General features: G+C 33.0%; 1 protein-coding gene across 1 annotated transcript; it reads left to right on the top strand.

Moving 5' to 3' along the window:
* Positions 1 to 45,661: 45,661 nt before the first annotated feature.
* LOC141713515 (CENP-B homolog protein 2-like) lies at positions 45,662 to 47,221 on the top strand. Its single transcript, XM_074516976.1, has one exon. It carries the CDS (start codon positions 45,662 to 45,664, stop codon positions 47,219 to 47,221), a length of 1,560 nt encoding a protein of 519 aa, XP_074373077.1.
* Positions 47,222 to 72,089: the final 24,868 nt, after the last annotated feature.

Here is a 72,089-nt window from a genome sequence, read left to right as displayed (position 1 = left end):
AAAATGAGTAGCTTATTATTTAAAATGAATAATTGACTTATAAGTGATAAGTAGGTAAAGAGTTATAAGTTATATAAATGTTTGGATAATTTTACTTACAACTTAGAAATTTTATTACATAAATGAATTAAAAATAAATAATTTTTAAATACAATTATCTTAATTCGTGACTTCTAAATTAGAAAAAAAATTATAAACATATATGTTAAAAAAAAGTTAATAAAAAAATGAATAAATATAAATTGAGAAAAAATACGTATTTATTAACATTTAACTTAACAACTTATAATTTATTTATTTAATTTATAAATTTTATTGACAAATCCTCGTTAGTTAATAAGCTTAAGGGCTTACTACCTCCGTCCCGTTATTGAATAATATACGTTAACTATTTACACGCATTTCGAGACTTCTATAAAATATAGTTTTATAATATTTTTTTTTAAAAAAGTATTTGAATAAAAATTTAAATATAAATTTTTTGTTCAGGAAAAAAAAATTTAAGGAAAATATTATGAAATTATACTTTAAATAATTATTAAAAAATATGTCAAAAAGTAATTTATAGGATTTAATGGGACAGAGGGAGTATATGTCAAGTAACAGCTTAAAAGAGTTGTTGCCAAACAAATAAACCACAATAGAAGGAAAAAAAATCCATCGCAGAATAATAAGAGCATGATGCAAGAAAACATAAATGAGCATGAAAGCTACTAAAAGGCCAACTAGCTAGGCAGCTACTAGCCTACTAGGTCGCTTCTTTGGTGTTTCAACATTAAACTGAACAGATGTTACTGATCGTGGGGACAATGACATTCTACATATACCCTTTGTATAGCTAGCTGTTTCTCTTCCTATTTAACCAAACAAACATACCTTGTTTTTTGCTTTCTTTTGGTTCCTGCGGGGACAATTTTGTTTCTAATTTTTCTTGTTTACTTCGTACCATATTTCAAACTTAGCTCTATTCTTAAGATTATTTCAAGATTGTAATTTTCCAATTGTTACGGTTTCGATCACCATTTTTCAAAAATTTATTTTCTTAATATATTATTACTCTTCATTAATTTACAGGTAATCGAGTGACGAAAATTATAACATCAACAGATGATATTAGTATAACAATATACAACTACTAACATATTTGTTCAATTATATATGAAATTCTCAAGTACGATTATGTTAAAAGAATTCTCAGAAAATAAACAAAATAAGATTGCACCTTATAATCCGATATAACAACATCAATTAAGTGGGCTGATGTGCGAATTTTTTGCCCACCTTTGTCGTTCACTTTCCCATTCTACCCACGTTTTAGTTCAACCTCCCGGATTGCCTATATTTTCGATTTTCTCTCTCTATTCTCTTTTATGTATTGTACAATCTTCTTTTTATCAATTTTATTGTTTTATTTAATAAGCTAATTTTAACTCATCTTTTATTTATAAATTAACTAATTTAAAATTTTACTAAAATAAAATTAAATTTAAATTTAAAATGATATATTAGAATAAATGCGTGCATACATATTTAAAAACTACATTACATAAATATTAAAAAAAATACATCACACAAACATTAAAATAAAATACATTACAAGAAAAATAAAATACATAACAAAACAAATTAAAATATAAATAATTAATAGATATCAAATACTAATGACGATATTCAGGGCATCGTGAACTGCGTCTTGTATGCCCTTCTTGTACGTATTTTTCACACATTGTCATCTTTCGAGGGTTGTCCATTTCAGTACGAATACGTGAGTTTTGACCCCTCTGTCCACGCCTATTTTTTTTCTTCTTTGTGGCTTCATCAGCAATAAGAAACCCATACATCTCCCAATTATTTGTTAGTGGAAATGTCCAATATGCCTGATTAGAGATTGGGTTAAATTCTTACTTCCACATTTCACAAAGCGTAGATTATGATATGGTTCAATGTAGTGCTTCCAATTTAGGTTGCAAGTCAAACAACCTGCCACAATATGTGAACATGGAAAATGATATCGGCTCCATTTTCCACAGGGGCAAAAACCTCTATAGAGATCCACATTATGTTTGTTACCACCTCAAGATCCATTCTTAGTTCTGTATTGTGCAGTAATGATTTCGAAGACACCCCTTTATTCATTGTAGGGAATAACCCTATGTGCAGATACTTTTTTCTCGACAGTTTCATATAACTCCCTTGATTTTTTGCAATAAATTTGACCATTTTGAAGATCATCTAAAGTTTGGGTTCTTCTCTGGGCAACTAACTTCACAGATCGATAATATATGTACTCCACCATTGCTGTGACTGGTAGAAATCGAGCAGAACGTAAAAGACCATTAAAACTCTCAATCATGTTTGTTGTTGCTTGGCCATTACGATAACCTCCATCATGAGACATAGTCCACATTTCCTACATTTCGCAACCTCCATCGGGAAAGTTGAACAGAAATTACTACGTACATGCAACAAACAAAATCGATGTATGCCCCACTCACCAGCAAATTCACTTTCCATCCTTTTCATGGCCTCGATGATTCCAGGATGTCTGTCAGAAATTATGTACACACTTTTTCTATTTTGACATACATATATTCGAAGGTGGTACAGAAACCAAGATCAATTGACAGTTGATGCTTCATGAACTAAGCCATATGCAATAGGATACTGTTGATTATTTGAATCAGATCCCATTGCAACTAATAGCTTCCCATTATATTTTCCTTTTAAAAAGGTACAATCAATGCTGATAACAGGTCGGGCATGCTACCATCCGTCAATCATTGGCTTAAATGCTCACCAAACACGTTTGCACACAGAAGTGTTGGGCTTTGTAACATCAGCTTCAGCATTAATTAAAGCAATTGTGCATTGATTAAAATGCATTACAGCATTAAGAAATGTAGAAAGTTTATTATAGGAAGTCATCCAATCGACATAAGCATCTGATATTGCCTTTTATTTTCCAATCCACGCCTTCTTATAAGTAACATTGTAGTTGTACATGGATGTTATTTGACTCATGATGTTATTTACTTTCAAATATGGACTCTTTGTAACCTGATTGATACAAACATAGAGAAAGAATTAATAATGCAATATAAAGTTAGCACAACTATATAATGAAAAAATTACTATACTTACTTGTTGTTTAATTACGTTCACAATCATCCTAGATGTGAATTGCTTGTGATCTCGTTGAAGTGTCCTCAAAATACAGTTATGTTCAGTGGATAGTTTAGTGATTATAAAAAAAACAGATCGCTTTGATTTCATAACTCGAATTCTCCATTGACAATCTTCCACAACACATTTTGCCTCATACCGTGTTGTATCACTCTTTATAACATGATAATCTATAGAATTTTTTATATGATTTGCTTTAACAACACTTATTACAGTTTGCTTATCTGCAAAATTTTGACCTTCAAATAAATCGTTATCAAGTGGATTAACGTTTGAACAATTACTTGATGAAACGCTAATTTCTTCAGTTGTAAACTATGGGGCAGATGGAATATGTTCATTATCATTATCGGTACTGTGATTTGAATCATCTTGCTCGTCATTGACTATTTCATCGCCTTCAGATACATTCGTTTCCGACTCATGTTGATAACATTTGATCTTGCTATTTCATTGAGAAGAAAAGAATTCATCTGTAAAAATAAAAATATTAGTGAAAAGCACATGAAATTCATAACAATAGAATTGTGAAAAAACTAACCTTATGAGTTTGTTTAATTTTGCAAACACGGTGGAAGTTATTTATAGAATGAATTCATACAAGTAATAATAATTTGAAGTGACAACACACTGAAAAGCTGAAAATAATTTATTTAAAAAGTTGACATTGATGTCACACTGAAAAGTTTGAAAAACAACATACTAAGAACTTTGACTTAACAACTCACTGGAAAAGTTGGATTTGACAATACACTGTAAATTGAATTTTGAGTTAAGAAAGTCCACTTCAAAAGTTGGATTTGACAATTCACTGCAAATGGTTGTAATAATGATAATTTAAAATTAAAAAAATTCATATATAATATTTTGAATTATATATTGAAAGGAAAAAATTATTAAAATTATTTTATAATTATTTATATGATCATTGTTCTTTGATTATTTAATTTAAAATCTAATTTTTATTAGTAAAATATTGAGTTAACAATTATTCAAATATTAAGTGAGTTTTAAATATAAAACTATTACTTAAAATAATATTGTAATTTAATAGACATAATTTAAAAGATAAAAATAATACAAAATAAAAAGAATTAAAATTATAAATGCACGCATGTCCATCTAAGTTACTGTTTTTTTTGTTTATTTGAGTAAAAGTGGTGAAGGAATGAAGTGAGGTGGAGGACAGGAGAGAGAATGACAAAAGGTGGGTAGTTTGAGAAAGTGAATCAAAACATGGGTAGTCTGGGAAAACGAACGGTAAACATGGGCAAAACAGGACTGGATTCGCTGATGTGCTTTAAAATTCTCGATAAATGAAGATATGATCGACAAAATAGTACAGAGCGGTGATATTCTAAAGTGCACTGAAGAGATGGGCGCGCCCTTTGCTCGTGTTGCCAATGTACTTGGCCATTTTGTTGTATGGCATGTATTCTTACTTCGCATGTAAGGGTCAATCGAGTCGAACCTTTACATCCTACAGTGTCGCTGTGTATTGTTGATAAATTGTTCACATGAGTAGTTGGGTCTAGGGCTGTCAAAAAAATTCAAAAAATCCAATATTCGTCCGAAAAATCTGTATTTGTATCCGAAATAAAGCGCATATTAATGGGTTAGATTCCGTGGATAACTGGTATATTAATGTAACTAAGTAACTATTTATCACTCCGACCAAATAAAAACTATTTATTACTGGTTCACATATAACGTTGATTACCCTTTACCGTGATCACCCTTTAACGACATTTAATGACGTTCACACATCAACTTTGTAGTGTTTTACAATTTGATAACAATCTGGACCATTAACATTACTATGTTTTAATTTGATGAACAATCTGGACCATTAACATATGATTAATTTGATGGCTTTAAAATGAGTTATCATTTGATCCTTAAATTTTTATTAATTTTAAAATTTATCAAACGGATATAGAGGAGGTTAAAGTGTACCCTTATAATATTTTTACGCTTACTATAGTTTTGTCATTAAACAGGCGGTTTGGACTGTTGACACTTACAAAATAGAGATGCATGAGTGGAGTCTTGCTAATTGGCAAGTTTTTGTCTGTCATGTTTGACAGATTTTTCTCTTTTTAAAATCTCTCTTTTTCTTGGCAATTGCTAATAATCTGTTATTATTATGGCGCGGCCTGAACCGTCGCTAGAGAGGATGTATGCGAATCTTTTCATAGAGGATGAGGAGAAAGAAGGAATAATAATCAATGGTGCAAGGTTGTCGAAGCAAGGCAAACATTTGTGTTAGTGAGGAAATTCTTGACGGAGAAAAATATTAATTTTAATGGCGTGAAGAATGTTATTGCTTCATTGTGGAGTCCAAAGGAGGGAATGGAGATCCATGATTTGGGAGGTTTTCGATTCTCGTTTATTTTTTTATCATATAATGGATCTACATAAGGTTGTGGAAGGTGGCACGTGGTCCTTCGAACAAGCTACATTAGTTTTTCATCGAATGCAAGCGGCTAAAGATCTTCATTTGGTTGCACTTAACGAAGTCGAGATTTGGGTTCAAATGTATGATATTTCAAGGGGGGTCATATCGGAGAATATTATAAAAATTGTGGGAGCATCTATTGGTAGGTATATTAAGTCATTTCCAACTAATTTTAATGGGGCATGGAAAATGTATGTCAGAATAAGAGTTGTCATAAATATTGATAAATCATTGTAGAGACGGATGAAGATTAAGAGGGAACGGGGTGATTGGAGTTGAATAAACTTCAAATATGTGCGACTTGATACCTTCTACTTTGTCTGTGGTAAATTAGGACATTCTGAATATGACTACAATATTGTGTATGCAAATCCAGATAAGGTGGTGGACAGAGCCTATGGATCCTGGTTGCGTGCTCCTTCGAAGAATGCTAGTATGAATATTGGATCACGATGGTTATGTAACGAAGGAAGTACTACATGGTGAAGTGAAAGTTTTCAGTCGGAAGCTCAGAATAAAGAGACGGAAAGTGGTGCATCGCAAGAAACAAAATTCATGAAGGTGGATGGAGTTGTTCGCAAAATTAAAGGAGATAACGATGCACTTAGTATTAAAATGTGAGAAAACAGGGTGGTGGATATGGGAAATCACTCACCAGTAATGTTGGAGGGAAATAAGGGAGAAAATGATGGCATAAATATAGTTGTTGCAACTGAAACAAAGAGAAAACGTATGGATGAGAAAATAATGGGAGAGAATAGTGGATAATGATGTACAACAGATGGTAGAAGTCCAACAAGATATTCGGCCAAAAAATTTGCAAATGGCGGGTCCTGGACTCCAAGCTCGCCAGACATTATGAGTCTTATAGTATAGAACTGTCGAGGGATGGCCAGACCACGAGCAGTTCGATTTCTAAAAGAAATCAATAATAAATTACAGTCCAATATTATTTTCTTAAGTGAGACGTTAATAAAAAAGGAAAATTGAAAAAAAATATAAAAAATTAGATTTTGTGGGGTGCTTTTCTGTCCATGCTCAGGGACATGGAGGGGGTCTAGCTTTATTCTGAAAAAATAAGGGGGTTGTGGTGGTTAGCGAGAGTTCATCTAACTATTTTGATTTTGAAATTTATAATGAGCAAGTTGGAAGTTGGAAGATGGCGTTACACGGGTTTCTATGGCTACCCTGAGAGAAGGAGAAGGACGGAATTGTGGGCTTTTTTAAATTATTTGGCTCGGAAATATTCACTCACATGGTGTATAATTGGTGACTTCAATGCTATGGCGCATATTAATGAGAACAGGGGGGGCGTAATCATCCAAGATTCTTAAGGGAATGATTTAAGCAAACACTAGAAGACGGTGGGTTGTTGGACATAGGATTTTTTAGTGAAGAGTACACTTGGAAGAAGTCTAGAGGTAGCAATTATATCAGTGCAAGAAAGATTGGACAGGGGCCTGACGAATAAGTTATTTCCTCACGCAGAAGTGAAAGTGCTAGAGGTGTCAACCTCTGATCATTTACCGGTGTATCTCTCCTTGAATAGACGATTTTATATGCTGAAGCAAAGAAAGTTTCATTTCGAGAATGTATGGATTTGTGAGCAGGAATGCCGAAATATTGTGCAGGATTGTTGGAATGCAGAGGGTATGTTTGATATCATGGAGAAGATGGCTCGATGTTGTGCAAAGCTTGAGGAGTGGGGATGTGGGTTGATTAAAGAAATGCGAGACGAGTTAAAAAGTGCAGAAAGGACCTTAGAAATTTTTGATCAAGAAGGGAATCGAATGGTATTCAGAAATAAAATAAAGCGCATTGGGAATTCATGTGTTCACTAGAAAAGTAGGAGATTTTTTGGAAACAGAGTGCGAAGCAATTTTGTTGCAGGAGGGGGATAAAAATTCACGGTTCTTCCATAAATTTGCATCAGCAAGAAAATATAATAATAGCATCAAGAAAATTCTGGATGTGAGCGGGGAGTGGAAGGATCTGCAGATGATAAAAAATTATGATTATCAATTACTTCTCAGATCTGTTTATGTCAGGAGGAAACGATGAAGGTCTTCTAGACCTGGAAAGAGTTAGTGTAGTCACTGGTGATCACAATAGTGAGCTTATAGCTCCTATTACTACCGACGAGGTGAAGATGACAGTATTTTCTATGTATCCAGAGAAGTCTCCGATAGCTGATGGATTAAACCCGACATTTTTCCAGACTTACTGGAACATAGTTGCAGATGATTTGACTAAGTTTTGCCAAAACTTTCTTACAACTGAAGAAATTCCTGGTGAGTTAAACTGTACTCTTGTATGTTTAATCGTGAAGGTTAAACAAGTGAAAAAAATGACTGACCTTAGGTCAATAGCTCTATGTAACGTGTTAATGAGGATTCTATCAAAGGCTCTGATAAATAGAGTGAAGTCGTGTGTTAAAACTATTGTGTCAAAGTATTAAAGTGCTTTTATTGAAGGCCGATTGCTCACTTATAATGCCCTTTTAAATTTTGAAATTAATCACTATATTCGCAGACAAACACAGGGCTCCAATGGTGTTGCTAGGATAAAAATACATGCCTCAAAGGCTTATGACCGCTTAAAGTGGAGTTTATCAAGAAGATGCTGCATAAATTTGGTTTTCATCCGTTATGGGTCAGTAGAGTAATGAAATGTGTAAGTACGGTATCTTATAGTTTTCTACGGAAAGGTGAAGTGTTCGGAAAAGTCAAACCTTGAAGGGGGATTCGTCAGGGGGTTCCTATTTCTCCATACCTGTACATTTTGTATGCGGGGGAACTGACTTCAATTATTCGGAGGTATGAGGAAAATAGTTTGCTTCATGTGTGTAAAATAGCGATGGGAGCGCCTAATGTCTCTCATCTTCTCTTTGCAGACAATTGTTATTTCTTTTTTCGGGCCTTATCCCTAAAAGCAAGTATCCTGAAGACTATCTTGAATAGATATGAGCGTATATCGGGTCAAGCTATAAATTTTAGCAAGTTAAATGTTACTTTCAGCCCAAACACGGGTTTAGTAGACATAAAAGAAGTGTGTTATATTTTGGGAGTTTGTAAGACGGGTAGGCCAGGAAAATACCTAGGAATGTCGATGTGTGTGGGAAAAAATAAGAATGAGGTATTTGGCTTCTTAACGAATCGAGTTGGACACAAGCTGGGTGGCAAAAAATGAACTCTCTAAACATGGCAAGCTTACATTGCTAAAGTCAGCAGCTCAAACAATTCCGAATTTTTGAATGAACCTGTTTTTGATCCCAGCTGGTATCTGTGATGAAATAGAGAGGTTGAAGAATGAATTTTGGTGGGGGAAGGGATCAACTGGGAGAGGAATAAAGTGGACGTCCTGGGAGGATCTGAGTCTTCCGAAATATGGCGGGATTGGGAGTAAGAAATCTAAAACAGGTTAATATTGCTATGTTAGCCAGGCAGGGCTGACGTATATTAAATTATACAAACCTCTTCGTGTCTCAAATCATGAAGGCACGTTATTTCCCTAACACAGATTTTATGGATGCAACTTTGTTGTATAAGACATGCATGTACTTTAACAAGACTAAGATATTTTGACAACCCTAAGTATTGTTATCTTAATTTATATGTTGTACTTGTAACACTTAAAGTCTATAAAAATACAAAGGAGCAGACTGAAGTCTTTTTCCCGAAATAGTATCAAGCCTAAGGATTCTATCCTGAAGAAGATCAAGAAGATCATGCCTCAGAAGAATTTTGAAGAAGCTTGGAGTTGAATAAATCTGTTTGGATAAAAATACTCTAAGTCAGGATCTCTACAAGTCACAGATGTAGTGTTATAGAGAAGTCATTCGAGAACTCCAAATGACTAATCGAGAAGTCATAAAAGCTACTAGAGAACTCAGAGAGAAATCGACAAGTCAAGAAGACATGAAGATTAGAGATATCGACAAGTCATTTCTTCACTAGAGAACTCAGAATTATCGACAAGTCTACATTCATTAGAGAATTCCGAGTTATCGATAAGTCAAAGTTCACTAGAGAACTCAGAGATATCAATAAGTCAAAATTCACTCGAGAACTCTAAGTTGTCGACAAGACAAAGTGAAGACATGATGTTGAGAGATCTCGACAAGCTAAAGTTTCATGCGAGAACTTAGAGACCTTTATAAGTCAGATTCACTAGAGCATTAGAGATCTCGATAAGTCATTATACTTATCGAGAATGTCAAGATCTCTACATGCCTAATTGGAGATCTCGAGTAAAATTCTCAAAGTAAAAAATCACAGACCAGTTCAATATTCAAGATAAACAATCAACAAATAATCCAATCTGCTGGATGGACAAGTCTACAAAAATCAGCTTGTAGAATGTGCAAGATCAATGGTGAAGATTAACTGACAGATGAAGATTAAAATTATCACAGGATGCTAAAGATATGCTAAGCCAGAAATGGAAGATCTACTTTTCTATAAATAGAAATGCCAAGTGACAGTTTAGAAAAGCTAATAGCATGTCTTATTATACACCGTGTAAACCAGCAGTTAACCGAATTATAAAGTTAACACTGGTCCTTTAGTCAGTTGTAATAATTTAGATCAAATTTCTTGTAACACTCTCAAGGAGAAGCTAAGCTCTTTATCAACAAAGAGCCTAGAAATTTTGTAGCAAAACAATCTTAATTTTAATATAAAATTAAGTGAGTTTTGAAGATCTGTGTTCTTTATTTTCTGCAAGCTTAATTTCTGCATGAACACATTTTACTATAAGATTTAATTTACTTTGTTCAACCATAAACATTCAAGAAAAGCCCAAAAATAGTAAAACACATTCACCCCCCCCTCTGTGTGTTGTTCATTTCCTAGAAAGTGGTATCAGAGCAAAATATGAAAGTAAACAGATTCAAGATCTTGGAAGAAAGTAGCATCAAAATTCCTATATTTGACAAAGCTAACTACACTCTTTGGAAAAAGAAAATGATGTTGTTTATCAGGATGGCCAATCCACTCTACATTCAGATCCTCAAGAATGGGCCCTTCACTCCTGTGGTTAGAGTCGAGAAATCTATAGATGGAGACATGGTTATCCCAGCTCATTATGCTCCAAAAGATCCTTCTGAGTATACTGAGCCTGAAAAGGAGAAAGTTTCTCTGGATAGTAGCTTGCAATTAATATTGATTGAGTCACTTGACAATGTGATGTACAACAAACTTGTCAAATGTGACACTGCCAAGCAAATATGGGAAAAGATTGAGATATTTAGTGAGGAAACTGAAGAAGTTAGGTCAAACCAAAGAAGAATTCTGATTTCACAGTATGAGGATTTTATGGCAAAGCCAAAGGAAAGGAAAGTAATACTGATGTGTTTGAAAGGTTTAACAAGCTGATAAATGATTTGCAGCTTCATGACAAATATTATGAAGCTGAAGAAGTGAACCTGAAGTTCTTGCTTACTCTCCCTGATCATTTGAAACAGAAAATTTCAGCAATCAGGGAAGGGAGAGAGTTGAGTAGAATAATACTGGAAGTTCTGTATGGAATTCTTAAAACATATAAACTTGAAATAATTCAGAGAAAATTATTGAGATCTGGCCAAGGACATGTTGTAGATGGCTCAAGTGCTTTAATTGTCAATGAAAGCCAAATATCTACTGATGAGCCAAGATCTCAAATTCCAGTTGCCTCAACAAGTGAGCAAAGAACAAATGATTCACAGGAACAAGTCATTCTGGAATTGGAAAAAGATGCGTTCTACACTCTTGAAGAACTAAATAAACTAGATCAGTCAATGGCTTATTTGGCTAGAAAATTTTCTAACATTAGAGTAAAGAAGCCAAGATACTTCAAGATTAAAGGAAAGTCTTTCAACAAAGACAACAGCTGAAAAGAAAAAGGGAAGTACAATTCTGATAGCAAGAATAGCTACAAAACTGGATCTGTTAACAGATCTAAGATAAGGTGCTTCAATTGTGATGAACTAGGCCACTTTGCTACAGAATGCAGGAAACCCAAGAAGGGAAAGAAAGATAAAGCTTATCTTGAACTTGAAGCAAAGTATGAAGCTCTTCTAAAGAAATAACTAAGCAAAGCTTATATTGCAGAAGATAAAAGTTGGGATGACTCTAAAAATGATGAAGATGAAGAATTTGGAAACTATGCACTCATGGCCTTTGAGCAAGGAGAATCATCCTCGTCTAAATCATAGGTACCAACTCTTACCATCATTGATTTAAATGTAATCAATATAAGGAAACTGTTGAAAAGATGAGCACAAAAATATTTCACATTCATACAAGCATGGTGGTTGCAAATGAAGAAGTGAGCAGACTGACAAAAATGAATGAGAAGTTTGAGAATGAAAAACAAGGAACTAAATTGTTTATAGTGGAGCTTGAAGCTTTGAAACAAGAAAATGGTTATCTGAAGAACAATCTCAAGTGTGCAAATGAGATTGAAGCTGTGCTAAGGGAAAAACTGGAGAAAAATGAAGTAAAGTTGAAGTCCTTCAGGAATGCATCTGAATTGGTTGGTTAGTACCATGAGAAAAACCAACCATGTGCAAACATTGTTATTGGTTTTGATTATGATGCCTTGAACAATAAGAAGAAAAATATAAGTGACAAAGGAAAATCAACAGAGAATGAAAATGTTCCAGCAATGCTGAAAAAGGTTGGGTCACCTGTGTTCAAGGCTTGTGAAGTAAACTTCAGTGAAGAAGAATTGATTATCAAGCAAGAAATTGCAGATGAGGATAATGAAAAGAAAAATGCAAACTCAACTCAATCTTCTAAGGCTGAAGAAAATCTCATGGACAATCAAAGCACCAAGACTCATGTCAAAGAAATAAAGATTGAAGATGCAAGAAAGAAGAGGAAAAATAGAAATGGGAAAATAGGGATAAATAAAAACAATAATTTTGCTTAGGTTGCAGATGCTCCTAGAAAGAAGTGTGAAAAATGTGGCTCTGCAAATTATCTAACTCACCTTTGTAAAAAGGTTGTTAGCAAGCCAACTGAAGGCGCATGCAAATACAAAGAAGCAGATTCAAATGATCCCTACTCATTCTATGACAAATTTGACTGCATCCCTTACAACTTGAAAGTGATAAAGAGTTGCCACAAACTGAGAGTATACCTTAAAGAAACAAAAATTGGGTCTATATCAGATAGAGAAAATGCACAACAATCATTGAACTCTATTTTATCTGAAACAACTCACTCTACTTCTGCTAAATTAGTTAACAAGAAGAAAGTACCCAACACTGCTTGGGTTACTAAACACACCTAAATCTCATTGTGTGCAGGGCAAAGTGAAGAAAGTCATATAGATCATTGATAGTGGATGTTTCAGAAATATGACAGGTGATAAGGCCCTGCTATCACAGTTTGAGGAGAAAGCTGGCCTCTTGGTGACCTTTGGAGACAACAATAAAGGATTCACAATGGGATATGGAAAGATTGTATCTGAAAATTTTGTCATTGATGATGTAACACTGGTAGCTGGTCTTGAAGTGAATCTTCTCAGTGTTAGCGAATTTCAGACAAAGGCTTTGAAGTTTTATTCAACAAAGAAGAATGCATTTTTATCAGCAAGAAAACTGGTGAAGTTGCTTTAAAAGGAGCAAAAAAAAGAAGCTTGTTTGTTGCAGATTTTGATTCAACAAATAAGGAGGGCGAATGTTTCTTCTACATCAAGGCATTAGAAGAACAAAGCAAGCTCTGGCATTAAAAGCTGTCTCACTTAAATATCAAGGCAATTAACACCTTGATCAAAAAGGAGTTGGTAAGAGACATGTCTAAACTGGAGTTTGCTCAAGTTGAAGTTTGTGAAGCTTGTCAGAGAGGAAAAATGAAAAAATCAAGTCACAAGCCAAAAACTGTGAATTCTATTAATACTCATTTGCAGCTAATTCATATGGACTTGTTTGGGCCAGTAAATGTCTTATCTATTTCAAGGAACAAATATGCACTTGTGATGGTGGATGATTTCTCAAGATACACTTGGGTAGAGTTCATGTAATCTAAAGATGAAACTCCACACATCATAATTGAGCACATCAAGAAGATAAAAAAACAGGCTGAAGACTACAACTATGTAAAAAGATTGAGAAGTGATAATGGAACAGAATTCAGAATGCTATCTTGAGTGAATTCTGCAAGAGTAAAGGCATTGTTCAAGAATTCTCAGCTGCCAAAACACCTCAACAAAATGGAGTAGTTGAGAGAAAGAACATAACATTAGTTGAAGTTGCTAGGACAATGCTGCAAGATGCCAAGTTGCCAACAAGTTTCCGGAAAGAAGCTGTTAACACTGCATGTTACACTCAGAACATATATCTCATTAACAAGGCACATGGCAAGTCACCTTACTCAATCATGACTAAAAGAAATCCTACGGTAAAGCATCTTCATGTGTTTGGAATCAAGTGTTACATTTTGAAAGACAATTCTGAATATGTGGGAAAGTTTGACTCAAAGGTTTTTGAAGCAATTATTATGGAATATTCACTGGAAAGAACAGCCTGCAAAGTTTATGTGATTGATCAAAAGAAGATTATGGAGATCACAAATGTGACTTTTGATGATGACAAGTGTCCAAGCTTGGAATGCCTTGATGATAATGAAGCTGAAGCCCTGGAATTTGAAAAACTCAACATTGATAGTGATTCTGATGGGGAAGATGAAGTTGATACACAACAGATATTAAATGAAGAGACTACTCAATAGGAAAATCATGAAAATGGAAACTTATCTCAAACACCTGAATTTGATAGCTCAAACTCAGGGGGAGAAAGAAAAGAAGGATCCAACAGTCATACCAACAATGAAGAAAATGATGAAGGCACAAGTCAACAAACTCATACAAGGAAGTGGGATAGAAGTCACATTAGAGAAGCAATTATTGGTGATCATACTGCTGGTGTGAGGACTAGAAGTGCAACTGCTAATAAGTGCCTACATGCATATTTTCTGTCTCAAGTAGAACCTAAGAAAATTGATGAAGCTCTACTGGATCCTGACTGGATATCTGCCATGCAGGAAGAGCTTGATCAGTTTGAAAGAAGCAAGTTTGGAAGTTAGTTCCTGCACCAAAGAATAGAAGCATTATTGGAACAAAATGAGTGTTTAGGAATAAAATGGATGAAAATGGTATAGTTACCAGAAACAAAGCAAAGTTGGTTGCAAAAGGCTACTCACAAGAAGGAGGAATTGATTATGATGAAACTTTTGCTCCAGTTGCAAGACTTGAAGCAATAAGAATCTTTCTAGCATTTGCTGCACATTCAAATTTTAAAGTGTATCAAATGGACGTCAAGAGTGCCTTTCTGAATGGTGAGCTAGAAGAAGAAGTTTATGTGCAATAATCACCTGGCTTTGAAGATCCAGAATTTCCAAACTTTGTGTACAAGTTACTCAAGGCTCTATATGGACTAAAACAAGCAACTAGAGCTTGGTATGACACACTGTTATATTTCCTATTGAAGTATGGTTTTACAAGAGGTACCATAGACAAGACTATCTTCTACAAGAAACATGGTGATGATATGATTCTAGTTCAAATCTATATGGACGATATTATCTTTGGATCTACAAATGAGAAGTTTTGCCAAAGATTCTCCAAGCTTATGCAAAGTGAATATGAAATGAGTATGATGGGGGAACTAAGTTATTTTCTTGGACTTCAAATCAATCAAAGAAGTTATGGTATCTTCATCAGCCAAACTAAGTATGTCAAGTATCTATTGAAAAAATTTGGTATGGTTGATTGTTCACCTGCATTACACCTATGTCTACTACAACAAAGTTGGATGAAGATAAAAAGGGCAAGAGTGTAGATATCTCAAGCTATAGAGGGATGATTGGATCATTGCTTTATTTAACAGCAAGTAGACCAAACATCATGTTTGCAACATATCTATGTGCTATATTTCAAACCAATCCAAAAGAATCACATTTGATGGCTGTAAAGAGGATCTTCAGATATTTAAAGGGAACTCCAAACTTGGGATTATGGTATCCTAAGGGAACTGGTTTTGAAGCTGTTGGTTACACAGATGCATATTTTGCTAGATGCAGGGTTGACAGGAAGAGCACTAGTGGAAGCTATAAATTTCTTGTACAAAGACTTGTATCTTGGTACAGCAAAAAACAACAGTCTGTATCAACTTCTACAACTGAGGCTGAATACATAGCTACAGGAAGTTGTGCTCAAGTGCTTTGGATTAGAAATCAACTAATGGACTATGGCCTAGTGTTACACAAAATTCTTATTATGTGTGACAATACTAGTGCTATATCCATAGTAGCTAATCTATTTAATCATTTTAGGACAATGCACATTGATGTAAGGTACCATTTTATTAGAGAACATTCTACAAATGGTACCATTGAGCTTATTTTTGTACCAACAGAAAAATAATTAGCTGACATTTTTACTAAACCTTTGGATGAATCAACTTTCACTAGACTTGTAGGTGAAATTGGAATATTTAATACTTCATCTTAAGGTAAGAACACAACTAATGTTTTCCAGCAAATTAATTTCCAGTGAATCAAAATTAATTTGGTTTAATTTGAAAATTAACTGAAATATGAATTATAAATATTTCAGAAATATTTCAGAAATATCTGCATATTGATTTTTCAAATTTAAATTAACTTGGAATTTTACAAATTCTAAGTAAACTGCTTAATTTTTTAATTTACATTTTTAATATGTAAAATTAACACAAGGCAGAATTGCAACAATCAAAAGTATTTAGAGAACTGAGTTCTCGATAAGTCTTAGTGACTTCTCGACAAGTCATTTTAGGACTTTTTGAGTGAGTCCTCGACAAGTCAATTCACTGACTTCTCGAGTGACTTCTCGATAGGCTTAAAAATGACTTATCGATAATTCCTCGTAGAGGTCTCTAGTAGTGTTATTTCACAGATTTCTCTACAAGTGCAATATTTTTGTTTGACTTATCAATAACTCAGAACTGAAATATTTTAATTTAATAAATTATTATGGTAAAATACTTTTGGGAAAAGTTATTCTAATTTTACTTTAAATTTATTTAAATAAAAGTTGAAATTAATTCAGTCCAATTTTGGACAAACTAGGTACTTATTTGACATCTCGATAAGTCAATATTTTAGCTCTCTATAAGAGTAATTTAAAATGACTTCTCGATATGTATTCTTAAAAATGACTTCTCGATAAGTAGACTCCAAACGTCTTTTTTTTTTGTTCTCGACAAGTCATCTGCTTTTACTATAAATACCCAGACTTCTCGTTACATATTTTAACTTGGAATTTCTCAAAATTTTAAGTAAACTGTATATTTATTATTTTATATCCTAAATATATTAATAAATAACAGATCAAAAGAAGCAAAAAGTATAAAAAACTGGAATAATTTAATTCATAAATTATGTTCAGCAAAATACTTTTGACATAAAATATGTTCTAATTTTATATTGATTAAAATTCAGAACTTATCAGTCCTTTTGGACAAACTGAGTTTTTATCAGATATGTCGATAAACATATTTTATTTCTCTAATCAAGAACCTAAAAAACTTCTCGTATATGCGTACAATGTTCAAAATGACTTCTCGAATAAATCCCTATCCGTATTTCAGATTTTTCATTAAGTCATTTGCTTTGTCTATAATTACTCAAACTTATTGACACATTTACGTGCTTATGTGCATATATTTTATCAAATATGGAATATGTTAGTCTAATATAAGTAGACTAGTATATTATATGTGATGTTTTGAGATTACTAATAATAGTTGAATTTATTTAACTATGTGCTAATTATGTGTTTTTGAATTTATTCAAATTAATCTTTCTCAATACGGAGTATTTGATTTGATTAGTGAGCTAGTGGAATATCTTTTGCTGCTAGGAAGGGTTACATTTTGTGTAAGTGTTCTTGAGTACTTGCATGGGGAATAGTTAAACTAGAAAGTTAAGTCACTTTTTAACTGCCTAGATACGCGTAGTGTGTGTGTGTGGTTAAAATACTTATTCACCGGACAACTCAAGTGACTCTTCGGTTTCTTTTCTCCCTCTATAAATTCAAATCCTTCTCTCTTCATTATTCATCAATATTTCTTTGTCTCAACAAACATCCTAACTCCAAATCCTCATCTTGTTCAAATCTCTCCAATGGCTACTTCTGTATTCTACAAGCTAAACAATGGCGTTTATCTATTATGACCCTTTTGGGCTTCATGTCCGCATCAGAGGGATAGTTTGCAGTCCTTTTGATGTTCCCCTTGAAGTTTTTGACGAACTCTCTTGGGACGATCAAATAAATTTTTTATTTTTCGAGGGTGAAGTCTCGCTCGAGCAGGAGAGACGTGCTTTGGAAGTTGAGCAGGAACGCCTTGCTGCTCTGGAGCTGCAAGAGAGATTCTCTCTTGCACACTTCATGTCTAGAGCGTACCAACGTAGGGCAAGGAGGATCGAAGCATAGAATAAGCAGAAACTGGAGTAGTTAGGATTAGGGTTTAATTGTTGGAATCTAAATCATCTTGTACTATGTTTATGTATTAATAAAAATCTTTCATCTTCTCTATTTCAAAGCTGTTTGTGTCTTGTTTGCTATGTGTTTATAATTAAACTGATTATCATCTTTCCTGTAATACTGCATGCAACTGCAAATCTTACACTGCATATGTCAAACTAAATATCATAAAGTTATATATGTTCAATGCAGTACAGGTTAAACACAATCTCTTCAAGACAACAATAGGAAACTCAGACAAATCACTCGAAGCAGAGATAACACATTTGATTTCAACTGATGCATAAGACATATCAACGAATAAGTAAAATAGAATATTACACAAAATCATTCTTGATTTCTGTTTAAATTTCTTAACTTTTATATCTAAACATCTTTAAAAATCAAATTTTTGCAAAATTCTCTGAATTTGCCTATAATTGTAAGAAACTTGTTAATTACAAGATTTCTAAGATCTATGGATCACTCAACAGGCATTTGTGCTAAGCTGCAGATAATACATCTTCCACAACCCAGCTGTAGTTCACCCAAGCACAACAACATAAACACAAACTCAAACAAAAACCCACTCAGGTGACTCTCGAAAGGAACCTATTTTATAAAAGGACAGAAACCTCACAAAATGTTCTTCCTTTATTTTGTTGTTTGAGAAGAGAATGATGTAATAAGCCAAGATCCTCATGCTTATCTAAAACCTTCAGAATTCATGAAGGGGATCCTTGTGCTCACTAAATCAGAACTGCTACATGAATAGAACAACCTTTCTTATCCAAGATGCTCATAAAGGCTACTCTGATTCTTCTCCAACGAAAGCACCAGAACTTCATCTAATACTGGTCTTCACAGAAGCTCATCAACCCTGTTATGTTAGACTTAAGAAAGATCTTCTAAGAAAAACCGTCAGAAGTTCCTACAAGCTAAAAGAGAGTAAAGGAGATTACTCTTGGACATGTAGATGAGACTATCAAAAGATTTTCACTTCCTGGATCATGCACACAAGAACCTATGTCTTAATGGGGTATAGCAGCAACATCATTCCCAGATCCATGTTCCACAAAAACCTATACTTCACATAGTATAGAAGAAAAGGAAGAATCTCTTGAAAAACATGATACAACTGCACAACAAATAGTGTTAACAAAAGCTCAGAATTCAGACAGTGGAGTAGAGTACACAAGAACCTGGATGTCAAAGTCATACAACAACTCTTGAATCTCCAGCCACACAAGAACCATTACCTCTGAAAGGATATCTTTGATATATTATTTATTTTGGTATTTGTACGATTAAACATAAAATTAAGTACACGTAGATCCTCTCCATTAAGACATGAATTTAATTGATCCAAATCAAAGTCAAAAAGTTAAACTAGCAAAATCATGACTTTTAAACAGATAAAAGAGATATTTTATTCTTGCAAAATATCAAAATATATCTTTATAGAATATATCTCTAAGGCAATATGATCAAAGAATAAACATCAAGATATGATATTTCTTAGATCTGTGTTGCAACATGAATATAACAACAAGCTCGAATAAGGAATATATCAGAAATATTCTTCAGAGGTCTCGTGTTATATCAAAAATATTTAACTTTTCGCTCCAAAATATATCTCTACATATATTAAAAGAGTTTTTATTCAAAGTTTATTAATATTCATGGTTGAAATATTAATATCCAGTTTTGCAAATCATTTATGTATACTTGAGTTACGCACCAAGACAAATACTTGTAAGGGTGTAAAGGCTTCTACGCCTACTAAAGGAGCCAGTTTATTATAAGGGAAAATCCAGAGTCCGGGAGAGGACCTCGGGGACTGGAGTAGGGGTGAGCGAATCTATTAGAGGGTGCGTCATCGCGAACCATGATAAAATCACCGTGTGGTATTTTCTTTCCTTACACTTTATTTTCAGCACATATAAACTGCATAGGCACTCTGTAAAGTTTTAAAAAGGAATAAATTATTTTAAAATGCCATAACAATTTTTAAATTGGTAATTAAGCTATTTAACCCCCTTCTAGCTTAAAATAGCCCTCCTACGGGACCTTACAACCTCAAAATGGTGATGAAGGCAGAATCACTGAGAACAGTTGAAACTGATGAAAGATGCAGCTGTATACTATCGTTAAATTAATCAGCTATTTCTTCAGAATCTCACAAGGTATGAAATGCATACCTACTCTTCTGATGAAATGAGTATAATTAGACCTATATGGATCACCCCTTAATCATATGATCACATACAACTCTTCTCAGCCACCTCTTATTTTTGTAGGTCAAACAACATTTGATCTTTCATGTGAGGATGAGAGAAAAGATTGAGAGAAAAACAGAAAATAAGAGAGGCAGGATCCTTCCTGGGAAAAGGAGTGGTAGATGAGTATCTGGATTTAGTAATCCTTGTGAGGAAACTCTGACTCTTAAAAGTTATGATACTGGTGCAGTAAGAAGTAGTGAGACTACTTTACAAGAATAAAAAGTTTAGGACTTTTATTACTGAAAGACTTTTTCTGCAGGTCTAAGTAAAGTCTCCTATCCCACATGTTGCATTCATCACTACAGAAATCACTGTAGCTTGAAGCTGCAGATATTATTCTACATGGAAAATGACAAAAGCTTGAACAACGTGCATCTAGCTGAATCTTTCCACCTAGAGATAATGTCAAAAAGGGGGAGAATATATCTAAATACAAAAACTGTTGTTGGATGTTGCCAGATACTAATACTCTCTTCTTGATAGGGGAGAGAAGAGAGAATCTAAATGCACTGGTGGTACAAACTTTACAATGGGAAATTGAGTAAATCTTCATACAATATTGATGCAGATAGTATTGAAGATATGCATAGAAGTAAAGTCTGTTAAACTCACAGAAGAAGACAAAATTGGGAGATTGACTTCTGCATTTAGTTAGAGTTTTGACATCATCAATCAGAGTTTGTGCATAATTTCATAATGAACAAGTTGGGGGAGATTATAATATATAAGTGATGATGTCAAAGATTACTGAAGATAATAATATCATTAATGTTCCTGATCAAAATATGAAGCAAAGCTAAATGGACATCTGATCTAAGGAGAATAATGAACTGTTACTCTTCATAATTTGTTAAACTTGGGGTTAGTCCTGTTAACAGGCATGAATTTGTGTTAAGCAATCTTCTCACAAATTGGGGAAGATTATTGTATAAGACATGTCTGTACTTTAACAAGACTAAGATATTTTGACAACCCTAAGTAAGTCGTATTGTTATCTTAATTTATATTTTGCACTTGTAACACTTAAATGTAAAAATTCAAAGGAGCAGACTGGAGTCATTTTCCCGAAACAGTATCAAGCCTAAGGATTCTATCTGGAAGAAGATCAAGAAGATAATGCCTCGGAAGAATTTTGAAGAAGTTTGGAGTTGAATAAATCTGTTTGGATAAAAATACTCTAAGTCAGGATCTCTACAAGTCACGAATTTAGTGTTATAGAGAAGTCATTCGAGAACTTCAAATGACTAATCGAGAAGTCAGAAAAGCTACTAGAGAACTCAGAGAGATATAGAAAAGTCAAGAAGACATGAAGATTGGAGATATCGACAAGTCATTAATTCACTAGAGAACTCAGAGTTATTGACAAGTATACATTCATTAGAGAACTCTGAGTTATCGATAAGTCAAAGTCCACTAGAGAACTCAAAGCTACCGATATATCAAATTTCACTAGAGAACTCTAAGTTGTCGACAAGACAAAGTGAAGACATGATGCTGAGAGATCTCGACAAGCTAAAGTTTCATTCGAGAACTCAGAGACCTCTATAAGTCAGATTCACTAGAGCATTAAAGATCTCGATAAGTCATTATACTTATCGAGAATGTCAAGATCTCTACATGCCTAATTGGAGATCTCGAGTAAAATTCTCAAAGTACAAAATCACATACCAGTTCAATATTCAAGATAAACAATCAACAAACAATCCAATCAACTGGATTGAAAAGTCTACAAAAATCAGTTTGAAGAATGTGCAAGATCAATGGTGAAGATTAACTCAGAGGAAGATTAAAATTATCACAGGATGCTAAAGATATGCTAAGCCGGAAATGGAAGATCTGCTTTTCTATAAATAGAAATGACAAGTGACAGTTTAGAAAAGCTAATAACATGTCTTATTATACACTGTGTAAACCAACATTTAACTGAATTATAAAGTTAATACTGGTTCTTTAGTCAGTTGTAAAAATTTAGATCAAATTTCTTGTAACACTCTCAAGGAGAAGCTAAACTCTTTATCAACAAAGAGCCTAGAAATTTTGTAGCAAAATAATCTTAATTTTAATATAAAATTAAATGAGTTTTGAAGATCTGTGTTCTTTATTTTCTGCAAGCTTAATTTCTGCATGAACACATTTTACTACAAGATTTAATTTACTTTGTTCAACCATAAACATTCAAGAAAAGCCCAAAACAGTAAAACACATTCACCCCCTCTCTATGTATTGTTCATTTCCTAACAAACTTTAAGAGCAAATCCTAGTGACACTTTGCGTAGCATTTTGGCTGCAAATGAGGCGATTAAAGGAGGTTGTAAACGAAAAAATGGAAACTGTGCAATTGCTAAAGTTTGGGGTGTTCAATGGCTCCCAGATCATGTAAATGGTCTGTTATCTACCACTGCGCCAAGGCAACTTAAAGACATTACAATCGTGAGTCTTATGTACACAGAAAATAGATCTTGGGACCTCGAGGTGTTGTACGATATATGTAATGAGCGAGACAGAGAGCTCATTAAGCGGATTCCAATCCCAAGAGAGCAGAAAGAGGACTCGTGGTTTTGGATTCGGGATGACAAAGGCTTATTTTCAGTTCGGCGTTGTTACAGGTGGCTTCAAGGGGAGTACACCTGGAGCCATGAAGTTTTCTGGAAGCGATTATGATCACCGAGAATACCTGGTAAAGTTATTAATTTCCTATGTAGGGTGTGTAAAGGTTATTTACCAACGACATATGCATTACCAATGAAACGTGTGAATATTATTGTCAATTTCCCCTGGTGTCACACTGGTGTAGAGAGCGATACCCGTGTTCTCTTTGAGTGCGACTTTGCAAGGACAGTGTGGTAGTCTATGAATTTTTCTTTGATTGTTCAAGTCTCCCAAAATGATACTGCTTTTGATGTCTTGCTGAGGAGTTTCTCCAGCTGTAATAGAGAAAATTATATGCTAATAGGAATGATCTGTCGGGGGCTTTGGAATTGAGGGAATAAGTGGGTGTGGGAGAAGGCCAATGGTTCAACCTTTGGTGTTAAGCTCAGGTGAACGCCATGACTGGTAAGAACCAGACGATGAATATAGAAATGAGGAAATGGAGAAAACCATCGGATGAATGGATTAAAATTAATATTGATGCCACGGGTGCTTATAATGGTGGTGTTGGTATTGTATGTGTTATCCGTAATTCACAAGGAATTTTTGGGGGCTCGGTGTCAAAGAATTGAAGGAAATTGGCAACCAAAAGAGGCGGAAGCTTTAATTTTAAAGGAGACGTTATTTTGGTGCCAGGAATTAAAATTGGACAGATGCATTTTTGAAATAGATTCTCAAGTACTGGTAAATGCTTGTGCTAGCAGACGAAGAGGAGAAGCTTATATCGATACTATTGTTTCAGATCGTAACCAAGTTTTAAATGTAATATCCGGGATATATCGTGCAATTATTTTTGCTAATAGATAATTATTATATGTATTCAGTATCTATTCTGTGAATTAATTGTTAAGTGTTAAATGTGTTTGAATGTTAAAAAAAATGTTATTAATTAAGTATTTCAATTTTTATATGTTCCAAATAAAATATAGATAATTGTCATATCTTCCTAATTATTTTTATGTTAATTTATGAATTTATAGGGATCATATGGATTTTATAAAATCTTTTTCCGGGTATTTAAAATCTATTTTATAAAAACGGGAACCAACCACCGTTATCCGTTTTTATGTTTTTAGAACCCGAAACTCTTCCGAGAATTCCTTCCCAACCTAATTGCAATATTTCGAGCATTTTCCGTGTTTCGACTTTTTCAATCCGGCGTACGGTTTGTCCTGCGCGGGTCCCGGCGCAACATTTTCGATACATTATTCGTTTCGGTAAATCAATAAAACTCGTATTTTCGATAAACGAAAGCTTTTTATTAAAATATCACAATTATCACTTCGTAATACGTGTAACCAGGCACTGAGACCAAGACCGCAGTACAAATTGTACTGATTTGGATAATTATCTCGAAAACCGATACTGTTTGGATCAGTTTTTATAAAAAAAAACGTACTGTTTTATATCCAGAATGATCCAACGGGATACTAATTTCCCGTAATTATAAATAGCTTCTACCGTATTTTATTTTGTACCGAAAATCATTTGCAAACAGTTAAATAAATAATTATTCAGAGAAATGAACCGTGTTCTTCGTAATCAAACAAAGATTTGAAGACGTTATTGGAATCCGATGGAGGCGTATGAATAGTCAAAATGAAGCTCTTGACAAGACGATTGTATCCATATCAAAATCATCGAATAAGGTTAACTATTTCTAAATTTCGTATTTTTAATTTTTCATTTTTTTTAACTTAAATTCGGGTTCTGATTTAGAGGGGTTGCTTGTATGTTTTGATGCTTGTTTAACATTCCTGGGATCACGAGGAGTGATTTGGTATATAAATTTTTTGGTTTTGATTAAGATTTGATGTAGTTCGAGTTTTTGGGTTTTGTCCAAACTTTAATTCGAATTTTTGAGTATTTCTTGGTTTTTCATTAATTCTTGGTTACATGAATAGATTGTATTCGTTCTCAACTTTATTTTGGTGTATAAAACAACCGATTTGGTTGAGAAATGAAGAAAATCGATTATCGCCGGATTTTGCTATGAATTTGGCCGGAAATCTTGCTCGTGACGATGGTTGTTGATTCTGGAGGGTGATATGAGTTCCTGAGGAGTTGAGGGTTGGATTGGGAGTGAAACCGAGCAAGAACCGTGAGTTTTGGGGTCGATTTTGGCATCACCGGAGCTCGTCGGAATCTCGACCGGAATCTGGAAATTTTCCAGAAACCGGCGAGTTACCGGCCGTGTTCTTGAGCCAGCCGCCGGTTGATCCTGTGGGGAAGATGACCCCTTTCCCCAAATCTGTTTCTGCCACCTTATTTTTAAAATAATTCAAAATTTTCTTATTTAATTCCTAAAAATTCATTTTTTTTATTCCGAAAATTATTTTTAATTCTAAAATCAATCTTAATTATTTAATTAATTAATTTTAATTGATAATTAATTATTTAATTAGTCAATTAATTTAAATATTAATTGATTAATTAATCTAATTAGTTATTAATTAACTTTAATTGATTATTTAATTAGATTTAATTATTTAAAATTGACTTAAAAATTACGAAAAATAGTTTCGAGCTTTAAAATATTATTCTAAATTATTTCCGAGTTATTATAAAATTGTTTCGAAGCCAGAATTGGCCAACCGAACCCTGTTTATTAACCTGAAATTGATCCAACGACCCGTTTTAATTTTGAAAAATGATTTAAAAATCATTTTTATTACTTGAAAGCCTGTTTATGACCCGAGGCTTCTTTATAAATGATATACTATTGATTATCTGACTTGTTATGTGTTATATGTGACTTGTTGGTTGACTGTCGGTCTATATATTCGATGATTACTTGTTTATAGCATAACTTTTAATCCGTTAATCGGATTTGGGTGAAACGAAGGGTAGATAGAAGTGTATGTCGAATAGAATCATATGATTTAAATATTGATAGATATTTATAATGCCTAGCAGAATAAGCAAGGCGTAGGAAAGGGAAGCAAGTGATCAGAAAATAGAATTGACATGTAGAAAATACAGCAAATGATCAGAAGCTAGAAGCGAGGCATAGGAGAAGCAGATGAGTGGTTGTTAAATAGAGTTGTTAGACGAGTACAAGTAAAGTTGAAATCAATCCTGATAAGGCAAGTATTTCTAAACCTTTCTCGAAATATAATGCAAATATTCTCTTGTGACATACTGTTAATATCCAAAATAGTTCTGTTTTATACTATAAATACTTTGAATCCTTCAGCCTTGAACCTGAGCCATATCATTTGATATTTGAGCCGCAAGCTTTGTTCTTTGTGAACCATTTGATTTACCAGATATTAAACCACACAAATACGATGTTATTCCACAAATATATAACCATCATATACCAAACACTGAAACAAAATTATTTAAACATACATAAACTTTTATACTCAACCATACCTTGTGATATCAAAGTACTAAAACCTTGTAAAAAAAACATTATTCATCTAATACCCGATTATCCTACAGGCTGGAGGCCACTTCTTTTATAAACTTTGACATACCATTTTTGGTATCCATGAATTTTCACCATGTTCTTATACAAATGTTTTATTGCTATTGATTATGATTCAGTTTTATTGAATTATACTGTTTATCATATTGAACTGCTTTAGAATTGGATAGTTTTCTTTGTGTAGACCAGATTCGTGGTCAGACCATATCGATGGTCAAGTTAGGCCAATGTGTGCCTTGGATCCAGTAGTTAGAGCAGTGTTGTGTGCTTTGCTCGGGGTTAGTGCGTGACGGATCAGCAGCCTAACCTTGGTTTTAAAAACTTAAAATGGTTATCCAATTCTATTGGTTGTTTAACAAGAAACTTGATTCCTTTGAATCACCTCGTTTATTATTGTTTAACCTCAGTTATTGATAATATGACTTGCTGAGCTAGATAGTTCACTCTTGCGAATCTTTTTATGTATTCTACAGTTAAGAAGGATACGGTTGATACCGAGATTTCCCAGTTCAATGTTCGAGCCAGGATTCCAGATTATGATTGATCGAGCTAATAGAAGTTTAATGCAGTAGTGAGAAAGTAAGGTTGTAAGAATAATTTCATATCAGTTGTAAATTAAATTCGTTGGGATTTGGTACGTTGTAATAAAAGTTAAGGTTGTGGCTTGTTTTCATACTTTAACCTGTTGCGATCCGTGGTTATGTAAAGAAGGGTCATTGCAAATAATATTTTATATACAGGTTTATATATTGAGTATGTGTTGTGGACCCCAAACTTCTGACCCGGGTTTGGAGGGCGCCACAGGTTGGTATCAGAGCTACAGGTTATAAGTCACTGAAACAAGCCTAGATTGTCGGGATTGGGTAGAGGGTTAGGATTAGGAATAGGAAATAGAGAGATAGGTCATCGTGAGGTTGAGTACGACTGTATAATAGGTTTATGATACGGTTCGTGTTGCGATTCGGGATTCTCGACTAGCGACGTGATATCCAGGCAACGGCAATGGCAGATCCTGATTTCCCTGCATCAACTGATCGTTTGGAGCTTTCCGTGTAAGGATCGTCATCTTCTCTCAGATTCGATTTGCGCCTTGTTCCTCCATCAGTATTCATAGTATCACCTTTTATTATGACAGTTATGCCTTCCCAAGTTATTCCATGCTAATTTATTACTTCTTGATATGAGACGACCTATTTAAGAAACGTCCATCTGTTTATTCTTGTTTGATTTGACATCGGTTGCGAGTGTGTGCTTTCAATTTACCCTACACCCTGTTCTATACCCCAGTTTAAAATCTGTTCTATGAAATAATTGTATTTATGAGGATGGACTTGGGAGTTGCAGTAAAAAGTGAGTATTGAGATACAAATTAAGATGAGAAGGAGTTTGGAAAGAAGATTCAGGTGTTCTGGAGGATGGCTGTTATCAGGTTACAAGAAGCTATTAGTAATTAGGCCACTCATGACTAGCTTGTGGAATGGAGTAGATAAGTATTGAAGAGAAAGAGTTAGAGGAGATTAGGGATCTAAAGATTTCTTGAAATTAGAAAATGGTGTTGTAATGATGGGATATATATTTTAACAAGATGATGCGACATTAGATGACTTGTTGACTATTGGATAGTCTGTTCCACTTAATGATTGCAAAGTGGTTAACGGGAGTACTACCAGTATGAGAGCCTTAATGTGAAGCTACGAATAAGATAACGTGCAACGACAGCGGAAGTGTTCATTGATTATAGAAAGAAATAGACCCCAATGAAGGAGAGGAGATAAATGGAAGTGAATGGACCTTTGAGTGATCGTTCTTTAACTTGGTATTTGGTCATAAGAAGGACAACAACCAACTCATATAGTGAGGACAACCAGTGGTGTGAATTTCAAAATTTTCAAAATTTTTAACAAGTTTTTTTTGAAAAAGATTTTCCTCACAAAATTTCTAAAAGCCTTTTTGAATAAAATAAGTTTTAAACCTTGGTTGTCAAGTTACTACTTGAGTTTCTTGTTTATTAAAAGACCCGGATTATTTGGAAGGATGTTGTTTCAGACTCAGTATTGTTAATTTGGAGAACGAGGTAACCTGTGATTATGAAGAAGTGGGTGCAGGTATTGTCTGATAGGATTAATAATTGAACCAGCAAACGGAGTAACTATTCATCCAATTACTGGGATTATCAGAGTTCGAAAAATTTATTGATTAAACGGAAGCCTGAGCAGGACCGAAGAAGATTGGAAAAACTTCCAGACTTTTCTAAAGGAAGAATATTATTAATAAAATGATCGTTATGTTGAATGATTCATGGTTATTCCAAATTAAAAAGAGGAAACTCAAGGTTATCTGATAAGAATGCCATTATGATCAAAATGTTAAAGTATTATACGTATAGGTGCGACGTTACAGACGCGAGACTTAACAAGTAAGAATCTACCATAATGCTTAGTTGCGAAGGCATTTTAGCATATTTCTAAAGTTGTTATGTGATAAATTGGGAAATGATCGAAAAAGCTCAAAAGATGAATACAAGTGAAATGTGGATGGTGACCAATGGTATCATTCTTGTCCTCAACATTACAGCGTATATTTCTTTTTAAATTCCTAAAAATGTATGAAATCCTTTTTCTTAATAAATTCTTTCTGATGATATCAAAACAGAGGAATTTGCATTCCTTTCAAATTTAATTGTTTCCCTCAAGTTTTGCTTTCTGTTTGGGACAAACAGTGTTATGATAAGACACTTTGTCGGAATGACGAAGAGTCGGGTGGGACGCCACCTAATCATGTGTTGTATGTCATACGGTATGAAAGACTGGCCATCTTAAGTACCAATGTGGTTGTCTCATTCATATTCAAATCATTACTTTCTCTTTCTTTTCAACTCTAAGTTTATTAAAATTGTGAATCCTTTTAGTTGTTTCATTGTACTGTTGCTCTTTGCGAGAGCTTTTCAAACAAAAGTCAACGTATTATACACTCAGCGGGAAAAGTCTCATCTACCTCTCATGCATGGAAAGGAAACAAGGGCATATGGTGAGAATTGCAAATCACTGGCCCTAGCCAGGGATGCATTAAGAGCCAAGGGAATCTACTTCAATAAGGAATACGTCTCCGAGAACGAGAATTTGCGATATGTTATTTAGAATATGGATGTGATGACGTGGAAGATTATTGCGGATACCTTATGCGTTAAAGTATTAAAAGATGTGGGAGTAACTTGATCGTATATCTCTTAAGGTTTTATTGATAAGATGAATTATCTTGTCGAATCAATAAGTTTATGACTAAAGGACTAGCAAGTTAAGAACGTGCGGCTATTGAATAAGTAAGTACCAATGGTGGAATCGATATTTCTGGCAATAAGTTGCGAAGAACTGATATCATTTGAGATAAGAGGATTTGATATTATTCTAAGGAATGGATTAATTATTCAAGTGTGATGCCCAGGTAGATCGTCGTGATGGAAGATAGTTCTGAAGACGCCAAATGAGAACATAAAGGATTTTAAAGGATAAAGGAAAGTAAAGAACTTTTTAAGAACGATTTAAGATTTCAATGACCAAAATATAAGTGCTATGGCGATTATAAATAAGAGTCAGGAGCAAACCGAACTTGAAGATTTTTCAGTCTCAAGATATGTTTCCAGATGAGTTACCAATATTTCCTTTAGATAAAGAAAATGCGTTTATAATTGATTTAGCACCTGAAATGAAACCAGTGTCTAAAGCCCGCACAGAATGGCACCAGATAAAATAAAGGAGTTACCAGAGCAACCGCAGGAGATAATTAGAAAAAAAAGCAACTGGACCTAGCGTACCCCCTAAAGTGCACCGGCACGATGTGTTAATAAGAAAGATGGAAGTGTGAGATTATGTGTTAGCGAAAGCTCAACCAGTTTACTCTTAAGAGTAGATATCTGTTACCTCGAACCAATGATTTGTTTAATTAAATGAACGAAGCAAGGTATTTTTATGAGATTGATTTAAGACTGGGTATATTACCAAGTGAAGATTGAACTTATGGACATATCAAAGATAATTTTCAGAACTCAGGACTGTGGTTATAAAATTCTAGAAATGTTAGTTGAATGAACTAATATAATAGTAATATTTAAATTTGATGAGTAGAATCTTGAAGGAGCAATTTGGATAAGATATACTTGTGTTAATTAAGAAAAACCATGCAACCTATATAATGATAGCTGAGGAGCCAAAGAAGAAAGAAGTGGTATAAAAAGTTTACCAGGTGAAAACTTTAATGGCAGGAAGTATAATTCTTAGCATAGACAGTCAGTAAGGAGGAGACAAAAAGGGGATTCAGCAGAAAAGTTTGAAGATAGTATGAATGGAGAAAGATCAGAAGCACCAACAAAAGTAAGAAGTTTTATCGTGGGCCATTTATTATCCGAAATTTGTGCAAGATCTCTTGAAAGTTGCAATATTCTGGATAAAGCTAACCAGGAAAAGCAAGAAGGTTATATGAAATGGAGAAGGGTGAAGAAAGTTTTGCGGATTTAAATGAAAGAATGGTTACTATTCTATCACTTTGAAGGTATCAGGGAGATTTGGTAGTTTATAGTGATACTTCTCGTAAGGGAATAAGATGTGTGTTGACGCAAAACAATAGAATTATTGCATATGCATCCAGACAACCGAAACCTTATGAGCAGAAGTACCCTATTCATAACCGGGAATTTAAAAGCAACGATAATATTTGTTTTGAAAGATTGGGAAATATTATAAGTATAGAGAAGGATGTGAGATATATACGGACCATAAGAGTTTGAAGTATGAACTCTCGAGGAAAAGCAAATGTAGTGGCAAGAGATGAGTAAGAAGGAGAGAGAATGAACATAGAGACTGTACTAGAGGAATTAGCTATGGAATTCTAGAAGTTGGAATTGAAAGTCAGAGTTCATGATCCAAAATGGAGTAAGAATGTATAAGTATGACTCTTCGGTAGGAATTGTTAGAGAAGATAAAGAAGTGTCAGGAAGAGGTAATGGATCGGGATATAAATCGTTTAGTAGGTGAAGAATTGTGCACGCAAAAAGGACGATCAAGGTATTCTTAGGTTTTCTTCTAGAACTTGGATTCCACCAGTGATGGAACTGAAGGATGAAATTTTATAGAAAGCTCATAATTCAAGGTATTCAATCCATTCAGGGAGTACCAAGATGTATAAAGATTTAAAGGAAAATTATTGATGGCCAGATATGAAGAGGGAAATTTCGGAATGGATTAGCAGATGTTATATACGTCAAAGAGTTAAAGTAGAGCATTAGAGACCAAGTGGATTGCTACAGCCATTGGAGGTTCCAGAGTGGAAGTGGGAGCATATCACCATGGATTTCATAGTTGGGGTTACCAAGCACAAAAACTAATCATGATACCATTTAGCTTATAGTGAATAGATTTACCATGTCAGCTCATTTTCTGTCTATAAACGAAAGATTTTCGCTCGATAAGTTGATCCATAGGTGCCTGAAGGAAATTGTAGTTCGTCATGAAATTCCTATGTCTATCGTATCTGATCGAGATCCAAGATTTAATTCGAGATTTTGGAATAGTTTTCAAGAATGTTTAGGAACAAGATTGAATATGAGTACAGATTATCACCCACAGATGAATGGTCAAAGTGAAAGAATAATCCAGAAAATAGAAGACTTATTACGTGTTTGTGCTATTGATTTCTAAGGAAATTAGGGCGAGCATTTACCTCTGATAGAATTTGCTTGCAACAACAGTTATAACGCTAGTATCGGGATGTCACCCTAAGAAGCCCTTTATAGACGCAAATACAGATCTCCAGTGTATTAAGACGGTGCAGTAGAGCGCAAAATACTTGGACCCGAATTAGTACAGCAGACAAAGGAAGTTGTTGAAGTTATCCAGAAGAGATTGATAGCCGTATCAGACCGTCAAAGGAAATAAACAGATCAATCACAGAAAGACATGGAATTCGAAGAAGGAAGCTTAGTACTACTGAAAGTATCGCAGTGGAAGGGATTAACGAGGTTTGGAAAGAAAGGAAAACCGAGCCCAAGATATGTCGGACCTTTTGAAATTTTAAAGCACGTTGGCAAAATAGCTTTCGAGTTAGCGTTACCTCCGCACATGGAGCACATTCATAATATTTTTCATGTATCGATGCTCAAAAAGTATAATCCAGACTTCGGGTATGTAATAGAATATGAGCTGATAGAACTTCAGGCAGAGTTGTTATATGTAGAGAGTCCGATAGAGATTCTAGAGGAAAGAGAGAAAGTATTAAGAAATAAAGTGATAAAGCTAGTAAGAGTATTATGGAGAAACCCAAAGGTTGAGAAGTCAACCTGGGAGTTAGAAAGTGATATAGGAGAAAAGTACTCTCATTTATTTTCTTAGGAGATTCTGAGGACAGAATCCTTTTAAGGAGGGAAGAATGTAATATCCGGGATATATCGTGTAATTATTTTTGCTAATAGATAATTATTATATGTATTCAGTATCTATTCTGTGAATTAATTGTTAAGTGTTAAATGTGTTTGAATGTTAAAAAAAATGTTATTAATTAAGTATTTCAATTTTTATATGTTCCAAATAAAATATAGATAATTGTCATATCTTCCTAATTATTTTTATGTTAATTTATGAATTTATAGGGATCATATGGATTTTATAAAATCTTTTTCCGGGTATTTAAAATCTATTTTATAAAAACGGGAACCAACCACCGTTATCCGTTTTTATGTTTTTAGAACCCGAAACTCTTCCGAGAACTCCTTCCCAACCTAATTGCAATATTTCGAGCATTTTCCGTGTTTCGACTTTTTCAATCCGGCGTACGGTTTGTCCTGCGCGGGTCCCGGCGCAATATTTTCGATACATTATTCGTTTCGGTAAATCAATAAAACTCGTATTTTTAGTAAACGGAAGCTTTTTATTAAAATATCACAATTATCACTTCGTAATACGTGTAACCAGGCGCTGAGACCAAGACCGCAGTACAAATTGTACTGATTTGGATAATTATCTCGAAAACCGATACTGTTTGGATCAGTTTTTATAAAAAAAAACGTACTGTTTTATATCCAGAATGATCCAACGGGATACTAATTTCCCGTAATTATAAATAGCTTCTACCGTATTTTATTTTGTACCGAAAATCATTTGCAAACAGTTAAATAAATAATTATTCAGAGAAATGAACCGTGTTCTTCGTAATCAAACAAAGATTTGAAGACGTTATTGGAATCCGATGGAGGCGTATGAATAGTCAAAATGAAGCTCTTGACAAGACGATTGTATCCATATCAAAATCATCGAATAAGGTTAACTATTTCTAAATTTCGTATTTTTAATTTTTCATTTTTTTTAACTTAAATTCGGGTTCTGATTTAGAGGGGTTGCTTGTATGTTTTGATGCTTGTTTAACATTCCTGGGATCACGAGGAGTGATTTGGTATATAAATTTTTTGGTTTTGATTAAGATTTGATGTAGTTCGAGTTTTTGGGTTTTGTCCAAACTTTAATTCGAATTTTTGAGTATTTCTTGGTTTTTCATTAATTCTTGGTTACATGAATAGATTGTATTCGTTCTCAACTTTATTTTGGTGTATAAAACAACCGATTTGGTTGAGAAATGAAGAAAATCGATTATCGCCGGATTTTGCTATGAATTTGGCCGGAAATCTTGCTCGTGACGATGGTTGTTGATTCTGGAGGGTGATATGAGTTCCTGAGGAGTTGAGGGTTGGATTGGGAGTGAAACCGAGCAAGAACCGTGAGTTTTGGGGTCGATTTTGGCATCACCGGAGCTCGTCGGAATCTCGACCGGAATCTGGAAATTTTCCAGAAACCGGCGAGTTACCGGCCGTGTTCTTGAGCCAGCCGCCGGTTGATCCTGTGGGGAAGATGACCCCTTTCCCCAAATCTGTTTCTGCCACCTTATTTTTAAAATAATTCAAAATTTTCTTATTTAATTCCTAAAAATTCATTTTTTTTATTCCGAAAATTATTTTTAATTCTAAAATCAATCTTAATTATTTAATTAATTAATTTTAATTGATAATTAATTATTTAATTAGTCAATTAATTTAAATATTAATTGATTAATTAATCTAATTAGTTATTAATTAACTTTAATTGATTATTTAATTAGATTTAATTATTTAAAATTGACTTAAAAATTACGAAAAATAGTTTCGAGCTTTAAAATATTATTCTAAATTATTTCCGAGGCTCGATAATTATTATAAAATTGTTTCGAAGCCAGAATTGGCCAACCGAACCCTGTTTATTAACCCGAAATTGATCCAACGACCCGTTTTAATTTTGAAAAATGATTTAAAAATCATTTTTATTTCCTGAAAGCCTGTTTATGACCCGAGGCTTCTTTATAAATGATATACCATTGATTATCTGACTTGTTATGTGTTATATGTGACTTGTTGGTTGACTGTCGGTCTATATATTCGATGATTACTTGTTTATAGCATAACTTTTAATCCGTTAATCGGATTTGGGTGAAACGAATGGTAGATAGAAGTGTATGTCGAATAGAATCATATGAGTTAAATATTGATAGATATTTATAATGCCTAGCAGAATAAGCAAGGCGTAAGAAAGGGAAGCAAGTGATCAGAAAATAGAATTGACATGTAGAAAATACAGCAAGTGATCAGAATCTAGAAGCGAGGCATAGGAGAAGCAGATGAGTGGTTGTTAAATAGAATTGTTAGACGAGTACAAGTAAAGTTGAAATCAATCCTGATAAGGCAAGTATTTCTAAACCTTTCTCGAAATATAATGCAAATATTCTCTTGTGACATACTGTTAATACCCAAAATAGTTCTGTTTTATACTGTAATACTTTGAATCCTTCATCCTTGAACCTGAGCCATATCATTTGATCTTTGAGCCGCAAGCTTTGTTTTTTGTGAACCATTTGATTTACCAGATATTAAACCACACAAATACGATGTTATTCCACAAATATATAACCATCATATACCAAACACTGAAATAAAATTATTTAAACATACATAAACTTTTATACTCAACCATACCTTGTGATATCAAAGTACTAAAACCTTGTAAAAAAACATTATTCATCTAATACCCGATTATCCTACAGGCTGGAGGCCACTTCTTTTATAAACTTTGACATACCATTTTTGGTATCCATGAATTTTCACCATGTTCTTATACAAATGTTTTATTGCTATTGATTATGATTCAGTTTTATTGAATTATACTGTTTATCATATTGAACTGCTTTAGAATTGGATAGTTTTCTTTGTGTAGACCAGATTCGTGGTCAGACCATATCGATGGTCAAGTTAGGCCAATGTGTGCCTTGGATCCAGTAGTTAGAGCAGTGTTGTGTGCTTTACTCGGGGTTAGTGCGTGACTGATCAGCAGCCTAACCTTGGTTTTAAAAACTTAAAATGGTTATCCAATTCTATTGGTTGTTTAACAAGAAACTTGATTCCTCTGAATCACCTCGTTTATTATTGTTTAACCTCAGTTATTGATAATATGACTTGCTGAGCTAGATAGCTCACTCTTGCGAATCTTTTTATGTATTCTACAGTTAAGAAGGATACGGTTGATACCGAGATTTCCCAGTTCAATGTTCGAGCCAGGATTCCAGATTATGATTGATCGAGCTAATAGAAGTTTAATGCAGTAGTGAGATAGTAAGGTTGTAAGAATAATTTCATATCAGTTGTAAATTAAATTCGTTGGGATTTGGTACGTTGTAATAAAAGTTAAGGTTGTGGCTTGTTTTCATACTTTAACATGTTGCGATCCGTGGTTATGTAAAGAAGGGTCATTGCAAATAATATTTTATATACAGGTTTATATATTGAGTATGTGTTGTGGACCTCAAACTTCTGACCCGGGTTTGGAGGGGGCCACATTAAAGCACTTTGATCATGTGCTAATTGAGTTTGTGTATAGGGCCGCAAATTGTGTGGCTCATCTGCTTGCAAAAACTACGCATTTTACGTTTGACCGAGGAGAGTGGCATGTCACTCTTCCTAAATCTCTAAATCATATACCGACTCTGATCTTGTTTGAGTAATGCAAGTACGCTTTGTTAAAAAAAAGTAGAATAAAATTCTTACCCATAAATTTATATAAGCTTTTATTTTATGTATGGTTATATTTGGCCAATTTCTGGTAACAAAAATAAAAAAATTAATATTTACAATCAATATTATTAAAATTGTATAGTGTTTAAGTTATTTATATTTAAATTTATTATTATAATCAATTAACATAGTTAATGAATTTAACTAAATTCATTTGAGATGCTCCAACGCGAGACATTCAAAAGCGGGTATATATTACATTACTGGCGTGAAATAATTTAATTGATAAATCTATATAATATAAGGTTTACTTTCATTTAACAATTTAGGAACAAATTTTATATCTCTAACCATTTTCATTTTATTTATAAGCTAATTTCTATATATTAATAATGCGTCTACAAACGAAATCTAAGTATCTTAATACGTAAATAATTTGAACGTATGTCTGTGTTTTAAAATATGGACTTTGTAACATAAATATATTTTGGTTGATAGGAAATAGACAAGCCAGTAAACAATTTAATCCCAGGGATGATGCAATTCAATTTTAACTTTAGTTGTATATAATATAAGCTAAAATTTAATTCTTCAAATGCGAAGGTGATATAATAACTTTACACAATTATAAATAATTATAATCTCAACGGTGGTAATCTTTTCAAGAATTTTATTATTCAGTCGCTTTAAGTACATGATACTAATAGTTTAATCCAAATAGTGTGGTCAAACACGTGTTATCTGAGATGATTGCATCATAACTTCATTGAAATTTGGTGTGAAGCATGCTTTCTTGTACTGAAATATACGGGCGCACCCGTATTACATATTTTAGGCAGAGACATGTTTAAAAATAATATTTTGGAAAATTAGAAAAAATACACACTTGAGCATTAACTAATATATTTATTAGAATATTTAAATTGTTCAAGTGGGGTTATTAAGCATTAATATGGTGAAAACTAAAGTATTAAGTAAGCCGGCCTAATTGCATCTCTCAGTTGTGCATCCGAATATTAATTATGGTGAGAACAGATGTAAATTTTACTTTATATTTTAAATGATTTTATATAAAAGTTAAATATTTGTATATATCATATTTTAATAATTTAAGTTAATTAATAATAAATTAATTTAATAAAATGGACTAACACTACACTCTAGATTATTAAATTTTGTACTTTATATCATAAAACATTAACATTTTATATTTATAAGTTTAAATATTAATATTTACATATAGAATAATAAATTACATACTTACTTTAAAATTTTTAGTATCTCACAAAGTAACATAACGTTTTTATGTTTATTAATTTGAAAGAAGAATAATAAAAAATATATAATTAATTTTTTTATATAAATATTAATAAAACCGGTCTATACTGGTACGGTCTTTATTTTCCGGTCCGTTTCGGCTCGGTTCGACATAGGATAGATCACGGGACGGTTCCGTTGGTTTTTGATAAAATCGAAATGGCATGTTTTAGGTTTTTAATTTTAAAAATTGCAATAGCTTAATTGGTTTCATTTTAAAAAAATTCGATTTGGGTCTGGTTATAAAATCAGAAAAGATACGGAAGATATATTAATAGAACTGTTAATTTAAAAAAACTCGTGAAATGTAATATTACGTTAGAGTCAAATTATATTTCGAAGTTTTAAGTTAGCAGCTAAATGAAGTCATGACATAGTTTGATTTGATATCAATGTCCATGGACAATATGCACTGTACAGTTCGAAAATTGGAGAAACAACTTTAAACGAAATCATTCCAAAATACGGTTTATCTACTATGTTCTCGGTGGTACATAGTAATATAATATGATTAATAAATTGTAAAAATTTTATTGGTGAGAATTTTTATATATATAGAGGATTTATCATTATTAATGAGTTTTTTAGGTTATAAACACATCATCAATTACTAACTTTTAGCACATGCACGTGGGTACATACTAAAAAAAACTATTTCAAAAATAGTCTAAAACCATTCCTACGGACGAACATCTTTGCTGTCATATTCTACTTTTATATACATATAAACTCTGATGCAGTATAGTACACAAAGTGAGAATAATATTTTACTTGCATATAATAAAAAAAATAGATGAAAAAGAGAACAGAATAATATTTTACTTGCATATAATAAAAAAAATAGATGAAAAAGAGAACAGAGATGAAGATCGAGGAGTCTTGTTGGATTGAAATTACAAATTTGAATCTTAGATATCTAAGAGCAATTTCAAGTGGGATCTTATACATGCTCTTTAATTAAAATTTGAGAAAATTACAATAAAAATCAACTTCAACAATCTCCTTATCCCTCCTCAAAGTGTCAGGAGCTCTAAAACTCTTCTCAATTGTAAGGAATATTTTTTGCCTCCTCTTTCACTTTTATATTAGCATATATTGGAATGATGTGAAGTTCAATAGCAATTTTTTATACTATTACATTCAATTTAACGGAAAATTGATTTAAAAAAACATATAGAGATGATTAATGAGGAGACTTATTGAAATGAAAATATAAATTTGAATTTAAAATAGTTAAGAGTCTATATAACAATAATATTTATTAAAAAAATGGTAAATGACTCCTGAAATTGCTCTAATAGCCTATATAAAAATATATTTTACAAGGAACATAGAAATTAACTCTTGGAGTTTGCTCTAAATGGAGAGATAACACAAGAAGCAGATGTGCAAACTGCAAACCTTTTTTATTAATTACTTAACTAATCTGATGCAAATTGGAATTGGACGAGAACGATTTTGATAATCTATGGACAAGGCGAGGGCACCGAAAATATCTATAATAAATTTATTCTTGAAATTTATCAAGACATTACTTAATTAAAAAAAATCAAATAGATAAATAAAAAATAAAGTATTATTTCAACTAATAATCGGTTATGTCTTTTATTTTCGGTTTCAGATAGATTTTATTTGGTACAATTTTTGTCGGACTCGATTAAAAAGCTTGAGTTCGAGTTCGACCGAGTTTTTAATTTCAAACTCGAAGTTCGGCTCGTAAACAAATTCGGTAAGCTCGAGTTTCGCTCGAAAGATGGAATCGATTTCACTAAATATTGATAAAATTTCAAAATATGATCGGTTCGACTTGAATTCGATTCAATTAAATTTATGAAAAATAATTATAATATTGAATATTTATATAAAAATATATTTATAATAAAAAAATAAAATAATTGAGACTCGACAAAGTTTACATATCTTACGAATAAGAGTAATATGAATATGAAGCTCAATTTAATGAAGAATTTGAATAACAATTTAAATAATTTACGAGTCTGAGACATGGTTACTTTTAAACAGTCTAACCCCTTTATCTCTTCTATATATAATAGGAGAATAAGAGTATAATTTCATGAGATTAAAAAATTTCATTGAAAAAACTAAATTACCCTTATTTTTAATATTTATATAAAAGATATGGTTTGTGGGAATCGAACTCAAGTTATTTCATTCAACTATACAACCTATTACCACTACACCATATTGTCACATGTGTTTTTTATCATACATATAATATGTAACTGTGCTAAATGAATATTTTATTTACAAAGATACTTACCTGAATTCCGCAAAAAAAAAGGATAGTTAGTTGAATATTTGTATAGTTAATTTTAAAAAATTGAATTCCAGATATAAAATTAGGCATAGTACATAAATGAATTATTATCTTATTTATTAATCGTTTTTTAGTTTGAAAATATATCTCATATATTTTTAACATATTTTTTATTATAAAAAGTAATTAAAATTTACATATATAATTTTTAAAAAAATATTGAATATAGAATCACTTATATATAAATAATCTATATTGGTTTTACATATTTAGATAAGTTCGAATTATAATGAGTCAATGTATTTTAGAACGTGGCTCATTGTTCAAACAATACTCAAAATTTGACTACATGATCCGGCCGAAAAACATCTTCACATTCTATGTTTAGTAAATTTAAATTACAAGTTCGGCGAGAATATCTTACCAATAATGTGAAATTTTTTAATATCTTATGTTAATATAAATTAATGTGTTTAAGGTCTTTATAGGATCAAGTCAATTATTATTTATATTAAAATTACAAACTTCACTAGTAACGCATTATTATTTTTGGGATTTCACAATTTTAAGAATATTTGAAATTTGAAATGAGATCTCACTAGATTTGTTAAAACTACGATTATATATTAAATCGATTTATTTTTCATTTTCTCTTTTAAAAAAACTAACTTTTTAAAATGGATTCTTTTAGATCAACAATATTCATTGATCAAGATAATATTGTACAAATATTTTGAATTATTTTAATATTTTAAATTATTCAAATAAAATTTATATAAATATTATATTGTAGCATTTGATTCAATTTATTTTATATTATTTAAGGAAAAAATATATATTGTTCAATAATTTGAAGAAATTAACCAGTTTACCTGATATTTATAAAACTTTATCGAACTGAAATTTTTTAATTTTAGAAGAATAGTATAAAATGTTATCAAATTATTATACGAAGAAATATTAGAGTCGTAATGAAAGAAACTTCAAAACGGTTTAAATAACGATATAAATACAATTTTTCTTTCAAATTCTTAAAAAAATCATGAATATCAATAATAAGTCTTAAAAATATATAATTCATTTTTATGTTACAACCATGATTGATACCCGGTTGTATAAAAAATAGATATGGATTGTTTGTCGGTGATAATGTGAATACCATATATAAATTATAACAATTTATTTTTTTACATAATTTGAATTTAATATTTATATTATGATTGCAAGTTATTCTGACTTCAGTTATGCATTTTTTATCTTTTTAAATTGAGTAAATTAATTGTAAGTTAGCAGTTAACTCAGTAATAATATAGAGCAGTATATACAGTTTATTTAAATAAAATTCAAGATTTTAGTCAACTCTGTATTCAACATGTATGTTAATTTGTAATTTTGTATTTGTAAACATACTAACGGAATTCTACAGATTAAGTTTAATTGTTTCGTTTTAAACGTACACTTACTACCATGTTTATATTCATTCATTAAATATAAAATAACGGGTAAGAAAAATATAATATAATAATAGTTGAGGGGATATTCACTCATTGAAGTGAGGGAGCATTGGAAGCTCCTAATGTTATAGAGGGGGACATGAAGCTTGTTGAAGAGAAATTTTATCTTCATTTCTTCAAAATTTGACTCAAGAGCCTATATACTGATATTGTTGGAGTTGCTCTACAAACATTATAATTGCATGATGCATAAAAAAAACTCTAGAAAATGATCCGTGCCTCGCACGGGTTATTATGCTAGTTATTATATATATAATAGAGCAACTAGGGGGGTTGAATGAGACATTTTTTTCACTTAAAATTATTACATTACCCCTCGTTAATAAATACAAACAATTGTTAAATTTAATATCATGTATTAATTACACCCAAATCATTATTACTCTTTATTAAAATATACAAATAATTATCATATTTATCAATATATGTTAATTACACCTAACTCATTAATATTAATAATTTTATATGTTACCTTTTATTATTAAATATTAACTACCTATAATTAGATATTTAAAATTAATAATATTTGCCAATATATATATACTAAATTCCTATTTTTTTTAAAACTGCATATGAAATAAATTTATTTTTAACTAAATAACAATTTAGTGCATCAAGCATTAAATTCAAAAAAAATATATGAGATATTCTTTTTGTATACTAATAAAAGAGTGGGTTATGAAGTGGTTTTATAATAAAGTCGAGATTCTTATTATATGATCAAATCGAATATAAACTAATATTGGTTTGTAGATTTTGAAAATATATTATAAATTATTAAAATATTAAGTTTATTACGATTGCAACAATATTTTACAATAGTAAGGTTAATCATATTTATTACATTAACCGGTTTTAAAAAAACCAGAGGTATAAGTAAAAGATTTATAAGATTACTGTAGTGTTACAAAAATCGACAATTTTCGCCGATAAATCGCTGTAGGCAACCAAACGATATTATGGAGGCATCTTGGCAAAGAGATCCGATAGAACGAGACAAATCGAGACATCTCCCAAGTCCAGCCACCCTATTTTTTATAAACATTAATCCCCGAAAAATAGCCACATTCATACGAATTACGCTCTACTATTTCAGTAACCTCTGATTTCGTGTTGTTACGAAATTCTCCCTATAACATCTGGCGCTAGAAGGAGGGATTAATTATTCGACGGAGGAACGGATAATTTATTCAAAATTTAGGGGTTTGGATTTTATTAACACATAAATTCATAAATAATTATCGGGGTTTCAACGGTGTTAAAATCATTACAGCTCGCGACCAAAAAAAATTTGATGATTAAAGCGCACATATGAAGCTTTGTTGCGGGACCAACATGGCACAAAACGAATTGAGAAGAAAAATGAAGTGGAAGGAGTTAAAGCTTGCAGCGGCAGAGAAATACCTTGGCGAGGATTAATAAAAGGCCCGTATGGATTTGATACAACATGCTATTTGCACAACACGACCTCGAACATCAGCTCACCGAAAATTAGAAAAGGTAAGCTTTCTTTTAATTCTCAGTTTAATTCTTCTGCAAAATTATCATAGTATGGGATGCACGTATAAATTATGTTTTCTTTTTATATTTTTATAGAAAATATTGATGCGTGCGAGTAATATATTACTGTGATTGTAAAATTAGTGCGAAACCTTAATTTAAGGATATTCGTGTATTTTCGAAAATATCGTACGATATATTTATTTTGAAGATTTGTGAATAATTTAGAAGATCGTACGAGATGCATCTTTCTAAAAAATACTTATCTATGTGAGATGCATAATTTTAAATAAAAGTGTTTTACGAAAAAACATTATTTTAGAGAAAAAATATATATCGCGACATTTATAAAATGACATATTTATTCTTGCGTTTGAATTGCGTTCAAAATATTTTTCATATAACATCGCGATAATACGTATATGTCCAAAAATATTTCAAACTTGCAAACTGAAATTGTCAAATAGGGTAACCTCGACAAACTGTAAGTCCTCCAATGCTACACACTTAAGTAAAAAAGTCAGCGATTCTCTGGATTATACAAGGCCTTACTCCCTCAGGAGAACAAGGGTAAAACTTATATTATTCAAAGATCTTACTCTCGAAAGGGGAGTATAGGATACTCTATTTTATTGAAGGTCCCATCAACTAAATTGGGGGATCAAACAAAAATACATCCTTATGAGGAGTCAACGATACTTGAACAGTGTGCACGCCAATTTGGGCTATATTTAAAACGCTAAGGTCCTAACTTGACAATAAAAACCGCAATGGATTTCAAAAAAATATTACTTATACTCGCACTTTTGAAAACCTTGGCAAAAAATATATCCTACATTGGTTCTCGCATGATGTCATACCCTCACTCGCATACGGATTATTAGCACTGTAGTACTTCATATAATTTATTGATCTATTATTTTCAGTTTTTTTCAGCGACTCAAAAAATTTGAAAGCTTGAAAAATGTTTAGTTCTCCACTGCAGCAAACTACACTGAATAACTGGGGGCTAGTTGTTATGCCATAATTTGGCATAGTCCAAATATCTAATATTATTAATTATTAATTTCGATTAATAATTAATTACTTATTGCCCAAGAATACCCTCTCCTTGAAACGAGGAAGAATCAATCACAATCAATTAATTACGGAAAATATCTCGAAACGATATCTTTCAAATCAAGAAAGATATCACAACGTTCAGATTAAACCAAATAAAACTGGTAATTAACACATTAATAAAATTTATTCCTAAAGTCTCTCAGGGATAGGCCCGAATTTCACAAAACTGCGTACACTTGATGCAATATAAATTGGTATGCAGACCTCTTGGCAAAGAAATCCGATACAATGAGACAAATCGAGACACCTCCCAAGTCCAATCATCCTATTTTTTATAAACCTTAATCCCCGAAAAATAGTCACATTCATACAAACTACGCTCTACTATTTCAGCAACCTCCGATTTCGTGTTGTTACGAATTTCTCCCAACAACAAGTTGTAATTATTTCCATTGGAAATGTGTGCAATCATTTGCGTTATATTTTGATCATATATTTCGATTTCATTGCCGAACATTCAATTCATTTTGTGAGAAAACACGTTGATTACGTCATCGATCTCAATCTCATAAAGGGAAGTATTTAGTTAATCGATCTATCAAGAAATAACATGGATATATTATCAATAATTACAGTTAAAATAATATCAATTCATATAATATAGAGTATGGTCGTGCATTGCACGAATTATAGCACTAGTTTACATCACATATTGTCATTTGTCAAATAAGAGAAAAAAGAACAGGAAGGCGAAGCAACACACTCACAAACAAAAAAACAATCATTGAGATAATCTATACGGATTATATAAATAATAAAAGTAATTTCAATAATTGTTCGTAAAAGAAAATATGTTTCATTTATACATTGTAAATCATATTTTTGTAAATACACTTTTTGAAACAAAATTGACAGGATGAAAATTCCAAAATATATATATATATATACAGTTAAACCTCTTTAAAGTAATACCCTTGGGACCGGGAAAAAATATTACTTTACCGAATTTATTACTTTATCGATATAATAATATTTTATTACTTTATCGATAAAGTAATATTTTATTACTTTACCGAATTTTTATGTTTACGTGGTACAGTATAATATATAATGTACGTATAAAAACTAGAATTAATCACATGCAATGTATTTGATCTAAAATTACTTTTATTATGATTACTTATATCCAAAAACTAGATGCATGCATATTAAAATTGCACCAGATCAGTACATAAAGGTAACATGTGTTGTGTACGTTGTATTGAAACTCAACCATCTAATATTTATTGTAATTCTTAAATAAAAATACATGAAGAGACACCATAATATTAATGATAAGACTTTGTGATTAACTATATAAAATGATAGAATGGTACACTACAGACACATACAATATCAACTTTGTTTTATAGTATACACCAATGTCTTCGCATCATCTAAAAGGAGTGAAAAAATCAGCAATCACAGATAAGATAAGGAGTGCTATTTGTGAATATAAAAAGGAGAATCCAGGTGTAAGCCAGAAAGATTTACAAGCATGGGTACATCAAAAATATGACTTAGATATCAGTCAATCAACTATATCAAACACACTCAAGAGAGCCTCGGAATACTTGTCCGACGAGAGGAAACAAAGTGATGTCAAAAAACACAAATCAGCAAAATATCCAGAGTTAGAGAAAGTTTTGTTTGAGTGGTTTCTTCAAAGGCAAGATAAAGTTAATATGTCTGGAGAAATCATTCAAGAAAAAGGAAAGGAGCTAATGAAGAAAATGTATGGGGAAAGTAATTCCGATTTTAGCTTTTCCAGTGGATGGTTAGAACGTTTCAAGGCAAGATATGGAATCAAATCTTATCGGCGTTTTGGTGAAAGTGGTTCAGTGATGATGGAGAACATTGAAAATGCATTGCCAGGCATCCGATCAAAATTGGATCAATTTCAGTTGAAAGATATTTATAACATGGATGAAACGGGATTATTCTATCGACTTGAAGCTGACCATTCACTAGCTACCAAACAGCTAGAGGGCCGCAAAAAAGATAAAGAGAGAATCACTGTAGTTGTGTGTTGCAACGGTGATGGGTCTGACAAAGTTCCACTTTGGATCATTGGTAAGTACGCCAATCCTAGGTGCTTTAAAAATGTGAATATAAACAATCTTAATTGTGTGTATCGTTTTAACAAGAAGGCTTGGATGACTGGCTTGCTTTTTCAAGAATTTGTTACTTGGTTTGATAGTAAAATGAATGGCAGGAAGGTACTTTTGATTGTTGACAATTGTCCTGCTCATCCAAAAATAGTTGAAGGCTTGAGAAATACAGAGTTGTTCTTTCTACCTCCTAACACAACATCTAAGATTCAACCATGCGATGCTGGAATTATTCGAGCATTTAAAGTTCACTATCGGCGTCGTCTATATTCTAGCATGTTGCAAAGTCTTGAAGTTAATGCAACAAATCCTGAAAAAGTTAATATCTTGAATGCTATTAGTTTTGCTAACATGGCTTGGAATATTGATGTGAAAACAACCACAATTGCAAATTGTTTTCGGCATTGCAAGATTCGTTCAGAAGAAAATGATGAACAAGAACTTGGAGAAATAAATGAAGGTGTCGAAGGATTAAATGAAGTTATCTCTAATTTACGATATAGGAATGTGATGGATGTCGAGCATCTCTTAAACTATCCAAACGAGAATGATGCGGTTATGGAATCACCTACGGATGAAGAAATCATTGAGTCGATAATGAGCACTGATGAAGGGACTGATCCTGAACCCGACGATAGCAATGTCATCCCAAGCGTGTCATCAAAGGAAGCATTTCAAGCACTCACCACTTTGAACAATTACTTGTTACAACACGAACAAAACATACCAGGAGTTATTTTTGCTTTACATAAAGTCAAGGACGAGATTAATTTTGGCTTTGGTGGAAAGAAGAAACAAGCTACAATAGATTCATATTTTAATAAGAATTAAATTTTGTAATCATATACATTATACAGTATATATATATATATATATAATTATGGAATTATTACTTTACATATTACTTGGGCCCTTAATGACTTTTGAATTTTTTATTATCTTATGCTTTTAGCGAGAATATTACTTTACAACATTGGCCCAAGTTGGGACCGATGAAAATTATTACTTAAGCGAGGTTATTACTTTATGGGATATTACTTAATCGAGGTTTAACTGTATATATATATATATATATTTAGTATTTTTTTCAAAATAAAAGAGAGTTACGGGGGGAGGTGAAAGGGTGCAAACATGAATTCATATGTATGGTGGTCCAATAAAATACTTCGTTTTTATGGTGAGAAAGAAGGGTTTAGCAAAGAATGTGTGCACGACATTATCACGTGCACACATGATTTAAAATGGAAATCGCGTATTGTAATGCTAAGAAAAATGAAGATCACATACATTTTGTGAATGGAAATGAAAACATATCAACATTCGAATTGTTATGCACACATGGGGTTGCACCTTTGCCGTTAAACATCCCAATCAATAAAACACGCAAAGCTCCAAAATAGGACTCGGGGCAGTTAATTGTGTACTTTGGACTGATTGAGGTCACCAATTTAATTTCGAGAAATTGAGGACCTAAAATTAATGCAAGTAGAGGGTGCTTGGTGGTTTGTACACGTGTCATACCGGTAGAGCATCTTAATATATAACATCGTATTTTATATTGTGCTCGTTTGGGTTATCTTAGACAACACAATTTATGATTTAAAATTAAAAATATCACATATATCATGACTTATAAATCATTTTAATGTTTGAATACTTTTATGTACAAATTACTTAAAAGTTGATAATGTGTTTGATAAATCGGTAAATCATAACTTATAAGCTATGTTCTACAAATTATCAATTTTACTAATTAATCACCTAATTACTCATTTCAATATGCTTTGCTGATTGATTTTATAATCCAATTAATTACTACATTTTTTCTTAAATTAATATATTTAGTTTAATAAATTAATTATTTTAGAATTTTAAAAAACATCCGACCGATTAATTGTTATTGTACATGGTTTTGCAAGTTTGACTGGTTTATAAGTTTGGCCATGCTACAGTTTTCATTATTATGGAACTAGAATTTACTATCATTATAGGCTTGTAGCTGCGGAGAACACATTTGGTCCAGCTATTAGTCCTCATTGGTGGGGGTACTACAACCTAGTCCAAGTATGAAACTTCTTTGGGCCTGATCAATGTGAAGTGGCCCAAATGAATAAAGTCTGTAAACGCACCTGCTTAAATGCGGACTAATCTAAATCCATACCTACAAATTCTTTGTCAGACTCCGTGTTCTAAAAAACGGTTTAAACGGAAAAGTTATCGTTACCAAGGCATAACAGAGTAAAAAACGCCTAACTTTTAAAACAAAATCTGGCCAGCGTAACTTACGACTTACGATGTTAAATCGAAGCAAACAAAAAGAGTGAGGGTTATAGAAGTTATACAAGTGTTTGGATAAGTCATAATTTTTTAAATTTAAATGAATTAAATAAATAATTTTTAAATATAATTCTTATATTTTAAGTTAGATTAACATTAAAAACAATTAAAACTAAAATTGATAAAAACGAAAAATATAAAATAAATTGAAAAAAAAGTACGTCGTTACTAACATTCAACTTATCAGCTTATAAATTAAAATTTATAAATCGGATCGACAAATACTCATTAATAAATTGTTACGGGTTTATAAGTTAATGACGGTGACTTGTCAGATTTGACAAAACAGGCTCATAATGGGATTATGTAACATGTATAACCTTTACAACTAACAAATCATGGTAGGCCCAATACCAGAAAGGGTTTGAGATTTGGTTAAAAGCTAACTGGTGTAGCTAGCATCAGTTTGATATAAGCATTCATGTCTTATTTATCAAGCAAAACATGCTTTATTTTTATTATTTGACCTACATACTCGAGACAGCCCATATCTTGAAGCAATCTTTGGTTGCATACAAAATCTTGAATCAGTTAAGTTAGTTAGGTGAATATACATTAAAATATGAAAGTAGCGAAATGGTAAGATTTTTAGATATTGTTGGTTTGCCCAACTTCTACCATACGTCTATAAAAATCAATTTGCAACTTTGCTATTAACTCCCAGCTCCAGATTTCCTTCTTTTTTTGTCGATGTATGCACGATTCTATTATAATATGATCTTTGTCGATGTACACATGATTCTATTGAGGCATAGGATAAATCTTGCAGATGGTACGAGACACTTTTGCGCACTAGCATTGTTTAAAAATCTTTTATTACCGTGTGAGATTTTCGTAAAGAAAAATCTTGTAAACAGTAGGAGAAATTTTTACACATTATTAATAGTGACTTTTGTTTAGAAATATTTTATTATTAAAATGTCCGTTAGGATAAATGTTGCCGTAGTACAAGACACTTTGCACATTAACATTGACATTTGTTTGGAATTTTTTATCGACTTATAAATTTGGGTATTTTGCAGGTACGAGTAAAAGTTTTACAACCAGTTATGCATTTTAACAAGTAGGTTATGATGTCAAAATCACCGGGCTGTTGCGTATGTAATATCGTTCTGTGATGTGTAGAATTTAGAAATGTTGAACTGCATGGAATGGACAAAGTACCGGCCCAACAAGGAGGCATCAATGCTATATGCATGAATGAACTATCATGTAGCAAAACAAGATGGCTGGTTCCTTCAATCGTATTCTAGTTGGTCGTTAACATTAATACACGCATATAAATTTACAGCTTAAACCAGAATTTTAAACACAAATTTATACATACGGATATATGGGGTTGGATTTATAAGCAAGGAAGGAAACACAATTGAGTTTTTTCTAGGGTCACATCTTACTACGGGCATGTTCGGTAGACCCGATAATTTTGGACACGATACGACACGAAAATTTAGTGTTTGTGTTTGCATTTTTAGTACACGACGCGAAAGTACACGAACACGAAAGTACACAGTCAAGATTTAGTGTCGGTTTTGTGTTTAACCTTCGAGTACACGACACAATACGAAGTATACGACATAAATAAATATATAATTAAATTTTAATATTTTTATAAATATATAGAATTATAATAAATATATGCATATTTATTTTAAAAATATTATTTGATTTCATTATATTGTATAAAATTGAGATCTAAATATATATTTTTCATATATTTCATAATTTTTTCACCTAAAAAATTTATATTTTAATTTATATTAATATGAAATTTAATATAAATTAATATTCAATTAACACGACATACACGACACGAAACGCCACGAAACGAAAGTACACGAACACGAATGTACACGAATGCTAAACATGTCGGTTTTGTGTTTGACATTCAAGTACACGAAACACGAAAATACACGACACGAAAGTATACGAGACGAACGAATTGCCGGGTCTAATGTTCGGCTAGTCTGTAAAAAGTGACTTATTCACTTGTAAGTCCGTAAATATTTATCGACGATGAATGTTTGTCGATTCAATTTATAAGTTATCAGCTTATAAGCTGATAAATTGAATGTTGGTAACGACGTATTTTTCTCAACTTATTTTGAATTTTGGTTTTTTATCAATTTTAGTTTTAAATATATATTTTTAAATGTTAATCAAATTTAAAATTCACGAATTAAGATATTTATATTTAAAACATTATTTATTTTTATTTATTTAAGTAATTTTTTTGACTTCTAAGTAAATTATCTAAACACTTATATAACTTATAAATATTCATCTGCTTATCACTTATAAGTGAATTATTTATTTTAAATTATAAATTACTTATTTTCAAATTTTTGAAACGGAAACCGTAGCTATACTTTTTAATAAAAATAAACTCTGAGAAAATCTTAGAAGAAAAAGCAAAGAGTCGGAACTTGGGTATCATGGCGAAAATAATATTCTCATAAAAATCAAGACTGAAATTTCGATATATAATTATTTTGTTTATTATTCAAGAAAAACCGGGCACTCACTTATTGCTCAATTTTTAACTACTTCTATTTTAGGTTGCCCCATCAATTCATTACATTTTAAAATTTTATTTGGATAATAGAATTTTAATAATAATAATAAATTTATTAAAATTAAATAATATATTGTATCATATTTGAAATATGTGTATTAGAATTGTATTTAACTATATAAATAAAATTGAAATAATAAAAATAAATGTGATATCTCGAACTCCTCCCCTAAGGTCACCTCAAAATGTCAAAATCTGATTCTAAGCATGGGTTACATCTGATAAAAATTACTAATAACCTAATATTTGGAATGAACAAAATTGATACGTAATCTGATGAACCAAACTCCACTTTGATCTTGTCATTTACTCACTTAGTTGTCTATCTCTCAATCTCAGTGCTTAATCTAGTTGTAAGTAAACAGTAATAGGAAGGGATAGTAGAGAGGGTATCGATCTAAGATTCTAAATACAGAACAAATATATTAAAAAAACTAATAGCTTTCTCCTAGTTCCGTCACTACTCAATCAGTGGGTGATTAGTAGTTCTAGTACGTGATTAGACGGGGCATGTATAGGAAATAATCCGAGACCTTATTTCCGTGGTCCTTTATTTCTGTGCTAGTAAGATCTGTACCCCCTAGCTAGTAAGATCTCTGTCACGAAATCTCTCGCCCAGAATACGAATATAAGTATCAGACACCAAGAGCTTTTTAAGATAATGTATACTATTACTACTATGTACTGCAACGACCGGAGACAAGCAGGGGAACGTGGGTAGCTGTTCTCTTTTCATCCTTTTCAAATCTCTAACTGTTTTTTTTTACTTTCACAAAACACCTCCAAGTGGGGGAGCAGTCACTCCTACGTACCCTAAGCATGTTACCCCGGGGAATCAATATATAAATATAAATAAAATGATAGTAGTGTTAATATTTTAAAAATTATAATTGTTCGTCTAAAAAATTTCAAGAAAATAATCACAGTTGTTCGTGTTAACATATGTAGTCATTATATAAAACATATTATAATAAAACATTACCTTTATCTCGTCTGTCCATACTTTAAGCTCATGCTACATGAGACTCATATTCTGTTGAATATATTTGACATGCCATGCCATGTCTAATGTGTTTGTTATCAATATATAGTCTGGTTCATCAAGGTGATATTGCCACCTCTCAATTTAGTATTAATCATCAATTCGTACAGAGGAGTACAAAATCAAGTAGCAAAGAAGAAATAAGGTCCAGGTGTATAGCTTAGCTGTCATATGGCTGTCACGTTATGTTAGAGAGTTAGTTAGATCAAAATATCAATATATAGGCCTTAAGCATAGTTTGTATGGGATTCAGGAGAATAATGTTCTCAATACACTTTCTTTTCTTTCTCTTGTTCATCTTCTTCATTCTATAACTCTGCAATATGTACTTTTGACAGTGTTTTATGTTTAGTTTTCAGATCTTAACTAACAGAAAATACTAGTTCTTACTGAAATCAGGACTTACTGGAAATCAGGACTTAAGGATATCAGGACTTAGATTATCAGAAGATAATATCAGAATATGGATATCAGAACTTAAGTACTGGAGGACTAACAGTTAAGGAAGGAAGCTGATTTACAGGAAAGAATATCGAGACTAATACAAGAAGAAGTTATGCATGGAAAGAGTTAGAGGACTAGAAAAATTATATAAGATATCTGGTTGATATATTTTAGGAGACAGAATTATATTCTATATAAATTAAAAGTTATCTTATAACTGTGTGTCTATATAAACACAGACATAGGTTTATTCTATAAGAGTTACGATCATCGAGAAGATCATACAATTGTAACCTAGCAGCTCTCGTGATATTTGTTCATCACTGATAGAGAACAGTTCCATTATAACAAAGTTTATTATATCGAATACATCTGTTTTCTGTTACTTGTGATTTAAATCGATTTGATTGTATTTTACATTGTATTCAACCCCCTTCTACAGTGTTGTGTGACCTAACAAGTGGTATCAGAGCTTCTCTGTTGACACACATACAGTAAAGATCCAAAACAATCACATCTAAAGAAGCAGAAAATCCAACCAAGCCCGCCAAAACTGAAGAAACTCCAAAGACTCAAACCCATAGTCGATATGAGACTATCAGGGTTCCCATGTTGAGACCTTCTGAGTATCCCATATGGAAAGTGAAGATGGCTATGTTTCTGGAAGCTACAGATCCAGAATACCTTGACATAATTTATGAAGGACCACATAAGCCAACCAAGCTCTCTGTTGTAGTTGCAGATCAGCCAACAAAGACCATACCAAAGGAGAAAAGTGAATATACAGCTGAAGATATCTCATCTATTGCCAATGATGCAAAGGTAAGGTATTTATTGCATAGTGCCATTGATAATGTCATGTCAAATAGGGCAATTCAATGCAAGACTGCAACGGAGATATGGGATGCTTTGGAAACAAGATGTCAGGGAACTGATACAATGAAGAAAAATAGGAGGACTATACTCACTCAAGAGTATGAGCACTTTGACTCAAAAAGTGATGAGTCATCAACGGACTTATATGACAGGTTTGTCAAACTCTTGAATGATCTGTCACTGGTGGACAAGGAATATGACATTGAAGATTCAAATCTAAAATTCCTTTTATCTCTTCCTGAAAGTTGGGATTTGAAAACTACTATTATAAGAGATAACTATGCTCTTGATGAAACTACTCTTGATGAAATTTATGGAATGCTCAAGACTTATGAACTTGAGATGGATCAAAGAAGCAAGAGAGATGGGAGAAAGTCAAGAACAGTTGCTCTTAATGTTGAGGAGGAATCCCCCAAAGTGGTTGTCTCAAAGAAAGGAAAAGGAAAAGCTCTCATCATAAAATCTGATTCAGAATCATCAAGTTCTGATGATGATAATTCAGAAACTGAAAGTCTACCTGAAGTAGATACTGATGAAGAGATGATGAAGCTGTGTGCTCTTATGGTGAAGGGTATCACAAAGATAGCGGAAATTCAGAAGGGGAAAGAAGTTTTTCAGGAAAGGTAGAAGTTCTGATAAGAAGGGCTTTAGAAAATCTGAAGGCAAAGGAGGAAAGTCTGTCAGAGGAGATTACTCAAATGTCAAATGCTACAACTGTGGTGAGAAAGGCCATATATCTCCTGACTGCAAGAAAGGAAAGAGTGACAAAGGCAAGGCTCTTGTCACAAAGAAGAAAAGCTGGAGAGACACTTCAGATTCTGATGATGAGGAGAACTATGCCTTGATGGTAAATGCTGATAGCAGTTCTGATGCTGCTGAGTTAAAGGTACCTCAAACAACTTATGCCTTTCATACCGATGATATTATTGAGTTGAGATTATATCTTAAAACCATGTTTATTAGCTATAGAGATCAAACTTTAACATGTGAAAGATTAACTTCTGAAAATCTTGCTTTTAAAAAGAGGAATGATTATTTAGAAAAAGAGTTAGTTATGTTCCATCAAACTCAGAAGGATAGAGATGATGCTTTCTATGTTAGAGATGAAGTGCTAAAAATGAATAAATCTCTAAAAACTGAGTTAGAAAAAGAGAGAGAGATTATCAGGACTTGGACTAAATCTGGCAGAACTCAGAATATACTAAGTAGTGGGAACTGGAAAGAGGGCTTAGGTTATGGAGATGAGAAAAGTGAAAAAGGAACTGAACAAGTTAAGCCAATTATTGTTAAACAGACTACTAAGCCAAAGGTAAATCCTGTTAACTTTGTAGCTAAAACTGTAAAGTCTGATTCTGAAAAGATGAAAGATATTGAGACAGAAGTGATAGCAGAGTCAACTTCTGACAAATTAGAACAGGATAAACCAACTGAAGTCAACATAGGCTTAATGAAAAAGAAGCAGCTTAAACATAAGCTGAAAGAGATTCCCAGTGTAAACAAGGTAAAGGTAGCTAGGAAAAATAGGAATGGAAAGGAAGGTGTGAATAAAAGCAATAATTATATGCCTGTTCCTAATGCTCCTAGAAAGAAATGCTATTACTGTGGAAATTCTAACCATCTGGCTTCTTTTTGCAGGAAGAATAAGAATATAAACTCCTTACCTTCTAAGTTAGGAGTTAAGAGTCAGTCTGTTAGGTTTAAGCCACAAAATCCTTGTTTTCACTATGATAGTATATGGTATTCCATTTATACTTGTAAGGAATATCATAGTTTATACTATAATTATTATCAAATAAAACCTTATTTGAAGAAAGTTACTTTAATTCCTTCTAGTGTAAAGTATGATGCAAAGTATGATACTGTTAATACTGATAAGAAAAATGTTAGCATAAACTTTGATGCTAAATCTGCTGCAAATGTTAACAAACTTAAGAAGGCCAAAGGATCCAATCAAGTCTGGGTCCTTAAAACTAACCATTAGTGGTCTTTGTGATTGCAGGGCAACAGGAAGAACATCCTAGTTCTGGACAGTGGATGTCCATGACATATAACTGGAATTAAAGCCCTGCTATCAGATTTTATGGAGAAAGTTGGCCCAGAAGTTTTTTATGGAGATGGTAACATTGGAAAAACTCTGGGATATGGTAAGATCAATCTTGGGAATGTCATCATTGAAACAATAGCTCTTGTCTCAGGACTTATACACAATCTGTTGAGTATAAGTCAAATCTATGACAGAGGTTATCATGTGGATTTCTTTGAAGAACACTGTGAAGTTATAAGTAATTCAACAGGCAAAGTGGTTCTGAAAGGATACATGCATGGTAACATTTATGAAGCCAGACTTTCAACAAGTACTGATGGTTGTGCAATCTGTCTGTTGAGTAGAGCATCAATTGAAGAAAGCTGGAATTGGCACAAGAAACTCTCTCATTTAAATTTCAACAATGTAAATGAGCTTGTAAAGAAAGATCTTGTGAGAGGACTGCCAGAAACAGTATTTGCTCCTGATGGCCTTTGTGATTCATGTCAGAAGGCAAAACAAAGAAAATCTTCTTTCAAGAGCAAAACTGAGTCATCAATTCTTGAGCCTTATCACCTACTGCATGTTGATCTATTTGGTCCAGTCAATGTCATGTCTATTGCAAAGAAGAAATATGTTATGGTTATAGTGGATGAGTTCACAAGATACACTCTGGTGTATTTCTTGCACAAGAAGACTGAAACAACATCTACTCTAACTGATCATGTCAAACAGCTGGATAAATTGATCATAGATTCTGTTAAAGTAATAAGGAGTGATAATGACACTGAGTTCAAAAATTCAATCATGGAAGAGTTATGCAAAGATCATGGAATCAAACAGGAATTTTCTGCACCTGGAACTCCACAGCAAAATGAAGTTGTAAAAAAAAAGAACATGACTCTCATTGAAGCTGCACGAACAATGCTTGATGAAGCAAAGCTACCAACCTATTTTTGGGCTGAAGCTGTGCAGACTGCTTATTTTACACAAAATGCTACACTTATAAACAAACATGGAAAAACACCATATGAGATGGTGAAGAAAAAGAAGCCAAATATGAAATACTTTCATGTATTTGGTTGCAAGTGTTTTGTTCTTAAGACTCATCCTGAACAGCTGTCAAAATTTGATCTAAAAGCTGATGAAGGAATTCTTATCGGATATCCACTTTCCACAAAAGCCTTCAGAGTCTACAATTTAAGAACAAGAGATGTCATGGAATCTATCAATGTCTCTTTTGATGATAAGAAAATTACTGGACTTGAAGATTTCGATGATTATGATCAGCTGAGATTTGAGAATGAAGATTTAAATTCTGATTTTGGAAATTCTGATGACTTAAATCCTGGTCCTGTAAGTTCTAATATCGTTGAAACTGTGGTAATAACTCCAAAGGAAAATGCATGTATCCAGGGGGAACAAGCTGAAGAACCTACCACATCTCAAGACTCTTGAGAAACATCAGAACTTGTCACTGGCTCTTCAAATTCTGATTCATCTAGTTCTAATGAGCCAAATTCTGATAATTTTGGAAGCTCTGATTCTTCAACTCCTGAAAAATCAAATTCAAATTCTGAAGTCTCAGAGAGCATAACTACAGGGGGAGCATCAGAAAATGCTAATGGAGACATCATGGATCATGGGGGAGGATCTAGTTCTAGAGATCAACTTCAATCTGCAATGAAGTGGACCAAAGCATATACACCTGATTTAATCATTGGAGATCCTGAAGCAGGTGTCAGAACTAGAGCTGCAACTTCAAATGAATGTCTTTATCATTCTTTTCTATCTCAGACTGAACCAAAGAAAGTGGAAGAAGCTCTTCAAGATGCTGATTGGGTGCAAGCAATGCAAGAAGAGTTAAATGAATTTGAAAGAAATAAAGTCTGGACCCTAGTGCCAAGACCAAAGAACATATCAATTGTTGGTACAAAATGGGTGTTCAGAAACAAAACTGACAGTGATGGCATAATTACAAGAAATAAAGCAAGACTGGTTGCTAAAGGCTACTCTCAACAGGAGGGTATTGATTATGATGAAATATTTGCATCAGTTGCTAGATTAGAAGCCATAAGGATCTTTTTGGCTTATGCTGCTCACAAGAAGTTTAAAGTCTTTCAAATGGATATGAAAAGTGCTTTTATCAATGGAGAATTGGAAGAAGAGGTATATGTTGAACAACCTCCAGGCTTTGTAGATCCTAAATTTCCTAATCATGTCTACAGGCTTGATAAAGCACTTTATGGCCTTAAGCAAGTTCCAAGAGCATGGTATGAGACTTTAGCTCAATTCCTTCTGGAAAGTGGATTTCACAGAGGCACAATTGACAAGACTTTATTCTACCTCAACCATGGAAATGACTTACTTTTGGTACAGATTTATGTTGATGATATCATATTTGGTTATAATAATTCCAAACTGTGTGAGAAGTTTGCAAAGCTAATGCAGTCATGATATCAAATGAGTATGATGGGAGAACTCAGCTATTTTTTGGGCCTTCAAGTCAAGCAAACTGAAGAAGGCACTTTTATTTGTCAATCCAAGTATACCAGAAATTTACTGAAGAAATTTGGAATGCAAGATTGTTCAACTGCATCCACTCCCATGGCCACTGCAACCAAGTTAGATAAGGATACTGGTAAATCAGTAGATATTACTAACTACAGAGGTATGATTGGCTCCTTACTCTATCTAACTGCAAGTAGACCTGATATCATGTATGCTACCTGTCTTTGTGCAAGATTTCAGGCTGATCCAAGAGAACTTCACTTATTAGTTGTGAAAAGAATTTTCAAGTACCTGAAGGGTATAGCTGATCTAGGATTGTGGTATCGTAGGGAATCAGATTTTAAGCTAATTGGTTACTCAGATGCAGATTTTGCAGGATGCAAAATAGACAGGAAAATTGATTTCTTGGTTTAGCAAGAAACAAAAGTCAATTTCCACATCAACTGCAGAAGCAGAATATATTGTTGCAGGAAGCTGTTGTGCACAGATTCTTTGGATGAAGAATCAGTTATTGGATTATGAGTTAGAATTTTCTAATATCCCTATTTACTGTGATAATCAAAGTGCAATTGCCATGACAGGTAATCCAGTTTAACACTCAATGACAAAGCACATCAGCATTATGTACCATTTCATAAGGGAACATGTGGATGAAAGTACAGTGGAATTGCATTTTGTTCCAACAGATCAACAGCTAGCAGATATCTTCACAAAACCACTATGTAAAGCTACTTTTATAAGATTGGTAAATGAACTTGGAATGGTTTCAGGTTCTTTCTCTAAATCTGCTTAGTTTTGTTCTATATGTAATATGTGCTTAATTTGAAAATTCAATATATGTTGATTGTTATCTGATGTGGATTTATATACTCTGATAAGTGTTTTGAATGTTCTGTGGCTATTCAATCCAATGAGGATAACTGTGCTAGATACTGATCTAGTAGTCTTTAACATACTAGAAATCCCATATTTTAATTAGTTGTTTATGTGGAAACTCATTAATACAAGCAGATTCTGTTAATGAGCTTAGTCAAGTTTACTTTGTGTATCTTATTACTAAGTCACAAACTAGATTCTTGTTTCTTATCTGTCAAATTCTGATGTCAGTAAATCTTAAGAATGAACTAAGTGCTGATAAGCCTCACTTATCAAAAGAAAAGAAACGAAAAGAATAAAAGTCAGGTACTCTTTTGAGATCTAGAGTAAAAATGTGGAAGGAAAGACCCGAGTGCATTACTGGTATTAAGTAATATGCTGTTAGGTCCCAATATTTTTGTAGACCGGGGGGGGGGTTGAATAAAACTCTACCATTTAACAGAATTTAATGCCGAATAAAAAAGTGAAACAAAATTCAAGTTAAATAAAACTATTATTAAACTTGAAAGGTGTTACAACAACGGTATCGTTTACAAGGGATTAATCTCAAATAAATTATCACAAATCTAGAATAAATTCGACATGAACTTTTTCTATTTTTGCAATAAAAAGATCAAATGCTAGAAGCGATTTGAGATTAAGTTCTAGGGATTTTGATCCGCTAGATAGTTACACAAGAATAAAATTATGATTTCTAGTGGTTTAGATTTAACTTTAATTGCTAGAAATTAATAATCTGATTTTGGCAGTTGAAGAGATGAGATGCCGTGTTTATGTCTTCTGCTGGCTGTTGTTCTTTTGGTTCTTGAGTGGTTGAGATATTATAAATGATCTGCTACACCTGTATTTAATAATTCAATCAACAGAGATCAATTGAACTGGCAAGACAATCGGTGAGACAATCTGTTGAACTAGCAAGACAATCGGCATAACAATCTGTTGAACTAGCAAGACAATCGGCATGAAAATCTGATTGAACTAACATGACTTTCGGTATGACAACTGATTGTCATACCAGTTCAATTGATTGTCATGTTGAATTAATATTGAATATAAATTCAAAATCAATTCTAAAAATTCATAATATTAATTCAGAATTAATTATCAATTAATTCAATTAATCAATAAATTAATCTTTGCAGATATAATTTATTTTCTTAATTAAATTATATGACTTAATTAATTAATAGAGAATTAATACTACTCTTGAACATCAACCATTCTTCTGAAAATTATGAATCAATTCCACCACTTCAATGTTGACACTCGATGAACTGTCTGGTTCATGAGTGACTAACTTCCGTGACGTTTCTTTATGACTTGACTTTGATAACTTGATTTTCTTCAGATTAAATCCCTATAATTATTTGATACCCTGACAAGATCTCTGTCACTTGATTAAATCCACAATCTTGATTTATATCATTGAGGCTTGATCAATTTCTTGAACTTCTTCCAGTAAAGTAATTCCTCAAGTCTGTAGATGAATATTATTTCTGAATCCTTTGACAGATGTTACTTTGTGAGATCTCTTTGAAGGTAGATTCACTATTTATTTGTTACATTCTTATTTGAGTTGAGTTAAATCCTCGAATAAACAAATAGGCTATGACATATGCCTTTCAATCTCCCCCTATTTGTTTGTTAGACAATAACAACAAATACCTAGAGGATAACTCAACTAACAAATAAGAAAAAGATGTAAACAGAAATGCAAAGTAAATAGCAGAATAGTTCTGGATTATATTTAACATTTGCAGATTCCAAATAGATGTTCCACTAGACTGAACATATCTTCAAGTAGTTTCATTTTCATTTCCTTGGTTCTTCAAATCTCAGCCAGATAATACTTTACAGTCTTGAAGTAATTATTAGCAGCTTGTTTTGTACAACCACATTTCCTGTTGAGAAGCGCATATCTCTCTTGCTTCTCCCCCTATGAGAATCAACTGCTTAAAGGAGATCACCTTCGTTTACCACATCTCCCGTAGAATAGGATCCGCAGATAAAAACTAATGGTACTCCCCTTTTGGAAAACAGCTTCTTCCCTTATGAAAAATAGTGATAAACTAAACCACTTCTTCTGATTATTAGGAAATCACCTTGTGTTTACCACCTCTCCCGTACAATAGGATCCATAGTTACAAACAACAATGGTGTGGTGTAGTGTACATGTGCTTTACCTTTACTTTTTTCTTTCCTCCCTGCTATTTCCCCCCTTAGTTGAGGAATCCTCCAAACTATTACTTAAGCTTTTATCTCCCCCTTAGAGAAGGAATGTATGCCGTTGTCTAAAAGAGTTCTCATATTCCACTTAGTTGGAAAAGGAATAACAAGTAGTTTCTCTTTCTTCCTCACTGTGAGTGTGTGATTCTGTTTAGTGTACCTCACATATGTTTCTTTCTTCTCTCCACTCGTGTTTACACTCATTCTCACAAGTGTATCACTCCTCTCATAGCTCCAAAACTCAGCTGTACCTGCAAGAAAAATCACCTTAGCCATCCTTAAGGAGGTCACAGGTGGTGCAATGGGAGTTCGCAAATCCCCATCCTTGTTAAACTCGTCAGATGAATCTGAGTCATAATCTAGAAGTTGCTAGTTTCCCTTTTTGGGTTCCAGATTTGAACTATGGGAAGGTAAACAATGATCCAACGAATTTAGCATAAAGATCAAAGTTCCCTTCTAATGTCTGTGAAGACATTTCCTTGTGACTCATCAGGTAATATCTGAATCATTGTCAACAAGTTGCCGATCTGTGCCTATGTCAGATCCACTATCCGCAGATGCATCCAGGGGATTTAAGCTTGGGGAGGTAGACACTGACCACTAACATATGGCTATTGGATCAGTATCCTCTCCTAACACCTGTAAAGGCAATTGGTCCATTAAAGAACCTTGAACAATCGAATCTGACCTTAAAATGGTCGAAACTCTTGTTTCTGTCAACTCCTCCTCTGTGTGTGTAACCTTTCCTTGTGCATCAAGAATTGTTTATGTTTGAGGTGGTGACACTACATCGGATACCCAGGACGACAGGCAAATTTCAATAGACGCACCATGTTGAGAGGATGAATCTAGTAACTGTTTTTGTGCCTTTTCAGCCATTTCATCTTTTTGAGAAGATGTATGGGGGCTAGCAGTTGTCTCGGTTTAAATACTACTCATCTTTGTAGGAGACAGAACTGCTGGGTTGACTTCAGAACCTTCCTTATGTGGTGCACTAAGGTACTATCTTCCTCACGCTCATTCATACTTTATTTTAGTGGTAAGAGAGTGTTGGTTGGTTCCGTTTCTGTGTTTGTCTTTACAGTCTGGGATAGAAGTTGTGGGTTTTCAATCTCATGACTATCAATGAAAGATGGCCATTGGAGGCTGAACCTGTATCACATAACATATGGCAATATAGATAAAATATACTTAAGATCTATAATGAATGAAAATTATACATTTAATCTTTTGAGAGAAATGATGTACAATAGTGATTTCAAAAGATTTTAATGAAATAAGAAATCACTAATGTAGAAGGAAGTTTGATTTTCTCCTAAAACTGTTCGAGTGCACAAGTCTGTGTGTAGACCAACATATAACATTATCAATATATCATTGCATAAATAAAACAATATGTTTGTGCCTAGTGATAAGAGAGTTATTAATATGACGACTCTACTAGATCATATTAAACTGTAACTTCAGTTAGAGTGCCATACCATGTCCTTGACGATTGCTTGAGTAGTACACTAGTTCTTACCAACCTGAAGTGAGATTGTGAAGAAGAGATTGCATAGTCCAATAGATCTGCAACTGCAAAGTCCATGAACTGTGGTGCATTAACTTCCTCTTTTGACTCACCAACCAGGAGTGCACTTGTACACATCTTCAATGATAACATTTCCAGCTTGCAAACAGTCATATCCCTCAGTTAAATCTTTGCAGTTATCTCCAAAGGTAACCACTAGGCCAGCTTTCTCAACTATATTTGATATCAGGGCTATATCTCCGATCATATGTCTTGACGATCCGCTGTCAAGAATCCACACTACCGGTTCCACCTATTTAATGCCCTGCAATACAAATGGATTAGACCTTCTTCAGAACCCAAACTTGGTTGGGTCCGGCATACTTGTAGAATTGGCCTTTATCAGGAAAAACAACATTCTTAACTTTTATGTTCTCAACTTTCTCAACAACTGGACATTTGACCTTGTAAACAACCTTAACAAATTTATGTCTAAGCTTAGGCACAAATGTTTCCTTTCTAGCCTTAGGAGGACTAGCAGTCTTGGACCTATCATGCTTCCTATTATTCACATGCTGACGAGGAGTAGTCTTATCACTAGAAATATTCTTACCATTAAAATAAGCATACATCAAATTAAAAGCACAAGACATACAATTAGGAACACCACATACTTTATGAGAGGGATTAACAATAGGCAAATTATGCATGGTAGACATGGCATTTTTGTTATCCAACTCATGTGTGTCTGAGTTAGTCTCAGTTGCTTTCACAACTTTGACTGGAACTTTCGACACACTTGGCTTGGAAACAACCTTCTCATTAGCAAGATCTCCAGCATGTATTTCTTCTTGAATAATAAAGGAGGTCTCATCAAATGGTTCAAAAATTGATTCTTTATATAGGGGTTTATCAACACCCTTAAACACATGTGGTACTTCCCTACCTTTAGCACATACATGAGGAGGGGAGTTTATGCCTAATTCTCCAATAACAACATTGTAATCAAATCCTATTCCAGATGTTTGATTAATAGCTTGCTTATTGTAGAACTCTTTAGCCTTCAAACAAGAATTAAAGTAAGCTTTAACCTTAGTCTCAAGACCGGTGATCTTGTCTTTGAGAATAGTTTCCAGTTGTCTATAACTGTTAACTCTATTCTCTAGAAAAGATACTTGTTCTTGTAAATTGTCTTGATTAATGTGCCCAAGTTTTAATTCATTGACCTCTTTCTCAAGGTCTTTGATCTGTTGAATTAACATTTCATTATCACGACGAGCACAATCTAAGGAACCTCCTAGATGATAAACTAATTCAGCATCAGTAAATTTTACCTCTTTTCTTGACGATGAAGTATTTCCATCAATAGCCATAAGAACAAGATTCCCATCTTCTTCATCTTCACTATCAGTATCATCCCAGCTTCTTCCCTTTTCCAGATAAGCCCTTTCAGAGTTACTCTTCTGATTTAAATCATAAGAGTTCTTCCTTACTTGCTTTGGCTTCCTGCATTCTGTGGCAAAGTGTCCCAACTCATTGCAGTTAAAGCATCGAATGGTGCTCCGATTAACCATCCCTATTTTGTATCCACCACCACTGGTGTTAGAGGATGAAAATCCACCTTTCTGGAATCGGTTGTAGTTGGACTTGTACTTGAACTTGGGATTTCTCTTGAATCTGACATTGGAGAATCTCTTGACAATCTGGGCCATTGACTCATCTTCCAATTGCTCCAGCTCTTCCAATGAGTAAAAATCATCACCGGATTGATTTGTAGTAGGAGGATCATATTCTGACTGTTGAGATTGTTGTTGTTATTGTTGACCTTCAGCTACTAGAGCAGTAGACTTGCTGACCACTCTACCTTTCCTGTAGACTTCCTTCTGCTGAATCTGCTCCAACTCATAGGTTTTTAACACACCATAGAGCCTTTTCAAAGAAATCTCACTCAGATCTATCGCTTCTCTTATGGCAGTGATTCTATGTTCAAGATGAGTTGGCAGTGTTAAAAGGAACTTTTTGTTGACCTCCCTGAATGAATAATATTTTTCATTTATGTTCAGGTTGTTGATCAATGCATTGTACCTCTCAAACACGTCAGTAATTCCTTCTCCTGGATTGAATTTAAAATGTTCATACTCAGAGGTTAGGATCTGTAACTTGTTCTCCCTAACTTTCTCTGTGCCTTCATTAATCACCTCAATAGTTTCTCAGATGTGTTTGGAATTTTTACAGTTCATCACATGTCTGTTCATCAACGGATCAAGGGAATCAACTAAAATTAATTGAAGTCTGGCATCCAAGGAGGCTTCTTCCTTTTCAGCAGGAGTAAAATCCCCAGGCTCCTTTGCATAGGTTCTAGCTTTGGTAATTACAACATTATCTTCTATAACCTCTGGTTCAATAACCATCGGAATTTTTGGACCCTTCTTTAACACGTCCAGATATTTGGGATTTGCAACTTGTAAAAACAAGAGCATCTTCTTCTTCCACATAATATAATTTTCTTTATCAAACTGTGGAATTTTAACGGTTCCAACTTTTCGTGAAGTCATTATGAATTTTTGAAGAAATAAAAATTCAAGGAGTTGAAAAATCACAAAAGTCTAGGATCTTCATTTGTTTGTTAATCAGAAGGCTCTGATACCAATTGTTAGGTCCCAATATGTTTGTAGAAGGGGGGTTAAATACAAATTCTACTGTTTAATAGAATTTAATGCGGAATAAAAAAGTGAAACAAAATTCAAGTTAAATAAAATTATTATTAAACTTGAAAGGTGTTACAACAACGGTATCGTTTACAAGGGATTAATCTCAAATAAATTATCACAAATCTAGAATAAATTCGACATGAACTTTTTCTATTTTTGCAATAAAAAAATCAAATGCTAGAAGCGATTTGAGATTAAGTTCTAGGGATTTTGATCCGCTAGATAGTTACACAAGAACAAGAGAATGATTTTTAGTGGTTTAGATTTAACTTTAATTGCTAGAAATTAATAATCTGATTTTGGTAGTTGAAAAGATGAGATGCTGTGTTTATGTCTTCTGCCGACTGCTGTTGTAATATCCAGGATATATCGTGAAATTATTTTTGTTATTAAATAATTATTATATGTGTTCAGTATCTATTCTGTGAATTATTTGTTAAGTGTTAAATGTGTTTGGATGTTTAAAAATATTATTAATTGTGTATTTTAATTTTTATATGTCCAAAATAAAATATAGATAATTGTCATATCTTCCTAATTATTTTTATGTTGATTTATGAATTTATAGGAATCATATGGATTTTATACAATCTTTTTCCGGGTATTTAAAATCTATTTTATAAAAACGGGAACCAACCACCGTTATCCGTTTTTACGTTTTTAGAACCCGAAACTCTTTCGAGAACTCCGTATTCCGGTCACTGGAAACTGGGTTCTTCGCGACCCATTTCTGTTCTTGGTGACCCGGAGTTCCGACCCGGTTTGACCCGGTTTTGATCCAAAATTCTGTAAAATAAATTTCTAACTTCTGTTTTTACAGTTTAGCCCCCCAAGGTTTCCCAGCTTTGCAGAAATTGGATTTCTGTTTCAAAAACTTTTAAAAATAAGATTTCTTTTATAAATTCATTTCCAAAATTTGTTTTTAATTTCTAAAAATTCTAAAAATTATTATTTTAATTCCAAAAATTATTTTTAATTCAAAAACAAATCTAAATTAATTAGTTAATTAATTTCAGTTAATTTTTAATTGATTAATTGGTCAATTAATTCGAAAATTAATTGATTTAATTAATTGATTAATTGATTTTAATTAATTATTTAATTAGATTTAATTATTTAAAAATGATTTAAAAATTCTGAAAAATAGTTTCGAGCTTTAAAATATTATTCTAAAGTATTTTCAAAGCTCAATAATTATTATAAAATTGTTTTGAAGCCAGAATTGGCCAACCGAACCCTGTTTAATATTTCGAAATTGATCCAACGACCCGTTTTAATTCCGAAAAATGTTTTAAAAATCATTTTAAATACCTGAAAGCCTGTTTACGACCCGAGACTCCTTTATAAATGATATGTCATTGATTATTTAAGGTGTTATGAGTTATATGTGACCTGTTGGTTGACTGTCGGTCTATATGTTCGGTGTTTACTTGTTTATATCGTAACTTTCAATCCGTTAATCGAATTTGGGTGAAACGAAGGGTAGATAGAAGTGTATGTCGAATAGAATCATATGAGTTAAATATTGATAGATACTTATGATGCCTAGCAGAGTAAGCAAGGTGTAGGAAAGAGAATCAGGTGATCAGAAAATAGAATTGACATGTAGAAAATACAGCAAGTAATAAGAGGATAGAAGCGAGGCATAAGAGAAGCAGACGAGTGATTGTTGAATGGAGTCATTAGACAAGTACAAGTGAAGTTGAAATCGATTATGATAAGGCAAGTATTTCTAAACCTTTCTCGAGATATAATGCAAATATTTCTAAATGCTCTTGTGACATACTGTTAATACCCAAAATAGCTCTGTCTTATACTGTAAATACTTTGAATCCTTCAGCCTTGATCCTGAGCCATATCATTTGATCTTTGAGTCGTAAGCCTTGTTCTTTGTGAACCATTTCTTGTTGATTTACCAGATATTAAACCACACAAATACAATACTACTCCACAAATATATATCCATCATATACCAAACACTGAAACAGAATCATTTGAACATACAGAAACTTTTATACTCAACCATACCTTGTGATATCAAAGTATTAAAACCTTGAAGAAACACTATTCATCTAATACCCGATTATCCTACCGGCTGAAGGCCACTTCTTTTATGTACTTTGACATACCCTTTCGGTAACCATGAATTTTTACCATGCTCTTTTTTAAATGTTTTATTGTTATTGATTATGATCTGTTTTTATTGAACTCTATTGTTTATCATATTGAAATGCTTTAGAATTGGATAGTTTTCTTTGTGTGGACCAGATTCGTGGTCAGACCATATCGATGGTCAAGTTAGGCCAATGTGTGTCTTGGATCCAGTAGTTAGAGCAGTGCTGTGTGCTTTGCTCGGGGTTAGTGCGTGAATGATCAGCAACCTAACCTTGGTTTTAAAAACTTAAAATGAATATCCAATTCTATTGGTTGTTTAACAAGAAACTTGATTCCTTTGAATCACCTCGTTTATTATTGTTTAACCTCAGTTATTGATAATATGACTTGCTGAGCTAGTTAGCTCAATTTTGCGAATCTTTTTATGTATTCTACAGTTAAGAAGGATACGGTTGATAGCGAGGTTTCCCAGTTCAATGTTCGAGCTAGGATTCCAGATTATGATTGATCGAGCTAGCAGGAGCTTATTGCAGTAGTGAGATAGTAAGGTTGTAAGAATAATTTCATATCAGTTATAAATTTAATTAGTTGGGAATTTGGTGCGTTGTAATAAAAGTTAAGGTTGTGGCTTATTTTCATACTTTAACCTGTTGCGATCCGTGGTTATGTAAAGCAGGGTCATTGCAAATAATATTTTATATACAAGTTTATATATTGAGTATGTGTTGTGGACCCCAAACTTCTGACCTGGATTTGGAGGGCGCCACAGGTTGGTATCAGAAGTACAGGTTATAAGTCACTGAAACAAGCCTAGCTTGTCGGGATTGGGTAGAGGGTTAGGATTAGGAATAGGAAATCGAAAGATAGGTCATTGTGAGGTTGAGTGCGACTGTATAGTAGGTCTCTGGCACGGTTCGTGTTGCGATTCGAGATTCTTAACTAGCGACGTGATATCCAGGCAACGGCAATGGCAGATCCTGATTTCCATGTATCAACCGATCGTTTGGAGCTTTCCGTCTAAGGATCGTCATCTTCTCCCAGATTCGATTTGCGCCTTATTCCTCCATCAGTAGTAATGGTATTACCTTTTTATTATGACAGTTGCGCCTCTCCAAGTTATTTAACGCTATTCTATTACCTCTTGATATGAGGTGACCTATTTAAGAAACTTCTATCTGTTTATTTTTTTTTTACTAGACATCGATTGTGAGTGTGCCCTTTAAATTTACCCTACACCTTGTTCTACACCCCAGTTTAAAATCTGTTCTATGAAACAATTGTATTTATAAAGATGGATTCGGGAGCTGCAGTAAATGGTGAGTATTGAAATATAAATTAAGGTGAGAAGGAGTTTAGAAAGAAGATTCAAGTGTTCTGGAGGATAGCTGTTATCAGGTTACAAGAAGCTATTAGTAATTAGGCCACTCATAACTAGCTTGTGGAATGGAGTAGATAAGTGTTGAAGAGAGAGAGTTAGAGGAGATTAGGGATCTGAAGATTTCTTGAAATTAGAAAAATAGTGTTGTAATGATGTGATATATGTTTTAACAAGATGATGTGACATTAGCTGACTTGTTGACTATTGGATAGTCTGTTCCATTTAATGATTGCAAAATGGTTAACGGGAGTACTACCAGTATGAGAGCCTTAATGTGAAGCTACGAATAAGATAACGTGCAATGACATCGGAAGTTTTCATTAATTACGGAAAGTAATAGACCAAATGAAGGAGAGGAGATAAATGGAAGTGAATGAACTGTTGAGTGATCATTTCTTTAACTTGGTATCTGGTCATAAGAAGGACAATAACCAACTCATACAGTAAGGACAACCGGGGGTGTGATTTTTAAAATTTTCAAAATTTTTAACAGGTTTTCGAAAAAGATTTTTCCTCACAAAATTTCTAAAAGCCTTTTTGAATAAAATAAGTTTTAGACCTTGGTTGTCAAGTTACTACTTGAGTTTCTTGTTTGTTAAAAGACCCGGATTATCTGGAAGGATGTTGTTTCAGACTCAGTATTGTTAATTCGGAGAACGAGGTAACCTGCGATTATGAAGAAGTGGGTGCAAGTATTGTCTGATAGGATTAACAACAGAACCAGCATATGGAGTAACTATTCATCCAATTACTGGGATTATCAGAGTTCGAAGAATTCATTGATTAAACGGAAGCCTGAGCATGACCTAAGAAGATTGGGAAAATTTCCAGACTTTTCTAAAGGAAGAATATTATTAATAAAATGATCGTTATGTTGAATGATTCATGGTTATTCCAAATTAAAAAGAGGAAACTCAAGGTTATCTGATAAGAACGCCATTATGATCGAATTGTTAAAGTATTATACGTGTAGGTGCGACGTTACAGACGCGAGACTTAACAAGTAAGAATCTACAATAATGCTTAGTTGCGAAGGCATTTTAGCCTACTTCTAAAGTTGTTATGCGATACAATTAGGAAATGATCGAGCAAGCTCGAAAGATGAATACAAGTGAAATGTGGATGGTGACCAATGGTATCATTCTCGTCCTCAACATTACAATGTATATTCCTTTTTAATTCCTAAGATGTCTGAACTCCTTTTCTTAATAAATTCTTTTTGATGATATCAAATGGAGGATTTTACATTCCTTTCAAATTCAATTGTTCCCCTCAAGTTTTGCTTTCTGATTAGGACAAACAGTGTTATGATGAGACACTTTGTCGAAATAACAAAGAGTCGGGTGGGACGCCACCTAATCATGTGCTGTATGCCATAAGGTATGAAAGACTGGCCATCTTAAATACCAATATGGTTGTCTCATTCATATTCAAAATATTACTTCTTCTTTCTTTTCAACTCTAAGTTTGTTAAAATTATGAATCCTTCTAGTTGTTTCATTGTACCGTTGTTCTTTACGAGAGCTTTTCAAACAAAAGTCAACGTATTATACACTCAGCGGGCAAAGTCCCATCTACCTCTCATGCATGGAAAGGAAACAAGGGCATATGGTGAGAATTGCAAATCACTGGCCCTAGCCAGGGATGCATTAAGAGTTAAGGGAATCTACTTTAATAAGGAATACGTCTCCGAGAACGAGAATTTGCGATTTTCCTGAGAAATATGTTATTTAGAATATGGAGGTGATGACGTGGAAGATTATTGCAGATGCCTTATGCATTAAAATATTGAAAGATGTGGGAGCAATTTGATCATATATCTCTCAAGATTTTGTTGATAAGATGAATTATCCTGTCGAATCAATAAGTTTATGACTAAAGGACTAGCAAGTTAAGAACGTGCAATTATTGAATAAGTAAGTACCGATGGCGGAATCGATATTTCTGGCAATAAGTTGTGAAGAATTGATATCATTTGAGATAAGAAGATTTGACATTATTCTAATGAGTGGATTAACTATTCAAGTGTGATGCCCAGGTAGACCGTCATGATGGAAGATAGTTCTGAAGACGCCAAATGAGAACATGAAGGAGTTTAAAGGACAAAGGAAAGTAAAGAACTTGTTAAGAACGATTTAAGATTACAATGACCAAAATATAAGTGCTATAGCGATTATAACTATGAGTCCGGAGCAAACCGAACTTGAAGATTTTACAGTATCAAGACATGTTTCCAGATGAGTTACCAATATTTCCTTTGGATAAAGAAAATGCGTCTATGATTGATTTAACACCTGAAATGAAGCCAGTTTCCAAATCCCCGCACATAATGGCACCAGATAAAATAAAGGAGTTACCAGAGCAAACGCAGGAGATAATTAGAAGAAAAAGCAACTGGACCTAGCGTAACCCCTAAAGTGCACCGGCACGATGTGTTAATAACAAAGATGGAAGTGTGAGATTATGTGTTAGCAAAAGCTCAACAAGTTTAATCTCAAGAACAAATATCTGTTACCTCGAACCAATGATTTGTTTGACTAAATGAACGAAGCAAGGTATTTTTATAAGATTGATTTAAGACTGGGTATATTACCAAGTGAAGATTGAACTTATGGATATATCAAAGATAATTTTCAGAACTCAGTACTGTTGTTACAAAATTCTAGAAATGTTAGTTGGATGAACTGATATACCAGTGATATTTAAATTTGATAAGTAGAATCTTGAAGGAGGAATCTGGATAAGATGTATTTGTGTTACTTAAGAAGAACCATGCAACCTATACAATGATAGCTGAGGAGTCAAAGAAAAAGAAGCGGTATAAAAAGAGTTTACCAGGTGAAAACTTTAATGGCGGGAGGTATAATTCTTAGTATAGACAGTCAGTAAGGAGGAGAAAAAAGGGGATTCAGCAGAAAAAAATTTAAAGATAGTATGAATGGAGAAAGACCAGATGCACCAACGAAAGTAAGAAGTTTTATCATGGGCCAGTTATTATTGGAAATTTATGCAAGATTTCTTGAAAGTTGTAATATTCGGGATGAAGCTAACCAGGAAAAGCAAGAAGGTTATATG

Source organism: Apium graveolens, chromosome 1, assembly GCF_009905375.1.
Source record: "Apium graveolens cultivar Ventura chromosome 1, ASM990537v1, whole genome shotgun sequence".
Lineage (NCBI taxonomy): Eukaryota > Viridiplantae > Streptophyta > Magnoliopsida > Apiales > Apiaceae > Apium > Apium graveolens.
This window is presented reverse-complemented; position numbering and strand designations above follow the sequence as displayed.

What these genes read in the sequence shown, in the direction of transcription:
- LOC141713515 (XM_074516976.1), top strand. Translation starts at nt 45,662, where the DNA reads ATGTCTTCGCATCATCTAAAAGGAGTGAAAAAATCAGCAATCACAGAT.